The 51,976-nt window shown below is 37.3% G+C and overlaps 1 protein-coding gene and 1 long non-coding RNA gene across 3 annotated transcripts; one reads left to right on the top strand and one right to left on the bottom strand.

Annotated features, from left to right (window-relative positions):
• Window positions 1–8,389: 8,389 nt before the first annotated feature.
• Window positions 8,390–12,285, bottom strand: LOC307006156. The gene is made up of 3 exons (XR_013799410.1): window positions 11,834–12,285; window positions 10,965–11,024; window positions 8,390–8,510 (listed from the first exon to the last, which is right to left on the bottom strand). It is a non-coding gene; the product is annotated as an uncharacterized lncRNA (long non-coding RNA).
• Window positions 12,286–36,826: 24,541 nt separating this feature from the next.
• Window positions 36,827–51,735, top strand: LOC307006137 (meprin A subunit beta-like). 2 transcript variants are annotated; one of them, XM_079626794.1, is made up of 16 exons: window positions 36,827–36,926; window positions 37,091–37,158; window positions 37,284–37,302; window positions 37,533–37,571; window positions 37,732–37,763; window positions 37,869–37,947; window positions 38,054–38,171; window positions 38,687–38,865; window positions 39,023–39,241; window positions 44,492–44,647; window positions 45,147–45,371; window positions 45,479–45,907; window positions 45,994–46,167; window positions 48,856–48,964; window positions 50,146–50,205; window positions 50,890–51,735. In XM_079626794.1, the coding sequence occupies exons 2-16, from the start codon at window positions 37,096–37,098 to the stop codon at window positions 50,972–50,974; spliced, it is 1,986 nt and encodes a 661-aa protein (XP_079482920.1). In that variant the 5' UTR covers window positions 36,827–36,926; window positions 37,091–37,095; the 3' UTR covers window positions 50,975–51,735. The 2 variants fall into 2 exon arrangements, with proteins under 2 accessions (XP_079482920.1, XP_079482921.1); XM_079626795.1 differs by having other exon boundaries at window positions 51,296–51,713.
• Window positions 51,736–51,976: the final 241 nt, after the last annotated feature.

Below are 51,976 nucleotides of genomic sequence, written 5' to 3'. Positions count from 1 at the left end.
AGCTAAAACTCTCGATAGTGCATGTTACAAGTCGGGAATTTATGAATGAACACTGTCAGCCCTTTTTACTAGAGCTGACCGTGCACGCTCCACTCCCAAACAAACAACACATGTATCGAGTGTGTCCCCATTCGTAATGAAGCGAGGGCCGAGAGGAACACACGATCCAAAGCTGTTTGCTCCCCATTCTCCTGTCTAGATATATAACTATATATATATATATATATATATATATATATATATATATATATATATATATATATATATATATATATATATAGGCCTATATATATATATATATATATACGCTTGTGGACAAACAACAATAAGAGACAGATTCACACAGAGCGCTTGCTTGCACAGAAGTCTGTTTTCAGGAGTGTTTTTTAGTTTCCTGGTCGATGACGTCACCCGCCTATGACGTCTTGTCTCTCCATTGGACTGATTATACACGTGCTTCACGACGCAATCACGCAGGGGCATTCCCACGGCGTCTTGAGGCAGCTGGAGTTCCCTTGAAAGGGAACAACTGATTACAGAAACAGAGAAAATCAATTGGGCAGCATGATTTCACTGAGCAATAGTTTTTTCATAACATAGAGTTTACATGTGTTCTATATTGGATAAGTAACCTTATTAAGTCTACCGAAATCGTTTTCTTATGGATATCTAAAGTGAAAATTAAATCAAAGATTAATCGGGTTTTAACATTTGGTGTTACGGTAACTTGTGTATTGGTGCCACTGGCACATGCTGTTGGAAGTTTGGCATCTCCTGTGACATACCTGCCCTTACGAAAAATAAGTTTATTCAAGTGTGCAATTAGTATACTTCTTTTAAACTAAAAATAAGAAAGTATACTTTCAGTCTACTTTGTATGTACTTCTCAGAAATATACTTTATGTACTTCTCAGAAATATACTTCAAATTGCACTTAAGTATACTTGACTTATACTAACGGAAAAGTCTAAGTATATTTGGCCTATACTTGTTGATCGAGATATACTTAAAAGTATAATTAAGTATTCTAAGTATTCTTGGCTTGTACTTGTGTTTACTATTATGATTGAGTAGCTTATTTAAAAAAAAAAAAACATATTACACACTGTCTTATAAACTAACATGTTCAAGTTTATATAGTAAAAAGGGTTATTGTGTGCACATCCCACCTTCTGGCGGGTGCTGGACAAAAAGGACTACTAATAGTAAACTAAAAAGGCAACGTTTCGACCCTGCTGGGTCTTCTTCAGGCAAATGATGCATTTGCCTGAAGAAGACCCAGTAGGGTCGAAAACGTTGCCTTTTTATTAAATATGGGAGTAAGTAGCAGTGTTGCGGACATTACAAACCTTTCAAGTTTATATAGTAACAAGCTTTCATGGTGGAATAGCTTATAGAGTAAATAAAATAAGCTTGGAACTGAACCTGATCTTGTACACAGCGATAATAATTACTCTTACAAAGAATACGTTTATTCCAGTGTTCTATTAGTATACTTCGTTCTTTTCAACTAAAAATAAGAAAGCAAACTTTCAGTCTACATTTTATATACTTCTCAAAAATATACTTAAAATTACACTTAAGTGTACTTGACTTAGACTGAGAGAAAAGTCCAAGTATAATTGACCTGTATTTGTACTCAATCTTTTGATCGAGATATACTTAAAAGGATAATTAAGTATTCAAAGTATACTTGGCTTGTAGTTGTTTAAACTCTTTTGATCGAGTAGCATATTAAATATACTTTTTTTAACATAGTTTTTCATAAACAGTCTTATGAAACTTACCTTGTTTGAAAATATTGATTAAAATTTTGACATAAAACAGATATGTTTCTAATTCTGCGTATCTGAATTTTTGTGTAGGCTAGTCCACTGGTAGTGTACATAGGAATTTACTTTAATTCTACTTTACTCTTTCCGCACTATTGACCGAAATTTTCAGCTATCATTTTTTTCACTGTTATACGGTAGGGGGCGCTATGACACATCTTAGTACAGAATCTCTGTAAAATAGCGTGATCATCAAACATTAAACAGCGTGTAAATCAAAACTGCTTAATGTTTCCAAATGAAATGAAGCGTAACCCATGAAGAGAAAACGACTGTGAAGCTTTGGGGTTGTTGGACTCGATCTACTCCATCTGTGTATTGATCATCGTTCTGAATCTGATCAAGGCGTAGTCTTTGACCAAAATTTGATTTTCTCAACATTTTTGTTTAAAATGTTGCCTTTCTTTATGAAACTTACCAACATTCAAGTGTTGATAAAAAAGGATGCATGAAGCTAATAAAATGTTTAGTAAAGAACAGTTAAAGGTATTTTTCAAGTATAAAAAAATACATTTGAACTAATAGGCCTACTGCAAGTGCAAAAATTATTTATAAATAGTAAACTATAAGTATAATGTTATGTTCACTTATAGAAAACTTGTAGTATAAATCTACTAATCGAGTAGTTTACTGAGAGTACACTAACAGAGCAAAAATAATATATAATTAGTCAACTATAAGTATAACGTTATGTTCACTTATAGAAAACTTGTAAATCTACTTAACTAGTAGTTTACTGAGAGTGTACTTCAAAGTGTACTTTCATAAACTAAAAATTTGCTACAAGTATTAAAATAGTAAACTACTAGTATACCCATAAGTTCACTTGGAGTACAAATGAGAAATGCAATTATGAACTAGTTGTGCACTTAAAGTGTACTACTGTTACACTTATAGTACACTTAAACATATACCTTTATATACTTCAAGTGGGCCAATTTAGTCCCAAGCGGTATTAAAATAGTACACTTACAAGTTTACTACTTGTAGCCTACATATTGACATTAGTATACTAATACATAATGTATACTTAAAAATATACTTGAACATTACTTAAGTATACTTCATAAAATGAACTTGAAGTATACTTCTTTTTCGTAAGGGTGGTTTTGAGAGGCACGTGCCACATGGAAGTTGGGGCCTATTCAGCTGAATTTTGAGGCATTTGCAGGTGACACATGCCACTTGAAGGTACAGCACAATAGTGATGTGACAACTTACAATAGAGTTTAGAAGCTTGTGTCAAAAAAGTTTTATGTTCAAATAATAAGAATATATGTTATTTATAATGCGCATTTCTAAAATCTAAAATGCTTCAAACAATAGCAAATAAAAAGAATACAAGGTACAAAAATAATACAATACAAATAAACTATAGGTCTATATCATAAAAAATTACTAATCAATACAATACAACCAAACAACACAATATAACCAATCATGACAATCTGTGTAGGTCATTTTAAAAAGATGAGTTTTTAGCAACTTCTCGAAACTGGCTAATGTGGGAGCAACATTAATATGAGGAAATGCATTCCATAACCTGGGTGCAGCGACAGTAAAAATTCTGAAAGATTATAATCTACAGATAGGCTGCTGAAGAGGATGACTAAGTCACAGATATAAGAAGCAGTTATTTCCATGTTAGTGTGAGAATTTTAAAAACAATAACCGAATGGACAGGAAGCCAATGCACACTGTAAAGCACGTCTGTGATGTGTTGACATGATGGATTATATGTAAGAACACGTGCAGCTGAATTCTGGTTATACTGAGAAACAGAGAAAATCAATTGGGCAGCATGATTTCACTGAGCAATAGTTTTTTCATAACATAGAGTTTACATGTGTTCTATATTGGATAAGTAACCTTATTAAGTCTACTGAAATCGTTTTCTTATGGATATCTAAAGTGAAAATTAAATCAAAGATTAATCGGGTTTTAACATTTGGTGTTACGGTAACTTGTGTATTGGTGCCACTGGCACATGCTGTTGGAAGTTTGGCATCTCCTGTGACATACCTGCCCTTACGAAAAATAAGTTTATTCAAGTGTGCAATTAGTATACTTCTTTTAAACTAAAAATAAGAAAGTATACTTTCAGTCTACTTTGTATGTACTTCTCAGAAATATACTTTATGTACTTCTCAGAAATATACTTCAAATTGCACTTAAGTATACTTGACTTATACTAACGGAAAAGTCTAAGTATATTTGGCCTATACTTGTTGATCGAGATATACTTAAAAGTATAATTAAGTATTCTAAGTATTCTTGGCTTGTACTTGTGTTTACTATTATGATTGAGTAGCTTATTTAAAAAAAAAAAAACATATTACACACTGTCTTATAAACTAACATGTTCAAGTTTATATAGTGAAAAGGGTTATTGTGTGCAGATTCCACCTTCTGGCGGGTGCTGGACAAAAAGGACTACTAATAGTAAACTAAAAAGGCAACGTTTCGACCCTGCTGGGTCTTCTTCAGGCAAATGATGCATTTGCCTGAAGAAGACCCAGTAGGGTCGAAAACGTTGCCTTTTTTATTAAATATGGGAGTAAGTAGCAGTGTTGCGGACATTACAATCCTTTCAAGTTTATATAGTAACAAGCTTTCATGGTGGAATAGCTTATAGAGTAAATAAAATAAGCTTGGAACTGAACCTGATCTTGTACACAGCGATAATAATTACTCTTACAAAGAATACGTTTATTCAAGTGTTCTATTAGTATACTTCGTTCTTTTCAACTAAAAATAAGAAAGCAAACTTTCAGTCTACATTTTATATACTTCTCAAAAATATACTTAAAATTACACTTAAGTGTACTTGACTTAGACTGAGAGAAAAGTCCAAGTATAATTGACCTGTATTTGTACTCAATCTTTTGATCGAGATATACTTAAAAGGATAATTAAGTATTCAAAGTATACTTGGCTTGTAGTTGTTTAAACTCTTTTGATCGAGTAGCATATTAAATATACTTTTTTTAACATAGTTTTTCATATACAGTCTGATGAAACTTACCTTGTTTGAAAATATTGATTAAAATTTTGACATAAAACAAATATGTTTCTAATTCTGCGTATCTGAATTTTTGTGTAGGCTAGTCCACTGGTAGTGTACATAGGAATTTACTTTAATTCTACTTTACTCTTTCCGCACTATTGACCGAAATTTTCAGCTATCATTTTTTCACTGTTGTACGGTAGGGGGCGCTATGACACATCTTAGTACAGAATCTCTGTAAAATAGCGTGATCATCAAACATTAAACAGCGTGTAAATCAAAACTGCTTAATGTTTCCAAATGAAATGAAGCGTAACCCATGAAGAGAAAACGACTGTGAAGCTTTGGGGTTGTTGGACTCGATCTACTCCATCTGTGTATTGATCATCGTTCTGAATCTGATCAAGGCGTAGTCTTTGACAAAAATTTGATTTTCTCAACATTTTTGTTTAAAATGTTGCCTTTCTTTATGAAACTTACCAACATTCAAGTGTTGATAAAAAAAGGATGCATGAAGCTAATAAAATGTTTAGTAAAGAACAGTTAAAGGTATTTTTCAAGTATAAAAAACTTGTAAATCTACTAAACTATAGTTTACTGAGAGTGTACTTCAAAGTGTACTTTCATAAACTAAAAATTTGCTACAAGTATTAAAATAGTAAACTACTAGTATACCCATAAGTTCACTTGGAGTACAAATGAGAAACGCAATTATGAACTAGTTGTGCACTTAAAGTTTACTACTGTTACACTTATAGTACACTTAAACATATACTTTTTTATACTTCAAGTTGGCCAATTTAGTCCCAAGCGGTATTAAAATAGTACACTTACAAGTTTACTACTTGTAGCCTACATATTGACATTAGTATACTTCTTTTTCGTAAGGGTGGTTTTGAGAGGCACGTGCCACATGGAAGTTGGGGCCTATTCAGCTGAATTTTGAGGCATTTGCAGGTGACACATGCCACTTGAAGGTACCGCACAATAGTGATGTGACAACTTACAATAGAGTTTAGAAGTTTGTATCAAAAAAGTTTTATGTTCAAATAATAAGAATATATGTTATTTATAATGCGCTTTTCTAAAATCTAAAATGCTTCAAACAATAGCAAATAAAAAGAATACAAGGTACAAAAATAATACAATACAAATAAACTATAGGTCTATATCATAAAAAATTACTAATCAATACAATACAACCAAACAACACAATATAACCAATCATGACAATCTGTGTAGGTCATTTTAAAAAGATGAGTTTTTAGCAACTTCTCGAAACTGGCTAATGTGGGAGCAACATTAATATGAGGAAATGCATTCCATAACCTGGGTGCAGCGACAGTAAAAATTCTGAAAGATTATAATCTACAGATAGGCTGCTGAAGAGGATGACTAAGTCACAGATATAAGAAGCAGTTATTTCCATGTTAGTGTGAGAATTTTAAAAACAATAACCGAATGGACAGGAAGCCAATGCACACTGTAAAGCACGTCTGTGATGTGTTGACATGATGGATTATATGTAAGAACACGTGCAGCTGAATTCTGGTTATACTGAGCCTTTTGATTGATTTAGCAGGTAATCCAACAAATAGGTCATTACAATAATCAGATGTAACAAATGCATGAATAAGCCTTTCAACATCAGGCATAGTGAGGTTAGGCCTAATTCTAGCAATGTTTCTTAGATGATGGAATGCATATTTTGTTATACTCTTAACAAACTGCAACATTTTAATCTTACATAGAATCCACTTAAACTATAAAACTATGAAATCTATAAAAACCCAAACGAAAGCAATGTATGTAAAATACTCACTGCATTTATAGTTTGTACAACAATTTGTTGAGCTCAATCGCATCATATTCACTGATGTCCAGGCGTTGACCAATCACATCTTGGAACTCAGGAAGCTTGGTGATGATCGTGGATCCATTACCGTTACTGAAGTCAAGTTTACCATAATGCATCACAGAGTAATAGTCATATGGGGTGCCTTGGGTGGAGGTCACATTCTCGCTGTATTTAACAAAATTATACTCCTGCCCTGAAAATAAATACTATAGCAGTTATTAATGTGATTGGTCATAAAGAGTGGCTTATTTAAGTGCTCATTGTTAAATGGGCACCGCAATCAGCATGTCAGTGTATGTCTGTATACAACTTAAAAGTTAAAGTTAAAAGTGAATAATAAAAAATACAAGGCAACCTTTTATGATATTTTCGAAGTTGATGGTGTTGTGGAAATTATCAATATTAAAACCTGGATGAAGGAGACAAAGTAGATTCTCGAAAGATTAAACAAATTGTGCTTCATGCATGAAATAGGCATACAGACAGCATCTGAATATGAGAAGGCAAAGGCTAGTCCCTTTCGCTAAGGTTATACCCTAACACATCCTGTCTAAAAAAAAAAATCTTTGTTACCTTAAAGGGAAACATCTTAGCTCAAGATCTCATGTCTAACATAAATTCCATCCAGACAGAACAATGCTATATCAGCAAAAAGTTTCCTGTTTTTAACTGCTGATTTTAACTGCTGATCGAAACTGCGCACACATATTTTCAAACTTGAAGTACAAAAGGTCACTTGGAGTACACATAGTCTCAGCCTTCTTATGACCCAGAACATTTTGTTCCTGCAAGCTTTTCTAAAAGCTTGGTTATATATCTTTAATAATGTGCTTTAGCTTATATGATTATATTTCTTTAAATGCTTATGAGTAAAAATAAATCTTCAACGTTAATAAAAGTTGTACACATCTAAAAGTAAAAGAACACATCTAAAAGTAAAATTTCCATTACAATGGTCACATAATCATCTCTGTCATATCTTGACTGCCCAGGTGAAAAGGAAATATATTTAAAGTGTGCTTATTTTGATATACTTAATGTATTTTAAGTGTATTGTATTAATTATGTATTAAATGTGTTATTTTGGAACAACTTCAAGTATACTAAATGTACTTTTATATGTATTTAAGTTCAATTTTAATAGTAATATATTTTAATATACTTAATTGTGTTAAAATGGAACTATTTTAAGTACATTTAGTGTAATTTAATAGCACTTCGTTAAATTGTATTTTTAATACATTTTAAATGTACTTTCGAAATACAACTTAAATATATTTTTAACATAATATTAATGTGTTCCCAGTATATTTTAAATATAATATCAGGTTATTAATAATGTATTAGTAGAACACTATAAGACCCACTATTAGTATATAAAAAATATATTTTTGAACAAAACCATTCAGTATGAAAAAAATATATTTTAATGTATTAAAAATACAGTTAAAAATTATAATTCAGTTAAACACAGTAAAAACAATATTTGTATAAAACACACACAAACACTCTTTGAAAGATAGTAAACTTTAATGCACTACATTAGTACAGCAACATATGAAAATTAAACAAAATACATTAACATAAAATGCATTGATCTGCAGAAGTATTAAACAGAACAAAAAAAAAAGAACTTAAAGGAATAAGTTCAACAAAGTCAAACAAAGTGAAATACAATAGCTGTGAACAGTCCTTCATCCTTCAAGCGAATTGAAATGATTGGTCTTGGAGTTTGCCTCATTGTTGCATTTTCTTCTGATCAGTGCTCGCACCTCAGACACTGGCGTGGTCGGAAACTGTTTGATCACAGTATCTATGAAAAGGGAAAAATATTATTATTATTATTTTAAATATTAAAGCAAAATTAACATCTGTTAAAAAAGTCACTGTTCCCTTTCGAAAAGGAACTTGCACTGCGTATTTAGGCGCCCCTTTTATACTTCTGGGTCGCACTTATAGTGTCATAGGTTGTCGCCAAATTTGTTTGCCGTGATTTTATAGCTTTTTAGACACCGGTTCACATGGAGGGCATTCCCCAAAGCGTCATCGATGTCTCTTTCCCTGCTCTCAGGGAACAAGTCGTAACCACATTTTTTTATATGGCATGTAATGCTTAGTTCATATTTTAACAGAAGACATTCAATATAAAATGTTAATATAATGCAAAAAAGGAGTTAATAAAATATCTACATCAAACAGAACAAACATTAAGTCTTGCTGAACAACAGTGAGGTCTACATGTTATGACACTGTATCACAGCAAAAAAAAACAGACAAGTATAATAATTATAATGTATAACAAATGCTAATCTTTATTTTTAGCATTATTATTTGTTTTAGTCAGCCCCCTTTGACTTCGAGAGCAAAAAAAAGTGATGTACAGAAACACATACGTCATGACCGAATCACCATTCAATAGTCCGGATTCAAAAATCTCCATAACTGAGGTGATATGAGATTAAACCATACTTACTACTAGAGATGCACCGATTACAATTGTATAGGCCGATTCCGATTTTTCACTGAGTTTGACCTGCTGATACCGATTTTAGCCGATTCCGATAAAAATTTTCTTCTAAAATTATCATTTTTATCAAGTTCATATATTTAAGTTCAGTAATTTCACTTAAATGACAAATAGGTAATTTTCATTGCCATTTAAGATAAATTACTGAACTTAAATATTCAAGCTTGATAAAAATGATCATTCTAGAAGAAAATTTCAGATGGCACTTAGAGGCTTAAATTGCATCTGAACTCTTAATTTATTATTATTATTTTTTTAATAAATAAAACACCATATACTTTTACCCAAACTGAATAATTAAAACAAGTTTAAATGGGTACATTTTCTACAAATATTTTTGTGTTCATTTTCTAGCCTACTCCAGTTCTTGTTAAACACACTAGACATCAATGTTGTTTTCGTCAACGATGACGATAACGCAATTATTTCGTTGACGCACCTTTTTTTTATGACGATAACGTTACGATGACTAGCTAAAAATGGCTCTAAGGTGACTAAAACATGACGAGACGTTTTCGAGTTTTCGTTGACGAGACGAGATGGAACGAAAATGATTGTAAGTCTGACGTTCACAATGTAATTTCTGCCTATTTTGCGTGAAATCGGTCTGTTGAGCTAAAAAAAGTATCAGCAATGCCGCATTCTAATCGTTGTTGTACGATGTACGATCAATAATGAAAAAAATCCCATAATGTACAATAATTTCAGAATTGCCCGCAAATCTGAATCTCTCGGAATCTAGATAGAGCGAGCAAGAGCGCGCAGCGCGCGCACAGCCAGAGGAAGGGAGCGAGAGACCTTGCGTGTGTGTGCTAGTGTGCGTGTGTGCCTCACGAAGCGCATGTAAGGACCCAACCAATCGAATTATTCAGAAAGTCTAGTTTATTATGCAAAGGTTTTAAGGTTAACTGTTGTTTTATGAATTGCAACTTGCTGCAACCTGTCAAACCTAAGCCCATTTCCAATACTTTTTAACCTAAATTAATTTATTAAAGACTACTTTTTTTCTTTCTTTTTTTTTTTACTAAAATTGACTAAAACCTTTTTGTGTTTTCGTCGACTAAAACTTGACTAAAACCTTTTTGCGTTTTCGTCGACTAAAACTTGACTAAAACTATCAAGTTTATAAGTGACTAAAATGTGACTAAAACTAAAAAGCATTTTCGTCAAAAAGACTAAGACTAACTGCACCCACACACCGGACGCGAATAGCGCGTCAGGCGCGAGTGATTTCAATGTTAAGTCAATGCAAAGACGCGTTACACGCGTTTTACGCGCGAAACGCGTCTTTGCATTGACTTAACATTGAAATGACTTGCGCCTGACGCGCTATTCGCGTCCGGTGTGAACGCACCATAAGTCTAAAAGTAAAAGGGCTGCCAAAAACAACACTGCTAGACATGCACATTCTGTCCATTTTGGGCATTTTTTGTGTGAAATCATATTTATTTTGTCCATCAAAAGTGTGTTTTCACTTTAACGCACTCCTGCTCCGCGTATTTTTTCGGGCGTGAATGTCAATCAATGAGAGCATTCACACACAAAAAATAAAACCCGCTGCTCACGCTTGCGGTGTGAAACGGCCATAATTCACGAGGTTTCCTACATGTGCGGTCCGTGTGCATGTCTGATTGCTGATGTTGTGCGATGTTAATCATATGGCGCCCGAGGTCATGGCCGATCACGTGAAAATCTGCCAATTCCGGTCACCAGCCGATCAATCGGTGCATCACTACTTACTACTCTCTTCTTCGCTTGTCTCTGCACTCAGATTTCTGTTTTTCTTCTATAGCAGCTAGTCTGAAAAACAACAAATAAAAAAAAAAGAGAGATTTATAAATATATATATATATACATACACACAAATATATAAGGCAGGCAAATTATGAAGAATGATTAGTTTTGTTTTTAAGAATGACAGTATGCTGAGTACAATGTACTTGGTGGGTAATATAATCAAAACCCTTCACAGACTCGGCAGTTTAGATACGCTCTCTTATAAGCATCCCTTTTAACAATTTAATCTTTGTACTTATTTGTAATTAGAAATATATATTAGAAAGTAATCAAAAAGGCAATAAGGTTGTCAAGCTTGAACAAATATAAACACCAATCAACACACACTACCATAATTGGCTGGTCAGCTCAAGACAAAGGTAACTATATTCATAACATGTTTTTTCAAACATGTATACTTAATTGTGATAATTTAAACATTAAAGATAATTTACATCATAACAATGAAGCCAAATTCTTCAGGAAATCAGAAATAAATACACAGCTTCAGCAAATAAAAATTATATTAATATAATGATGTACATAATATTATAATAACTAATTCATTTTTTTGAAGATGCATTGGACAATGTTTTATAGTTGTTTTAAGACAGATAAATGTCTCCACATAGATTTTAAACAGATTTATCAAAGACTTTAGACTTTGACAGTGCAGAAGTTGCTAGAGTTCAGTGTCAGTATCGTGTTACAGCGGTTATGGTCAGTATTCCACGTGCAAGTCATATTAGCAAATGCATAGCAGACCTATCCACCTAGGAAAACCACTAAACAGTGAGCTATAGTTATTTATGGAAACAGCAACTAAAACTTACCAGTAACTTCTGAGGCAGAATCTTCATCTCTTCGAGTCTGCTTCGACTTTGACTTGAAAATCTTGGGCAAATTGAATGTAGCTGAACTGAAAAAGACGTGATGTTACACTTTGTGCCAAAAATACGAAATGGTGTCATGATCACTCACCCTTAAGTAGTTCCAAACCATTTAAGACTTTCGTTAATCTTCGAAAGAAAAACTGACATATCCCTCCGATGAACGATTCACCAGATCTGTTCACGTTTCAAAAAGTGAATCGCAAAAAACATCACCCAATCCATATTAATTGCGTGGTTTCCTCCAAGTCCTCTAAAGAAACACGATCGCTATAAATATTTTAACAGTTTAAATTTAAACGTCTAAATCTAATCACATTCAAGGACCGCATGCACAGCAACTGAAGCTCTGAGTGAGATGCGAGCGCATTTTCATAAGAACCAATCACAGCCGTTCAACGCCTCTGGAACCAATAAGGACTAGTCACGTGTGTTATGCGCATTGTTCAAATTTAAACAAGAACAACACCTTTTTGGAAATTAACATTTCTTTGGAAAATGTATCTATGATGCATTTCAAAAAATATGATGCTGAAATTATTGTGGGAATTTCAGTAGTACAAAATATCATGTAATAGACAACAGCCTTAAGTAGCCTTTTACAACAAACAAGTAAAAGTGAAAAAATAATAATGTTAAGCTTATTGCAATGCTAATAATAGTTGACAAATGTTTCTAATACATTATAAGTTGGTAAATATTGTAAATGTATTTTTTTATATTAAAATGATAAAAACATAAATAATTAAACTATATTGCAGTAGGCCTAAGTGTTTATAAAGTACATACATTTTAAACACTAAAAGCTTAATCATTTTGCTGTTCTTACACAAAGTACACATAAAATGTAGGCTACTTTAAGTAAGAGCAACATATGCATGTTTTCTTTAAGTACACTAAAACTTGACTAAAAGTATGGTTGCATTTAGCATATTTCTTAAAAGTGTAACTAAGCATATATTTATTACCAAATACTTCTAGTACACTTTTAAGAAATATATTTAAAATATGCTTGTAATTAGCATATTTATTAAAAGTATAATTAAATATATATTTATTACCAATGTACTATTAGTATACTGTTTAGAAATATATTTAAAGTATGTTTTTAATTAGCATATTTATTAAAAGTATACTTAAATATATATTTATTACCAATGTACTATTAGTATACTGTTTAGAAATATATTTAAAGTATGCTTGTAATTAGCATATTTATTAAAAGTATAATTAAATATATATTTATTACCAATGTACTATTAGTATACTGTTTAGAAATATATTTAAAGTATGTTTTTAATTAGCATATTTATTAAAAGTATACTTAAATATATATTTATTACCAATGTACTACTAGTATACTGTTTAGAAATATATTTAAAGTATGTTTTTAATTAGCATATTTATTAAAAGTATACTTAAATATATATTTATTACCAATGTACTACTAGTATACTGTTTATAAATATATTTAAAGTATGTTTTTAATTAGCATATTTATTAAAAGTATACTTGAATATATATTTATTACCAATGTACTATTAGTATACTGTTTAGAAATGTATTTAAAGTATGCTTTTAATTAGCATATTTATTAAAAGTATACTTAAATATATATTTATTACCAATGTACTATTAGTATACTGTTTAGAAATGTATTTAAAGTATGCTTTTAATTAGCATATTTATTAAAAGTATACTTAAATATATATTTATTACCAATGTACTACTAGTATATTTTTTATAAATATATTAAAATGAAATTCAATGTATTTTAAATGCACTTTAAAGCTGCAGTCCGGCACTTTTTTGGGTTTAAAAATATCAAAAAAGACATTTTTGAAAAAAAACGTAACCAGCCAGTGTTCAAAACGATCTGCTTGCCTTACCTCGATTCAAAACGGTAAGCTTGTAATAATGATTTTAATTCCAGTGGTACTGGTGGATTTCCGCGGGAATTTCGAGCATGTCTTTGCGTCATTACGTCACTTCTGTACACAGAGAGAAGGAGTCCCCGGCTAGCGTGTGTGGATGATGGTGGAGGTTTAGCTTAGCACTTGGTATGGCGGATCCCGAAAGTTTAAAGCGACAATCACCAGGAACAACTGGAGATTCACCAGTTGTAAAACCCAAAGACTTCGGACTTCAGATTGGCTACAGAAAAAATATATATTTTTCACGTTTTGACGTGATATAAGCAATCGTTAGATTTAATCAGCATGATATAGCCCAATGCAATGCTTCCCCCCACCCCCCGAATTTGGTCAGAACAAAAGTGAATGTTACTTACTTGTTCAGATGACATTTTCCGATGAAAATTCTAATGTTGACACTTTCAAAAAGTATACTCTGAGATTGCTGATGACAGTAACGTTACAGTATCCACAGCGACGCGGCAGCCTCAATACATTGTGGTCATCCGCGCTGTTTCATGCCGATTTACTACCCACGCACAGTTAATAATTCCGCGAATAACTGCAATTGCAGATTTCTAACAGAGGTGGCGACAAAGAGGAAAAACGACGGACTGCAGCTTTAAATAAGCATGTTAGAAATACAAATGTATTATAAACATACTATTTGAATTTCAAATATATTTTTTATACATTTAATACTACGACTTTTTCACCTGGGTGCTCATGCCAAAATCCTTGTGCATGGAGAAACTCATTCTCAACAATGGCTTTTGTTCCAGAGTTATATCCAATGGAAAGATTCTGGCCTCCAGGAGATGAGAGACCGACATTATGACCAACACCTGCGAAAGAAATGAGAGATAACAGCACATTTATGCAGCACGTGCAATAATGTAACGTTAATAACATTATAAAGTAAAATTGTAATCTTCACAAAAAGTATCCGAAACTGTCAAATAGCACAAATATAATGTATATACAATATAAGCATATACCAAACAATGTTAAATGCGTATATATTGTTGTGCTTCTTTTCAGGACTCATGTTTGATCTCTCTAGTCTTATTTTTATTTAATAATTATTAATAACTTATTTTGGTCTTTCCGCGTGGAGGCCGCAATTGTGCTCCGCAATCAGTGCAGATTTCTCTGCTTTCAATTTCTCTGCAATCTTGTCATTAGTTCTGGTCCTTGGACAATCCCTGGCGTTTAATTCAGCATTTAATAATGCTGAAATACAATCAAAATATGTGATTAAAAACTCTTGAATAAAAGGGGATGCATACCAGTTTTTTTAGTCATCAACAGCTTAAAACATAACATAACAAGTTAAAACATAACACAAAACTGCTTGATCCAGCTTGTCAGGTATACAAGTGAGAATCTCTTGAAGTTTGACAAGTTATTTAAATATGCAGCAGTTATACTTCCTCATACTGAGCTCCCATCGTAAAGAATGACACACACACTCATACACATTTACGAAAAATAAGTTTATTCAAGTGTGTTATTAGTATACTTCTTTTAAACTTATAACAAGAAAGTATACTTTCAGTCTACTTTTTATGTAGGCCTACTTCTCAGAAATACTTAAAATGGCACTTAAGTATACTTGACTATACTTGAGCTTCAGTTCTTATATGCTGAAACATTTTCACAGTGGTTTCCATTAATAGGATGTGTATATACTGTGCTCAGTGGAAAAACACTGCATACATTTCACATACACTCAAGTCTCTCTCTGTATTCAGAACAGTATGTGAACAACATGATTCATAAAACACAATGATTACAAATGATTATGAATGTATTTAAAAAAGATACATAATACATCTGAGTATGAATATTAATAAAAAAGAATAATAAAATACTAAAAACAATATTAAAAGATGAGATTGTAAGTCTTCAGTCCCTCCTCTGGAACTATGGCCGTCAGTTCCACACCATCATTCCCAGGTGGCCAACCTATTGAAGTGATAGTGAGGAATAGACAAGCAGACCAAGACATAAACATAGAAGGACAAAATAATGGAAACAGAAAAGAAAACAAAGAACAAAGAAAAACCCAACCCATGTTATGTCCCCGCGATACTATGTGTCATTTAACGTCTATGTGTATGCATTTAAAATAAACCCCAATTATCTAAGGAAAAGAAAAAACTAATAAATCTTCACCCGTTAAGTACTTAACTCCTCAAGTTCCCGGCCAAAACAACAAACTAAAATAACATTGATGTTAAAGGATCCTATCCATTGGGCTTGAAAATCAGTAAGCGGGTGTTCATTGTTTGTGAGGTTGTGTTTTGCAAGTAGTGTAGTGTATAAAATCTCCTATCTCATACCGTATATCCCATTCTCGGTTCTATCCATTTGGTTAGTAATAACCAATTTACCAGGTTTGGTACTTTTCTTCCTATAACACATATGATGAGTTTTATTACTAACAGAAACACAAAAACTCCTACCATAGTCAAAACTATCCATTCCGACCAGGGCCGGAGTGGGGCCACTTTTCAGCCCGGGAGATTCAGGCCCAAGACCGGCCCACTTTTTCCATGGTGGAATTCCAAATTAGCATTTTTTTCCAAAATGGATAAATGAAGCAACAGTTCAGCTCTTACTATTGTGTAGTTTGTATTAATACCATGGTTCAACAAATAATGTAAAGGTTAAATAAAGAAGTTAACAAAAAATATTCCACTATTCCAGAAGAATAGGTTGATGAAAGAAAGAAAGAAAGAAAGAAAGAAAGAAAGAAAGAAAGAAAGAAAGAAAGAAAGAAAGAAAGAAAGAAAGAAAGAAAGAAAGAAAGAAAGAAAAAATGGTAACACTTTACAATAAGGTTCATTTATTAAACATTAGTTAATGTATTAACTAACATGAACTAACAATGAGCAATACATTTGTTACAGTATTTATTAATCTTTGTTAATGTTAGTTAATATGAATAAAGCTGTTCATTGTTTGTTCATGTTAGTTCACAGTGCATTAACTCATGTTAACAAGATTTTAATAAAGTATTAGTAAATGTTGAAGTTAACATTAACAAAGATGAATAAATGCTGTATAAGTGCAGTTCATTATTAGTTAACGTTAACTAATGCAGTTAACTAATGTAGTTAACTAATGTTAACTAATGAACCTTATTGTAAAGTGTTACCGAAAAAATGTATCCCACTCTTCCACAAAGAGGTATATTGAACTAATGTTTACAGTTCTGCTGCTCAGAAGCAACAACAAATAATTAAGAGGTCATTTTACTGCATACACAGATCAAGCATGAGTTTTGTTATCAATATTAAATTGCATAATATTTGCAAAGTCTATGAATCAATATTGAGTGATACAAAAAGGCTAATATTTTAATAGGGGAGGGGAGGGGAGGGGAGGGGAGAACTGCCTCACATGATGGAACAACCCATGCAGAGGCTGCGCGCTGCGGTGTCCGAATGCGGAATGCATGTAGCCTAATATTGTAACTAACGTAACAAATGTAAAAAAAAAAAAAAAAAAAAAAAAAATGTATCGACCGGCTACGGCAACGTTGCTGTCTACGTGCTCGCAACATTGTAGCAACGTAGAATTGTAAGATGCGACAGGGCTGTAGCAACGTTGTTACGCGACATTCAGCAACTGAGAGACGACGTTCTGACAATTTTTTTTATATGCTGATATGATAGGTATACCTATGGATATCCCCCATTTAGCATTTTAGATAATTATATAGGCCTACTTTTTAAATATTGTTTATCCTAAGGTCCTATTAATATTGAATGGGGCTATCAGTAAATTAGCCTAATTATAATCAACACCTACACTTTGAAGAGTAAAAATGACTGAAGGTTTCGTTAATTCAACTTTATTAAAACTGCATGTCAAATTGCACTTCCAAAAGTCAAAATAAATAAACAAAAGAAATAAACAAATATACAAATTTATTTTAAGTATAAAAAATAAAACATAAAAATCAAAGGCAGATCAGAACATTTAATGAACAAAACCGGGTTCTGTATGGCAGACAGTAGCCTAGTCGAGCCAGCGATAAAGGTCGGTAACCAGGGAAACATCCTCAAATCCAGAGGAGCAAAGAAACGAATGAGACTAAATCGGACAAATCAAATGAAAAACTAAAACAGTGCGAGTGAGGCTACATTGGGTACATTAAATTGAAGTTGTAGGTTTTGTTTGATAGCTGCGCAATACTCACGTATCTTCTCGATGATGAATGAGAACATGATGAGCAACAGGTGGTTGGAATTTAAAAGGCTGATTTTCGCACGCTTCAGGGCAGTGATGAGTGCATTACTATGACGGGGGAGGCGTGGTCTAGCGAGGTCTGCGACGGGAGAGAGAGTGGAGAGACGAGCGGTGGTAAGTGGGTAAAGTGCAAAATGACTTACACCTAGCTGTGTCTCGTTGCAGTAATAGACTATGTGCACGTTAGCATTTGCTAATACCGGCTGCGAAACCGATAGGGGGTGTCTAGTTTCCGGTAGCCTGATAGACGACGTAGAGGATGTATATTCCATAGTATATTCCGCCAAGAAGGCTACAGTACCCCACGTTGGGTAATCCACTTTCTCTGGTTGTGCAGTCATTACTGCAGGGGCTCAGTGCAGCTTTCACTGTGTCATTGGGAGAGCCCTATTCTTTTGGAGATAATCCTCAGAAAACATGTAACGTTAGTGGGAATTCTTCTGCAGTGACATTGCAGCCTAAAGGATGCAGCGGGACCTGCATATCTTCAAACCTGGGAGAGTGTAACCCGGATAATCCAGGCTACGAGTAAAAGAGTTGAAAGATGTGTAAAAAGATGGGAAAATTAAAAAGAATAAGAGAGAAAAACGAGTGTTTTAGAAGAGAAAGTGTTTCGTCCAATCATTGATCGCGCTGCATTGATTGACACTCCAACGAGCCAATGGTAGCAGCGCACTGAGACTGCGCCGGCGACACTGCCGCTGTCAGAGACATTGAGAGAGAGAGCGAGCGAGTCAGATGAAGCAGGATCTCCAGACACTCCGTATCAAAGGATAGATGTTGAGAAAGAGAATTATAAATGCAATCAAAAGATTACAGTTATGAGTGAAAGTGATAACTTTGAAGAGCTGACGACAAAGTGAGAAGACGACGAGACAGAGAATCGAGAATAAAAGCCGATGTAGATAACGTTACACGGAGCACCAAAGCACCGCAGATAATCTTCCTATTGAATAAGATGTCTTTTTTGCCTAGGTGAGTTGTTTTCTTATATTGACTTGACATTCCACAAGTTTTTTTTTTTATGTTTTAGGTCCATTGCGAACGATTAAACTAACTTAACGCCGGTCCACTGATGTAAACAAGACGGCAACCGGAAACGAAGTACCCAATTTCCGCCCTCAAGCCGGAAGTTAGCTTTTTTTTTCGTGCACAGAGCGAATTGGCTTGGGGAGACCATATTTAAGCCAGACTGGAACATGCAACAGAGAGAGAGGACTGAGGACTCGTGGGACCGTGGAAAGAGAACTCTGGTTGAGAAAGAAGAATGCTGCCGAGTAATTTGAATAGTGGAATGAGTATTGAATATTGAATATAGAGTTGAGTTTGACGTGCATGTGGCGCGATTGTGATATTAGTTTATTTAATAAATACCCACGATCCTCAGTCAGCCGACCCCGGTCTCCTTCCTTCTCACACTCACAAACAAGGGACTTTATTACAATTATGTAGTCCAGTGGTTGTCCAGACACCCTCGGCACAACCTTAAGCAATGACCCTGAACGGTGGTTTAATGTCAACATTGTGACAACGCTGTAACAACCTTCACCACACAACGTAGTTAGAGCAACCTTTTGGCCATGTTGTTAAAACGTTGTTAGAAGGTTGGGTACGTTGTGCTACGTTACCCACTCATGTTCCTCAACACAACAGTCTGTGGTAGAAATCATTGGTGTTTCGCCTTCAGCCCAATATCCATTCCTTCCTAATCTAATCACTGAATTTCCTTGTCTAACCCCCATTGATTGGAATCGTCTAACTGTCATAATATTACGCTTCCCATATTGAGGCCATACCATAATCAAAGGTAATGTTCCAGAACCTGACAACAAATCTTCATTAATTGTGATTTTAAGTAATGGAACATGTTTAGCAGAAGTCAAATTAAGTTTATTACCGGAAACCACTAACAAAGATTACGCTATTCGCTCAGGAACTTGACCCATTCGAATAACTTGAATGTCCTCTACCATTTGATCCTTTAAATTCTGGGCCAAAAATAAACACGCCGCACGATGTGTCTCAAATTTCATTTGAGCAGTATTACTAATTGAATTGACAGAACCAAATACCCCCGCTATGTCTCCCCATATACTTCGAGGTTTACGATTTCGACTTCTCAGAGGATCTTTAGAGTTATAATATTTAACTTCTTTTTCCAACCAACTCCTTATTTTTGTGACATTTCTACAATAGGACTGATCAAAAACGGTAAGAAGAGATATCAAGTTATAATTAATGCGTTTTCGCACCATGTGGGCTTCGTTTATCAAGGTTTTGGTTTCTTTTGGTAACAAGATACCATGAGCTGGTGCAATAGTTGTACTTGGGCATGTTTTAGCTTTGTTTGTCTTTTCCGCAGAAAGATAAAAACACCGTCCAATTTCCCCAGTTTCTAGTTCAGTCTCACTATATTCGTTCGTATCTTCCGAATGCCAAACTCGTACGTAATTTCCCTTGAATCTTGTTGTCCCTGAGGTAGTATCCCTTAGAAACCCCTCACATGGCAACACTATGGGATAGATACAGCTTTGGGCTAATGAATCCCATATTGTAAGCATGTGGGTACGATTCAAAATTAAGTTAATTTCCACATTAGTGGAATGATTTCCACATTAGACGTTATGAGGTTTAACCCCACGATTTCACATTGTTCTTTTAAACAAATTTCTCGCCTTTGGCTTTGAGCACTACCAGTATACCCCCCATCTTTCACCGGCCAAATAACTCTGCTTTTGTAACATTGATGGTGAAAGTTACATCCACCGTAGATACTGTAATTGCTGTTAACAATATGTTCTATGCATTTGTTTCATAATTAATGCATTTATAATTAAATCCATCATTTCATGCATTCATCTATTAGAGGTACAATGTAAAATGTGTATTTGATGTAATGTTATGTATTTTCATTTATGTCTCTTTAAATGTAAGGCGCGAGAATACGTCACTTTAGCGGAAATGTCGAAGTATTACGTCGCCCCTGATGGACTGATGATGAGCGGACGCCTAAGTAGGCTCTGAAAGTTGAAATTTAAGTTCAAATGAAGTGTTGTCAAGTCAAAAAGGGACAGTAAAGAAGATTTAGTTAAACAAAGGACTCAAGGACCTCTTTTCATGACAAGCAGCCAACGAGGTATTTGTTTCACATGTAGATTTGTTTGATGTGTGGAAAGCATAATTTTTTTGTGTATCTCGTTTCCTTTAAGACTATATTGTATAATATGCTGATGTGTTTGTACTATGTTCATTTATGAATACAGTTCTCACGGCGTAAACAAGATGAGCCAAAGAATTAAAACGCCCGTTTCAAGGAACCGACCTGTGTCTGTGTTGTTGTGGAGAGAGCTACAGATACCCTCACGATATTTAGCAAGGTCTTTATCATTACGTGGCACCCCATAATCCCCATTTGGAAATAAAGGGTAGAGTAAAAAGATTTCAGAGTTGGATTCCGAGTGATTCCTTGAACTCGAGGAGTCCATAAAGCTTGGCTTCCTTGGTAAATGCTTGGTAAAAACAAGCATACCATTGTCGTTGTTTTTTGAGAATAACTTGCGACCATCTCTAATCTGTCAATGGAATTGATTCCTGAAATGGAAGCAGAAAAATAATTAATCATCACTCCTTTTCCCAGTCTTTAAAGGTGGGGTATGTAATTCTCTTTTTTGGCCATTTTTTCAAAATCACTTAAAATCCTATTCCTAACCCACTTACAGCCACTGAGTTAGAAGCACTGAAATAAAAATTAAGCAATTTAATCATCTGTGAAACGGGCAGGACTCGAAAAACTCCAGCCAATCATTTCCAAGACCACCTAGAATCATTGGACAGTAAGTGCGTCAATCAAACAGTCGTACCATCCCCCCCTCCCCCCATCCATGTCCATGTTCTTTGAATGGGTGGAGTCAAAGGAAAGAAGGTAGGACCATTTGAGTTGTGTATTTTCAAAATCTGCTGGCCGTTTTGCAAATCACATACCCCACCTTTAAAGTTAATGGATGAACATTGCTCAATCTCAGGCCATAAGCCATCATCATTTTGTTAATTCACTAAGCAAGGTTTAACTTGTGACCAATGATAACATCTATCTGTTCCTACACCCTTCCCTTTAATAGCAGGATTCTGACATTATGCTGTTCAGATATTTTTGAATGTTTTCAAAAGTTTTGTAAGCAGGCATGTCCTTACATACATCAATATGTATTGATTTTGACTTTCAATGGAGCATCTATTTAAAACGTATAGGCTTATATTACCGTTATATAACATTTTCTGGTTAACCAACTTCATTTTAGTTAGCCTCTGTAACGTTAGTTGTTAGATCTCAGCTAATAACGTTAACCTTCGTTAAAGTTCGTTAAATGTTAGCTCTATTGATTCCGAAATCTTTAGTTTTATAAAATCTTGAGTAAAACTAAGTTAATACAAAATAAAACGTCATACATATCTTACCTTGGTAGAGTTAAACAGGAGATATTTGACGGTGATGTTCTGGAAACTTTCCAAAAATTTTTTTTAAGTTGGTGTGTTTTTAATTATTTTTTTTATGAAAAGGCGGGAGGAGGCTATCATTATAGCTTGTGGGGGAGGGGACAGCGTGATGCAAGTGATTTTACTCTTTTAGATATATTATTAGAAAATATTGTTTTAAGCAAAACAAATTGCACATATATAGGCCTACATTTAAAAAAATAAGTGTTTTATAAGGCCATGCAATTTACACAAAAAAAGTTATTTGACAAACTGTGCATTTTGTATTAAATATCAAATTAAATAAACTTAGTCAAATATTTGAAAATGTTTTTTTATTTTAATACACAATTATGGCAGTTACTAAGTTTAGTCTAGCCCAATTGGGGCCCAATCAAGACCCGCAAATAAACAATAATGGGCAGCCTGCTGGAGCCCACAAACTAAACCAGACTGGGGCCCATACTAACCCCATCAAACATGCCCAATCTGAGCCCATGCCCACATGACACCCATAGAATAACCCTGAGAAAACCCATGTGGGGCCCACATGGACATGTTGGCTGGGTAGGTAGGGATAGCCTACAAAATATATGGAATTTGGTAACGTTAGGTCCCCAAAATTCCTAAATCCGCCCCGAATACGTTACAATAAAAGCAATCACTGTATTCACGCGCCATGATTGGAACCTGTCAAAATTGTAATGGCACACATTTAATATTTGTGTGCTTTGCCTTTGAGCGACACTCAAGGTTCATTTACCTGTGCGGAGTCGTCGTCAAGCCGCTCGTGCAGGTTTTGTCGAACTCAACAAAGACTCCTTCTTCGCTAAGAAACGACAGGGTGCTTTTGCAGGTTTGATTTTTTCGATTGTAAGTAAATATGCATTAATCCTGCGCTCTTTTTGTTCGCTGTGTTATAAAATTATGTGGAGTGTTCCCTATCAAGGCTACGGAACTTCGACATTACGGATGTCGTATATGGGAACTCCTCTCCTCCTTCACTTCCGCTGAAATCTTATAGGCTAACGCCAGCAAAGCTGGCCAATTGACGCAAATACTGAAACACCGTTGCAGTTATAATGCAAGTGCAGCATCAATTACATCAGAATCTCTCTCTTCACGCTCAAATCGTGTGCTAGAAAGCTGATACTACAACTCTTGGATTATTTCGCCGTCGTTGAAGTTGCACCGGAGATACTTGCAATGTCTCCTGCATCTGATGGCAACTACTTGCAACCTGTGCTCAATCAACTTCAAATAGCTTTATTCGTTTATAGCTCTATAAAAAAGTTATTTCCTCAGCAATATCCTCATTTTGTAATATCTTTATTTTTAATAATGAATTTCACCAGTATCCGACTCGTAGTAGTTGTCTTATTAGGCCTCCCTAATCTCGTACGACTCAAACACAGTTTAGTGTATTATACAGAGGGTCAAAGGTATGGAACAGTCTTCCCACATCACTCATTGAGGCTTCTAAAGAACAGTTTAAACAGAGAGTAACATTGTTGCATCTAAGTTGTCATAATTTTCCATATGGGTTTGTGCTCTAAATTAAATTTTAATTTGTTATATAATATGTTTTTAATTTGTTACATATGATTGTTTCTATGGAGATTGCCACTAATTAAGCCCCTTGGGGGTTTTTCGGGAATTGTCCATCACATTTTTTTTTTGTGAAACGTATAACACAGTTTTTTATGCTTTTGTTGTGAAAATAAAATAAATCAAATCAAAATCAAAGGATGGACCTTGTCCTTCTGCTCTACCTCCTTTAGCCCAACAATCTTTTCTTGAGTGGCCACGCTTTCCATGGACAACCATCCTATTCTTTGTGTCCATGTTGTATTGAGCTGTCGCCACTCCTCTTCGATTTGGCTTGTTTCCTTCTTCCTTGTTTAATCTCATAGCCATCTCTAGACGGACAGCCCATTGCATTATTTGGACAAATGTTTCGCCTGGATTGACTCCAAGTGATAAGGCTTGTTGGTATTTAAAGCTAAAGCCATCCACAAGTGTGCCAGTGAACTGTACATCATCTCTGTCAGTTTGTTTCTTAGCACAGAGAGCCCATCTCTCATAAGCATTTCATTAACGCAGAGCATATTCATCACGGGCCGTATTCACAAAGAATTTTAAGGCTAAAAGTAGCTCCTAACAGGCGAATTTAGGAGCAACTCCTAAAAATAATGGCCGTGTCACTCCTAACTTTAAGACTCCAAATTTTTTTCACTAAGAGTATTCACGAAGCATTTTAGCCCTAAAAGTAGCACCTAAGTCTGGGACAGCTTAAAAGAAGTCGAGAGGACTCCTAACTCACTAAGACCTATTCACAAAGCATCTTAAAATCCCCGCGCGACACAGTGTGTTGGAGACACTCAATGACACGAGTTATTACAAAGATACCGCCTTAACCGTGAGGGAATACTGATTGTTGTGGATCTTGTGAGGGATGCAATAACAGCGCCATCTAATCGCAACAACCCAATCAGTGCCGAATTGAAATGTTTGATAACACTTCGCTACCTGGCAACGGGGAAAATGCAATTGTGTAATGCCGATGATCTAGCGATATCCCAGCCGGATCCATCCACCAAACCATCAATACACTCTGTAGACCCCATATTATTCGACAGTTCATAAGTTTTCCTTTGGACATTCGCCAACTCCAAAGAAACAAAGCCAGCTTTATGGATATTGCCGGTGTGGTCGGTGCTATAGACGGGACACATATTAAAATAATTGCACCACGTCAGGATGAGGACATGTTTGTGAATAGAAAGAAAACCCACTCCATCAATACCCAGATTGTGTTCGATGCAAACTTCACGATTCTCGATGTTGTATCCCAGTGCCGAATTTCCCTTTTATTATGTTTTTTTTCCAGCACCAACTGGGCCAGCAGCAGTAACTGATCCTGCGTCCAGTTGGGCTTTCTTTTCCGTTTTGGCGAGTTCATAATCCACCGTCATTCAACTATTACATTACTTCAATAGGAGCAACATTTCCTTGCTTTAAGTAGTCTATTTAGGCTAATATGTCAATTAACCAAGCAAGTGTTAATGCAAGTGTCATTTTTCATTATTAGGCAAGTGGCGGTTTTCATTAGGGTGTTAGGCTACCTTGATTTAATTTAATTTAATTCACAACTTTTCTCTCTCTCTCTCTCTCTCTCTCTCTCTCTCTCTCTCTCTCTCTCTCTCTCTCTCTCTCTCTCTCTCTCTCTCTCTCTCTCTCTCTCTTTAGAATTACACTTCACTGGGGCCTGCACAAAACATGTCATTATATATGCATTTCGATGACATTATTATTATCATTTTGTGTAGGACACAGACATATTAAGATGTCGTAATGTTCCGCATGATGGCCCTGTCATCTAACAACCAATCACCGTGATCATTGCGAGGAAGCTCGTGCATGAGAATTGACGTCATCCATAGCAACGAAGACTCACTCTTAGTTTAGGAGTTGTCATTTTTCCTTACTAAGAGTAGGTCTGAAAGGCGTTGTGAATAACTTTTAAGAGAACACTCCTTGCTAAAATCTTTTAGTTCGATTTAGGAGTACTCCTAGTGGTAAGATACAATTCTTTGTGAATACGGCCCCTGGAGATTTATCATCCTTTTGCTAAATCAATGTCACTGATGTGAATGAAATTTTACCGCTCCACCAGTTAGTAGACATGTAGGTGCAACTTTACTTATAGTCAACAGAATGTGCTAAAGCAGTGGTTCTCAACCTCTCCTGCAGGGACCCCCTGACAGACCATGTTTCTGTTTTAACCCTGGCTGAAATTAATCACACCTGATTAAATTAATTAAAGGCTTAGGCCCTGTTTACACGAGAACGCTTGCGGTTTGGCTTAAAAACCCAAAAAAGTGAAACCACCCTCCAGGGTGGAAATCTTAAAAACGCTACACCATCGCGTTCCCGTCTAAAGTGTAAAAACGCAGTCTGCTAGACAGTGAAGGCGTCGCGCAAGCGTTTACATCACAGGCATGCACCAGTACAGGAAAATAACAAAACATTATCAAACAAAAATATAGCATTAATTTCATTGACAAAAAAAAAGTAATAATTCTGAGCGACACGCAAAGAGCACAGAGGGTTAAAACAGCAGCTTTACCGTATTAAACATGAAAAACTGTGTCAGCGGCTCTTTCACTTTCAGTGCTTCACATTGCCGCCTGGAGTACATACTACATCGAATTTCACACACTTTTGCGTCACCATATGCACGCAGATTTCCCCCTCATAATGCTCGTCTAAACGCAGAATAAAAAGTGATAACGCAACGCCACTTTTGCGTTTTCTCTTCAGATCGTTTCCGTGTAAACATAGCTGTGACAATCAGCGGCTGGAGTGCCCGCTTGAGCCACTGGGGGGCACTCCTTCTCTAGTTTTCATTACTACTTATGGTTTCATTTGGACTGATTATGCTTTATGTCTTTCACCTGGTTTTGATTATGCTTGTTAGCTTCTATGATTTAAGCCTTGGTTTTCCTTTGTGTTTTGCTCAGTATTGTATGTGTCTGACTGCATTAACTAGCCTTGTTCCAGTTTCCTAGTGTTTCGGTTCCCTGTTTATCTGCCTGTTCCCGGTTTCCCGTTTGCCTTATCCCTGCATGGTTTTGATGTTTGTTTGGACTGCTTACCTGGTTTTGACTTCTGCCTGTGTTATCTCGTACCTGTTTCTGGATCTTCCTCTGAATAAAGCCTGCATTTGGATCACCACTGTCTGCTCCATGTGCAGTTTCATGACAGAATACTGAGCCACTACTGATCCAGCGGCTGAGAGAGACACGGACCTCGTCATGGATCCCACAGCGCAGATCGTAAGCCTCCGTCAAGGGGAACGTCCTCTCAAGGTTTTTGTGACCGATTTTTTGAAGCTCTCTCGTCAGTCCTATTTAGATGATTTCTGTTTAATGATGTTCTTTCGGGGAGGACTGTCTGAACCGCTCGGCTCTGCTCTACCGTTTCCAAGTTCAAGCTGGACTCTAACCCAATATATTGACCTGGCCCTTTCCATGGGCGGTTCGCTTTTTACTGTGGATTTTTTGGAACTTTTGCTTCACAGAAAGCCCGACGATTCGCCATTGTACACTGAATCCACGCATCAATTGTCTCCCGGTGAAGCAGCGCTTCGTAAGGGGTCCGCCGTATCCACGCAACATGTGAATCCCGACGTTCGGACACTTCACGTGAGCTCAGTTGTATTCCTGCCTCAAGGGTTTTCTACTGAGTCTAAACGCGTGCCAACCGAACCCACGCTTCACGTCAGCCCAGCCGAGACCGCGCTCGATGAACCAGAGCTTCAAGTCAGCCTCGACGAACCAAGTGAGCCGAGTGAATTCGAGTGAGCCGAGTGAATCGAGTGAGCCGAGTGAATCGAGTGAGCCGAGTGAATCGAGTGAGCCGAGTGAATCGAGTGAGCCGAGTGAATCGAGTTCAGCCATGGCTGACTTCTTGACAGGAGGAGATGATGCCTCTGGGTGTCCTGTCACTGGGGATGAACTAACTGCTGTGGCCTCCTCACTCTGCAAAATAAAATGACAAAACTTGAATAAACTACTACTACTGGCACTGTAGCAGCAAGTATTTCAAATTATACAATGAAGACATTTTACACACAAGCAAATTAAAACCCTTTCGCACGTACGATCACACCGGTGTGATCAGTCTTGGCTGGTCCCTGGAGTATACGATAACACCGTGATTAGAACAATCAGTGCATCACGTGATTAACTGCTAAATTCAAACGTGCTTTGGCGCGTTGGCTGGCGCTGAGACAGAGACGTTATTATAAGTGCACGCTGAGTTTTGTCATCTGCCGCTTTTTTCCATCAGCTGAAAAAAAGTTCTGAAAGTAATTCTAATGATATTGTTCAGTGAGAAGCCTCCACTGGAATTTCCTGCTCCTTTACTCACTTCAAATACAAATTAGTTACAAATACTATCAGTTATCGATATAGTTGTGGTGTGGCTATTCTTTTATATTTAGAATTATTTTTATTATTTTTATCGCTTTAGGTGTGAATGGGCATTTATACTATACATTCAGTATAGTTTAGGCTGAAGTTATAGATAGTTAGTTGAGTTATAGATGACGTGCACGTCATCTATATCTCAACTATTCAGTGTTTTCAATCAAATAGTGGTTATTTTAGGTTTAAGACATTTAAGAATCACATAAGTACAAATACACACTGATGTCTATGAAAGCGGCAATAATAATAATTTATAATATAAAAAGATGACACGTTTGATTCTATTAGATACACATTGTGTAAGTAGCTTTTCATTTTACCCTATTCTTCTTCCAGTTCACCAGCCACTTACTTTCATGTATTTCGGGAGAAGTGGATGAATTGACGTGTTGTAAATCCAACAGATCCGATTCTCTGAACTGTGGCACAAACTACAGTTTTTTTCAATTGCTTAAGCACAATTTTGAAAACAGGGCCCGGTTTTTCAAAACCCTTCACACAATTAGCACAACACTACACCAAAGTAGCACAACACCTCAGATCATTTGCAAAATGAAACACTTTTGTCAAAACTATACAGTGTCTTATAAAAACCTTATTTTGTTGTCATACAGTTTTTTACAATCGCTATGACAGTTTTTTCAATACATTTAACTATTTTCCTGAACTCTTAACGCACCAACACACCTAAAACACACAATTGGCAAAACGGTTAATTTCATGCTCAAAATCACACATTGTAAACTAAACTCCAAAACTAATTTTCAAAATACAATAATACACTAACACAATACACTACATCTAACAAAACACTGCAAACATGTTTCAAAATCAAATAATTATTCAAAACACAAACACATGTTCTCTTCCAACAGGAACATTTAGTCAATCATAACACAATGACGGAAAAAACGCTAACATCAGCTGAAATTACAGAAACTGCATTATTTTATGTGTCAGGTCTGCCCTTACACAATAGACAGTATATTGTATTGATCATAGATTGTGTTTTGCACTGTAGTTTCTTGTGAAGCCTATCTACATTTTAGTTTTGTTGGGTTAAGTAAATACATGCATTTTGTTTCTTTTGCTGCAGAAATTCAATACAAAAAACCAATGACCATCTCAGAGTAGCTTTATGTACAGTTTATAAATTATTATTTTTTAAAAGACAGAGACAGAATTCCTGCAGTAAAGACTTTATTTGCAAAATGACATTACTGCAAGATATACCTCTCCATTGTCCTGGTCCTTGCCCTTTCTTTCTTTCTTTCTTTCTTTCTTTCTTTCTTTCTTTCTTTCTTTCTTTCTTTCTTTCTTTCTTTCTTTCTTTCTTTCTTTCTTTCTTTCGTTCTTTCTTTCTTTCTTTCTTTTGCTCTATATTGTTCCTTTTCCACACAAGATCAGCCCAAATAGTCCTCTTTTATAACATATGGTCATGCGATTGAAAGAAACTCAACACCTGAGTGTGCTTCCTAAATGGGAATCATAACTTCAATAAGCTGTTTCTCAGTAGCAATGGAATAAAATACAGGGAATATTTGTGTTTCAATTCACAATATGACCAGCTGTTGACTTTGACTTTAGCCTATGAGTTAGGTTTAGAACATGATGTTATCTGTTCTGACATACAGTGTGAAAGCATTTGTAAATTTGGCAGTAAAATTACATTGTTTTGGTATTGGTTGAGCTTGTGTGTAAAAGAAGTTCAAGCATTTTAAATTTGAGTTAACGGTATGCATTTTGTGTCAAAGCAACAATAAATGTGTTAATTGTATAGCCTACAAAGACTGATGTTGTGCTAACCGTGTTAAGAGTTCAGGAAACTTGTTAAATGTATTGAAAAAACTGTCATAGCGATTGTAAAAAACTGTAAGTCATTTTGATGGATTGTACATCAAAATGAAGCGCTATATGCGCTAAAGAGAATGTTAATATTTACAGCTTCCGCTGAACGCATGTGATAAAGATCTATTACAGACCTAATTTAAATGTTGTGTGTTAAAACAGAAATCTGATCACACTTATGTCTGATCGACCCATTGTGCATCGCATGTCAAAGCCCAGTGTGAACCAACTTACCCACATTCGAGTGTTGATAAAAAAGAATGTATAAAGCTAGAATAAAATGTGCAGGGTTTTTTTTTAAGCAGAGGCTCTGTTCTTTCTTTTGATATTTTGTCTGTTCAGATATTGATACAACAATATATTCTGGGCCATGAAAGTTTTCGCAGAAAAGAAGCAGGGAAAGAGTTAAGTTACACAATACATTTATATGGCCTACTTTAAACAATGGCTGCATGTTAAATCATGTAAATTATATATTAAGAATAAGGTTGGTCATATAATTCAGAAATTCAGACTCATGTTCAATCACTTCTTCTATTATTCTCCTATTATAATCTTGAACAGAGATTATTCTAGTATATCAGCTTTAGTGAGAAAAAAGATAAGCAACAACACCATTCTATAATCAGGTATATCAAGAATATTGTCATTCTTTCTTTATGAACGTCCTTCACCTTTGCTCGTGTGAGTAATGATGGAGAGATGCTGCACTTGTGCAATTCCAGAAACAATTTAAAACGCAGGACGGTTTTATTCCATGTTGAGATACAATTATTTAAATCCCATTTAACTCAAAGTGAAGCAGTGCCAATCTTGGTAAGATCTTATAAAACTGATTCATACAGAAACTATTATAGAGAATAAGAAGAAGTGTGTGTGTGTGTGTGTGTGTGTGTGTGTGTGTCTGTCATGATCTGGGTGCTTTCTCTGACTCTATCTCACACACACACACACACACACACACGCGGTTTAGTAACGCCCATTCACATACTCACACGCTGACCCATTTACGCACATACCTCTTCAATCTACTTTCATGTCTTTCAGCTGATGCTCTTTACCAGTCTTGGCCTATTACTCTCATCACCTGTCCCTCCTTTCTCACTGATTGCTTCCCTATATCCTGGCTCTTCTTTCTATCAGACCTCGCTGGAGTATTGCATTTGCTTTTGTGAACTGTATTGTGTCTGACGCTATTTTTGTCCTGTCTCAGTCCTGTCGCGTGGACCCGTGTGTGTCGGTATCGAACCCAGTCCAGAGAATCGCTGACCGCCTCGTCTGCCTCCCGGACGCTATCACTCACGGGGAATTCAGCCACGCAGCTCCAGTCTAACAGACCTTTGTTCACCTGTTTGCTTTACGCGCTCCCTGTGTTTCGAACTACCTCGGGTAGTCTTTTGTTTCTTTTGAGGCTGCATATTTGTCAAGACTTGTCAAGCTCTAATTAAAGTGACTGTTTCTCCAAACCTGCTGTGTTGTCCGCTTACCCTCATGACAGAATACTCCAGCCAACCATCGGACCCAGCAGCGGAGGATCAGGTACGGTCAGCGGTCGAGCTCCAGGGTGCTATGTTGGGAAGGCACGAACAGGAACTCTCCGCGGCTCGACATGCTGTCGACACGCTGGCAGTCCAGGTTAATGACCTCACTCAGCAGCTTCATCAGCTCCGCTACAATCCACCTGTTTCTCCGGGCTTGCCTAACGCGCATGAGCCGCGCATCAATAATCCGCCAAACTACACTGGTGAGCCAACCCAATGCAGAGCTTTCCTAACACAGTGCGAGGTTGTGTTTTCTCTCCAGCCCACCACCTATGCCAGAGACCGGTCCCGCGTAGCCTATGTCATATCTCTTCTATCTGGAAGAGCACGCGAGTGGGCCACGGCGGCCTGGGAGGCTGAGGCAGAATGTGTCGAACGTTTCCAGCTGTTCAAGGAGGAGATGATAAGAGTCTTTGATCGCTCAGTCTACGGGGAGCCCGACTTGCTCTCTCGTTTCCTCGAGGGTCTCAACGCACAAGTCAAGGATGAGGTGTTGGCTCGAGAGGTGCCCAGCCGCCTAGATGCGCTGATCGAACTGGCCATTCGCATCGAGAAGCGTTTCGACTTACGACGCAGAGCCCGAGGCATGGAATCTTCGCTTCTGGCATCGTCGACTCCCGCCGCCCATTCCATCGTGGAGGACGAAACAGAGCCCATGCAGGTGGGAAATATTCGCATCTCTTCTAAGGAGAGGGAGCGAAGGATCATCCACCGTCTTTGTCTTTACTGTGCTTCGGCTACACACTTTGCCTCTTCATGTCCGTTAAAAGCCTCCGCTCGCCGGTAAAGGGAGGGCTACTGGCGAGCGCGACTTCTCTGGACTCTCCACCACATTCCTACACCACCTTTGATGTCCACCTGCGATGGCCGGGGTTTTCTGCCACCTGTAAGGCCCTCATTGACTCTGGTGCGGAGGGATGTTTTCTCGATGAGACTTGGGCGCGCGCTCAGGGTATCCCGCTCAGAGAGCTTGAGGGAGCCACGCCCCTATTCGCGCTTGATGGAAGTTCCCTTCCTAGAGTAAGACGAGAGACTCTCCCATTGACACTCACGGTTTCTGGTAACCATCGTGAGACCATGTCTTTTCTTATTTTTAATTCTCCCTTTCATCCTGTTGTTTTAGGCCATCCGTGGCTTATTAAGCATAATCCTCAGATTAATTGGTGTAAGGATTCTGTTGTGTCGTGGAATGTTTCGTGTCATGTTAACTGTTTGACTTCTGCTCCTCCTTCTGTCTCTTCTGTCTCTGTTATTCAGGAGGAGCTCGGGGATTTGTCCGGGGTTCCGGAGGAATACCAGGATCTCGGGATGGTGTTCAGCCGGGCACGTGCCGCCTCTCTTCCCCCTCATCGGCCCTATGATTGCGCAATCGACCTCGTTCCCGGTAGCACTCCTCCTCGCGGACGGTTATATTCTTTGTCTGCGCCCGAGCGTGAGGCTCTTGAGAGTTATCTATCTGAGTGTCTAGACGCGGGTACTATAGTTTCTTCGACGTCACCGGCGGGGGCGGGGTTTTTCTTCGTTAAGAAGAAAGATGGGTCCTTGCGTCCTTGCATAGATTATCGAGGGCTGAATGACATAACCATTAAGAACCGTTATCCCCTACCACTTATGTCTTCAGCTTTCGAGCTCTTGCAGGGCGCAAGGATCTTTACTAAACTCATTCTCCGCAACGCCTATCATTTGATCCGCATCAAGGAGGGGGATGAATGGAAGACGGCGTTTAACACCCCCCTGGGGCACTTCGAATATCGGGTTTTACCGTTCGGTCTGGTCAACGCTCCCGCCGTCTTTCAAGCGTTGGTCAACGACGTTCTTAGGGATATGCTTAACGTTTTCGTTTTCGTGTATTTAGATGACATACTCATCTTTTCCCCCTCCATCGAGATTCACGTTCAGCACGTTCGGCGGGTTTTGCAGCGTCTGTTGGAGAATAAGCTCTTTGTGAAGGCTGAGAAGTGCAAGTTTCATGCTAACTCTATTTCCTTTTTGGGTTCGGTTATTTCTGCCGAAGGGGTTAGCATGGATCTGGACAAGGTCAGGGCTGTCACTGAGTGGCGCGTACCTGATTCTCGAGTTGCACTTCAGCGTTTCCTTGGGTTTGCTAACTTTTACAGACGCTTCATTCACAATTATAGTCAGGTCGTGGCTCCCTTGACTTCGTTAACCTCTTCTAGGACCCGGTTTGTGTGGTCTAGTTCGGCTCAGGATGCGTTCGATCGTCTGAAGTCTCTGTTCACATCTGCGCCCATTCTACTTTACCCCGACGTTTCTAAACAATTCATTGTTGAGGTGGATGCTTCCGAGGTGGGGGTCGGGGCCATCCTCTCTCAACGCTCGACCGCGGATGGTAAAGTACATCCTTGCGCGTTTTTCTCACACAAGTTGTCGCCGTCCGAGCGCAACTATGATGTGGGAAACCGCGAATTGCTCGCTGTACGTCTCGCACTCGAGGAGTGGCGTCAGTGGTTGGAGGGGTCTTCGGTTCCGTTTGTCGTTTGGACGGACCATCGTAACCTTGAATATATTAGTTCGGCCAAACGTCTGAACGCTAGACAAGCTCGGTGGACGCTATTCTTTACACGGTTTGATTTTTCCATCTCGTTTCGTCCGGGTACTAAGAATGTTAAGCCTGACGCTCTTTCACGACTTTACGACCCCACTGTTGAGACCATTTCCGACGTTCCTATAGTACCTGCGGAACGCGTATTAGGCGCCGCCGTTTGGGGTATCGAGAGGCTTGTCAAGCGCGCATTGACTCAGGTTGTTACGCCTCACTCATGCCCCCGTAACCGCTTGTTTGTACCTATCTCGGCGCGCCGTGCGGTGTTGCAGTGGGCCCATTCGTCCAAATTCGCTGCCCATCCCGGCGTTAGGGGCACGTTAGCCTCCGTTCGTCAGCGGTTTTGGTGGCCCACTTGTGAGAAGGATACGCGGCGCTTTATTGCGGCATGCACGGACTGCGCTCAGACCAAGTCGAGTAACACCCCCCCAGCCGGTCTTCTAAGACCCTTACCCATTCCGTCTAGACCATGGTCGCACATTGCGCTTGATTTTATTACGGGTCTCCCCGCGTCTTTAGATAATACGGTGATTTTAACCATCATAGACCGTTTTTCTAAGACCGCACACTTCGTTCCGCTTCCCAAGTTACCCTCTGCAAAGGAGACCGCCCAGTTATTGGTAGAACACGTTTTCAGACTTCACGGTCTTCCCTCCGATGTCGTTTCTGACAGAGGTCCCCAATTCACTGCATTATTCTGGAAGGAGTTTTGTAGGTCTATTGGGGCTTCTGTCAGTCTCTCCTCGGGTTTTCACCCCCAAACGAATGGGCAGGCGGAGCGCGCCAATCAATCTATTGGTCGTATTTTGCGCGCTTTGGCTTTTCGGAATCCTGCGTCCTGGGCAGAACAACTTCCCTGGGCCGAATACGCTCATAATTCCCTGCCTTCGTCCGCTACGGGGCTATCTCCATTTCAGGCCAGCCTAGGTTACCAGCCTCCTCTTTTTCCCTCCCAGGAGGTGGACTCTAGGGTGCCGTCCGTGCAGGAGTTCGTTCGTCGTTGTAAACGCACATGGTTAGGGGTCAGGTCCGCGCTCTGTCAATCGCAGCCAATCGCCGCCGCATAAAGAGCCCTAAGTATCGTTGCGGACAGAGGGTCTGGTTGTCGTCTGCCGACCTTCCCCTTCAGTCCGCGTCCCGTAAACTCGCTCCTCGTTTTATTGGGCCTTTCCGCGTTTCTAGGGTTCTCAGTCCTGTCACGGTCCAGTTAAGACTTCCTCGGTACCTACGTCGCGTACACCCGGTGTTTCACGTCTCACGAATTAAACCCGCCGTTCGTTCTTCCCCGCTCGTTACCACACCTCCGGTGCGCGTCGAGGGAACACCTATTTATACGGTTCACAAATTGCTGGACGTTCGACGCCGGGGACGAGGTCGGCAGTTCTTAGTGGACTGGGAGGGTTACGGTCCTGAGGAGAGGAGCTGGGTACCGTCCCGGGATATCCTGGATCAGTCACTCATTGATGACTTCCTCCGGTCCCGCCAGTCCTCCTCCTCTATTGCGCCAGGAGGCGCTGTTGAGGGGGGGGCACTGTCATGATCTGGGTGCTTTCTCTGACTCTATCTCACACACACACACACACACACACACGCGGTTTAGTAACGCCCATTCACATACTCACACGCTGACCCATTTACGCACATACCTCTTCAATCTACTTTCATGTCTTTCAGCTGATGCTCTTTACCAGTCTTGGCCTATTACTCTCATCACCTGTCCCTCCTTTCTCACTGATTGCTTCCCTATATCCTGGCTCTTCTTTCTATCAGACCTCGCTGGAGTATTGCATTTGCTTTTGTGAACTGTATTGTGTCTGACGCTATTTTTGTCCTGTCTCAGTCCTGTCGCGTGGACCCGTGTGTGTCGGTATCGAACCCAGTCCAGAGAATCGCTGACCGCCTCGTCTGCCTCCCGGACGCTATCACTCACGGGGAATTCAGCCACGCAGCTCCAGTCTAACAGACCTTTGTTCACCTGTTTGCTTTACGCGCTCCCTGTGTTTCGAACTACCTCGGGTAGTCTTTTGTTTCTTTTGAGGCTGCATATTTGTCAAGACTTGTCAAGCTCTAATTAAAGTGACTGTTTCTCCAAACCTGCTGTGTTGTCCGCTTACCCTCATGACAGTGTCTGTGTGTGTCTGTGTGTGTGTGTGTGTGTGTGTGTGTGTGTGTGTGTGTGTGTGTGTGTGTGTGTGTGTGTGTGTGTGTGTGTGTGTGTGTGTGTGTGTGTGTGTGTGTGTGTGTGTGTGTGTGTGTGTGTGTGTGTGTGTGTGTGTCGTTGTTTCCAATGGCCAATGGGAGCTCATAAGGAAGTATAAAACTGTAGCCTGCTTGCATGTTTAAATAATCTGTCAGACTTCAAGGGTCTCTCACTTGGTTATTACCTGCCAAGCTCGGTGGTTAAGCAGTTTTATGTTTCAACTTTAGCCGTTATTGACTGAACTGGTATGTATCCCACTTTTATTTATTAATCACATATTTTCATGGTCTTAAATGTAATTAAGATAGTAGTTTTTCAACATAATGGGTGTATCCCTTGCATTTTGCTTGCAATGCAAAATTAATTCAATAAAACATCATTCATAAAATGTAATCATTATGATTCCCAGTAAAAATGCAGTTATGTGCTTTTCTTCTGCTGAGTTTGGCTTTGGCTCTTCGTCTTGCATCACCAATGGTAAGTTGGGTAGTAGAAAGCTTATATTATAATACATTGTCGTTGTAAAGGTGATATACAGTTGTTTATTTTTAAACATATGTTTCTTGATATCTGAGTATTGTTTTCATATCTCATGTTTTCAGCCACAACCTGATATAAATGGTAAGTACAGCACACTGACATGAATCTGTTGTAATGTTATTGTAATATGTCTCACTTGTGCAGTGTAAAAGATCATGTTGTGATTACAGTCAGAAGTTTTGATTGCTCTTTTTTTCTCATTTAACTTTCAGATTGTTTCAGTAAAATTGTTTTTGTCTAGCACTCAATTCTATTTTTCCGACATAACTTCTTTGTCTTCTTTTGTTTCCTTCATTATATTCTCCTCAAAGGCACTGAGGAATGGAAGGATATTCCAGATATAAACAAAGGTAAAACTATATTATCTCAAGAACTAAAGTACATTTATATTAGCAGTAAGCTAACATAGTATCTGTTTTTGTTCATAAATCATTATTTATACTCCTATTTTATTCAAGCATATTTACCGTAAACTGAACGCAAGCATATTTACTTTAAACTGATTGCTAGGTTTAAATCTCAGAGAAGGAGACATCATGGTGGTGAGTTCTGTTCTAAGTAATTCTCAAAATACATTGAATATTAGATAATTCAGAAATCAGTCAATATAATATTTCTAAGGGTACTTAAAACAATTTGCTTTAAAGCCTAATCAAAGGAGTGCCATTCTTGGGAATCAGTTCCGGTGGGATATTCCTGTCCCCTATAACCTGAGTGTGCATCTTAGTAAGAAAACATGGATTTCTCATTTACAGTTTAACAAAAAATTTTTTTAATTAGTTTTACTTTAATATGTTTTTCATCCATCATGTATTTTTGATTGTGATTATAGGTATGAATTATAAAGGAGTAATTTTGAGAGCTTTTGAGCAGTTCAGACTGAAATCATGTATTGACTTTAAGCCCAGAGCAACAGAAGATTTTTACATCTCAGTGGAGAGTCTTGAAGGGTACAGTATGCTTCCAGTCAGTAATACACAATATTAGTAATATGTGGTATTATAGACTATTCCGATACAGCCTAAACTATACTATACTGAATGTATAGTATAAATGCCCATTCACACCTAAAGCGATAAAAATAATAAAAATAATTCTAAATATAAAAGAATAGCCACACCACAACTATATCGATAACTGATAGTATTTGTAACTAATTTGTATTTGAAGTGAGTAAAGGAGCAGGAAATTCCAGTGGAGGCTTCTCACTGAACAATATCATTAGAATTACTTTCAGAACTTTTTTTCAGCTGATGGAAAAAAGCGGCAGATGACAAAACTCAGCGTGCACTTATAATAAACAGAACATTATTGTCCGCTGGTGTGGATAAGCTTATAGTTATCTTTATAGTTATCAATCTTGGTGTGAAAGGGCCTTAAAACATTCATCAGTTAACAAATTCTCAAAATATTAATGCTCCTGTGTGCCCCGTGAATATCCTGTTATCTCTCACTTATTTTGCAGGTGTTGGTCATATGTTGGGCGTACATCTCCTGGAGGCCAGACTGTTTCCATTGGAAATGGCTGTGGAATAAAAGCCATTGTTGAGCACGAGTTTCTCCATGCACTAGGATTTTGGCATGAGCAGTCAAGATATGACAGAGATGATTATTTGACCATCAAAATTGAAAACATCATAAAAGGTTGCTCTGAACTTTTAGTATTTTAAAGAAAATAGTAAAATAGTTAAATACAGACATTCACTGACATTGATTGCAGTGCCCATTTAACTAATCAGCACTTAAATAAGTAATTCTTTATGAATAATCACCTTAATAACTTCAAAGTCTTTATTTTCAGGCTTTGAGAGCAATTTTGATAAATACAGCGAGAATGTGACCACCACCCAAGGCACCCCATATGACTATTACTCTGTGATGCATTATGATAAAAATGCCTTCAGAAACGGTGATGGACCCACGATCATCACCAAGCTTCCTGAGTTCCAAGATGTGATTGGTCAACGCCTGGACATCAGTGAATATGATTCGATTGAGCTCAACAAACTCTATAAATGCAGTGAGTATTTTACACACATTGGGCCCTATTTTAACGATCTGAAACGCAAGTGTCAAAGCGCAAATCGCAAGTAACTTTGTGGGCAGATCCCGGCGCTGTTGCTATTTTCCTGGCGGGATAAACGACTCTTGCGCTTGGCGCAAATCTAAAAGGGGTTGGTCTGAAGTAGCTTCATTATTCATAGGTGTGGTTTGGGCGTAACGTGAAATAAACCAATCAGAGCGTCCTCTCACATTCCCTTTAAGAGCATGCGCGCTTGTTCCATGGCGGATCGCTATTATAACGGCGGATTTGCCAGCGCACGCCAGGAGCGGTTCACAGCCGAGGAGACCGACGTTCTCGTCAGGGCCGTAAAACACAGAGAAGTGACATTGTATGGGGATGATGGGAGAAACCCACCCAAATTAGCTTCGGTTAAACAGGCGTATAATTTGAGTAAATGTTTAGCCTAATCTAGATTAAAAAAAAAAAAATCTAGATAGATCTTGTTCACATCTTCACGGACACAACAATGATTTCCCTCGTGTGTTCATATTTTTCCTTGTAATAATGTATGATTTGCACAAATGAAAACTGCTACGTTTGTTTATAATTATTAGAGAATCAAAGTGTATGCGCGTTAACACGCTACATTATGGCCAAGCACGCGCCCTTAAAATACCATATCACTAACGCGCAACGCGCCACTGTCTTTAGACTGTTTTTTTCCTGGTCAGTGGCGCAATTGCTTTCTAAAACTGGAAAATAGCACCAGGGGAGTTTTGCGCCGGAACACGCCTCCTCTTTGCGCTGAACCGCCTCCGCGAGCGCAATTTACCGACGTGCGCCTGTGGAGGGAAAAGTCCGCTGTGCGCGGGTGCAAAATAGGAATGATACATGCGTCGGTGTTCAAAGTCAATTGCGCTGGGTGCAAGATAGGGCCCATTGTTTTCATTTGGCAGTTTGTGGATGTGAAACATTTTACACACATTGTTTTCATTTAGCAGTTTGTGGATGTTAAACATTTTAGTAGAACTTGAAGTCTGATGTGGAAGACAAGGGAAAACATGTTGTGTTTAAATTTAGAATATTTGTTTTAAATATTTGTTGGTACATAATATAAATACATTCTCAGGTAAAAATGTGAAGTTTCATTACTTTTCTGTTTACATACCTCGTTGTAAAAAAATCATCGTATTTGTGTCATGTGATGATGTCACTGCCTGTTAAGTCACTTCCTGTTAGTCCTTCCTTCCTGGTACCATAGACATCATATAGATAGACGCCCTATCGACCTCTACTGCCTACTAGCGCGGTCGAGCCATGGGGCCGCCATCTTAAACCGGTCACCCGCTCCACTCAGTGTAATCTGTATGGCAGGTGCAATGAGCTGTCAGCGCATTTAATTAATCATACCTCACAGAATACCGAACTGATTTTCACGCAGGTTTTTTTCTGCAAATGTCGCTATGCTACAGGACACATGGTTCGCCATATTTTAATATTCATAGTAGGCTTAACAGTAATATAATATTCTGATATAAGATATAAAGTGACCAGACGTCCAAAATCAAAATATGTGATGTAGGATATAACTAAGGTATTTTATAAATCACACACTATAAATATGATAAAGAAGCAGAAACAGATAGTTGCAGTAAAGTAAGATATTTTAATAAGTTGAAGAAACAATAATGATTTGTGACACACACACATACACTTACTCTCTCTCACACACTCACACACACACACACAAACTCGATTTGCGCATCGCCGTCGTGTGTATTACACAGGTAACGTTATTACATACTTTGCTTCCTGATATCACGTGCGCAAACACAAATAACCTATATTTATACTACAGGGCCGTTGAATGCTTGTATCTGATAACCGAGAAGCTCTTGTAATTATTACTTTACCCAACCTCTCCATGCCGAGTGATGCAGTAAACATAGCCTAGCTAACATTAGCTGGCTACGATTTCAGTAGCCTAACGTTACAGTAATATCAAAGATCCTTGCCCCTTCTCAATTATCTGGTAATATTCTATTCACAAAATACAACCAAAAGTACGGTAATGTTAAAATTTACGGTAACACTTTAAAATACGGATCCTTCGTTAATGAATAACTACACAGGAACAAATGAGAAACACAATGTTAACAATCTAGTAACTACAGTTAACTAACAAGTAACTCTGATTAACGAATTAGTAATTAATAGCACACAGATTTAAGTGGTAGTTCACTATTAACTAATCAATAACTACTATTTTTTTAATACTTCCCAGAGAACTACTGAATTTTTTTACAGATTTAAGTGGTAGTTCACTAATAACTAATCAATAACTACTATTTTTCAATACTTCCCAGATGAATAATGAAAAAAAAGCACAATTCATGCAAAACTTAATAACTAATGCAGGAAAAATTACTAGCACTAGATTAACATTACTGCTATACTGTACACTAATAAATATGTAATAGCGTAGCAGACTTATGATTTGGGAAAGCTGTCAATAATTAGCCTATGCACTGCTGTCTTTTAGAGAACTATTCATAAACTAAATAATTTTTAAGAATTGTTTTTATAAATGCACTTGTCTGGAACACTTACCCTGTGGCCGATTTTCCGGCATTCCTCTGGACTGGCTTTGAATAACTAGACTCATGAGTACTGGAGTACTGGTGAGTACTGGAACATACTGAGTCATCAGCCATCCAAATACCAGTTATTTTATTATTTAACCTACCTCTCAAAAGTGTTTTTATGTATGTCTCTTTGCTCATATGTATATATATATATATATATATATATATATACAGTATAAATATGTGTGTGTATATATCCTGTGAATGATTAGATGATTCTACCCTTTCGGGTTGGCTCTTCATTAGTAACTACAGCATGGAATCATGATAACTTGTAATGACTCAAGTGTTAATGCATACTTTTATAGGACTTACAAATTATTTGGATCCGTATTCTAAAGTGAAGATCATGTTAACTAACTAGTAATGACTCAAGTGTTACTACATACTTCTATAGGAATTACTAATTATTTGGATCTGTATACTAAAGTGAAGATCATGTTAACTAACTAGTAATGACTCAAGTGTTACTACATACTTCTATAGGAATTACTAATTATTTGGATCTGTATACTAAAGTGAAGATCATGTTAACTAACTAATAATGACTCAAGTGTTACTACATACTTCTATAGGAATACCAAACACAAGTCATTTCAAGCGTATGAGATATTGTTTGTGAACTTTTAAATACTATACTTTTAGAAAATTTCTTTAGAAGTATGCATTAACACTTGAGCCATTACTAGTTAGTTAAAGGGATAGTTCACTTTAAAATTAAAATTCTGTCATCATTTACTCACCCTCAAGTTGTTTCAAACCTGTATTAATCTATTTCTTCTGCTGAACACAAAGAAAGATATTTTGAAGAATGTTGGTAACCAAACAGTAGACTGTACCCATTGACTTCCATAGTAGGAAAAAAAAATACTATGGAAGTCAATGGGTACAGTCTACTGTTTGGTTACCGACATTCTTCAAAATATCTTTCTTTGTGTTCAGCAGAATAAATAAATTAATACAGGTTTGAAACAACTTGAGGGTGAGTAAATGATGACATAATTTTAATTTTAAAGTGAACTATCCCTTTAACTAACTAGTAATGGCTCAAGTGTTAATGCATACTTCTAAAGAAATTTTCTAAAAGTATAGTATTTAAAGGTTCACAAACAATATCTCATACGCTTGAAATGACTTGTGTTTGGTATTCCTATAGAAGTATGTAGTAACACTTGAGTCATTACTAGTTAGTTAACATGATCTTCACTTTAGAATACAGATCCAAATAATTAGTAATTCCTATAGAAGTATGTAGTAACACTTGAGTCATTACTAGTTAGTTAACATGATCTTCACTTTAGAATACGGATCCAAATAATTAGTAGTTTCTATAGAAGTATGCATTAACACTTGAGTCATTACTAGTTATCATGATTCCATGCTGTAGTTACTAATGAAGAGCCAACCCGAAAGGGTAGAATAATCTAATCATTCACAGGATATATATACACACACATATTTATATATATATATATACATTATGAGCAAAGAGACATCCATAAAAACACTTTTGAGAAGTAGGTTAAATAATGAAATAACTGGTATTTGGATGGCTGATGACTCAGTATGTTCCAGTACTCACCATGATGAGTCTAGTTATTCAAAGCCAGTCCAGAGGAATGCCGGAAAATCGGCCACAGGGTAAGTGTTCCAGACAAGTGCATTTATAAAAACAATTCTTAAAAATTATTTAGTTTATGAATAGTTCTCTAAAAGACAGCAGTGCATAGGCTAATTATTGACAGCTTTCCCAAATCATAAGTCTGCTACGCTATTACATATTTATAATTAGTGTACAGTATCTAGCAGTAATGTTAATCTAGTGCTAGTAATTTTTCCTGCATTAGTTATTAAGTTTTGCATGAATTGTGAATTTTTTTTCATTATTTATCTGGGAAGTATTGAAAAATAGTAGTTATTGATTAGTTATTAGTGAACTACCACTTAAATCTGTAAAAAAATTCAGTAGTTCTCTGGGAAGTATTAAAAAAAATAGTAGTTATTGATTAGTTAATAGTGAACTACCACTTAAATCTGTGTGCTATTAATTACTAATTCGTTAATCAGAGTTACTTGTTAGTTAACTGTAGTAGATTGTTAACATTGTGTTACTCATTTGTTCCTGTGTAGTTATTCATTAATGAAGGATCCGTATTTTAAAGTGTTACCAAATTTACTTGTGAAAAGTAATCCCGGGCCCTATTTGCGATGGTCCGCCGATTAGAACAGGAAAATGCTCCACAGTGCTCTGGAATCTAACTGCTGCTAAGCAACAAATAGGAGTACGACCGGTTTAAGATGGCGGCCGTATTTCTCAGTGCCCAGCGGCCAATAGGGCATCTAGTCTCTATATAATATCTATGCCTGGTACTGTTCTGGTAATATTCTAAAGGCAAATTCCTTGATGGACAACACACATGTAATGAATGGGAAGTTGTAAGGAATTGAGTTGCAGAATTGAAGTGCAACATGTTCCTGAATCAACATCAATTACATTACATACATTTTTTAAATGTTTTTCCAGGATCAACAAAATATGTTGACCCAGGGACACATCTAACTGGGCTAAATTTGGATGTGCAATTGATTTTGCCTCAATATTTGTCTGTTTGGATTACAGATTCCTCCATCTCTTTCCTTGACCACTGCAGTTTTGATGATGAATCTCTGTGTCAGATGAGTGTCTGTTCTGCTGCTGTTTATGGCTGGCAGAGAGTGAAGTCAGTGAGTGGCATTAATGTGACTGACCACACCTACTTGAGCAAAGAACAAAATGGTGAGATCCGTTACAGTCAGTCAGTGGAAAGTGTCTGTTTTGATATCACAGGAAGATGGTGGTGCAACGAATCACAAAACACACGGTTTGGATCATTTACGGGTTTTTTACAATAATAATAAAAAAAATTTAAATGGTAACTTTGTAAAGGGGTAAATGTAACTTTGATTTTAATTTATAGATAACGCACGAGTCCCAGTTTTCACCTCTTCTTCCGTGTATAATTTTGTTTGAATGTGTAAATTGGCAAGACAAAACACGTCCAAATGATAAACTTTCACTCTGTGATGGTTAAACTTGGCAGTTAATCCGCGAATCACATGCGTGCCGATTCTGGTCCGTACAGATCAAGGATCAACTGTGATCCGTTGCACCCCTACAGCAAGAGACTTTTACTTTATTTAAATTGCCCAAAAATAAATGCTTCACTACCATCCACAGTTGCAGTCACTGTACCACCCAGTTCCACACAACTATACATTTGTTTTCATGTCTGCAGGGACGTCTCTTTTCATGCACTTCAGCACTGAGGGGAGAAAGGAAGGGGACACAGCCAGAATGGAGAGCAAAACAATGACCCCTAAAAGAGACTGCAAAGTCCAGTGCCTGCAGTTCTACTACTATCACAGTGGTAGTGAGTCTGACCAGCTCAACATCTGGATCCGAGAGTACCAGAATGAAGCAGGCAACAAAGGAACTCTCAGACTTATGGATCAGATCACAGGTATGTCTCTTCTTCAAGTATAATGTAATATTACAGGGGGAAAAACAAGTGGCCTATGCTTTTAAAATGTTCCTAAAATGTTTAATTTTACCGTTTAATTCTTGCAGAACTCCCTGGTAATTACTGGAAACTGCATCATGTGCCACTGAATGCAAATAAAACCTTCCAAGTTGTATTTGAAGCCCGTAAAGGAGCTGGAAACTCCAGTGGAGGCTTTTCACTGGATGATATCAATATTTCAGAGACTGAGTGTCCCCACACATGGCAGATAAAGGACTTTTCAAGGGAATCTTCAATACATTACAGTCCATTGTATTACTCCAGTGATGGTTATCGCTTTCAGGCTGCATTAGTGGTGGATCAGAATTACCTTTATATGTATGTTCGTCTGGTATCTGGTGCATATGATGACAAGTTGCAGTGGCCTTGTCCATGGAGACAAATAACCTTTCAGATGCTTGACCAGAATCCACACATGCAGAAGCGCATGTCCTTAGAACAAAGCATCACTACTGACCCTGCTTTGACATCTACCAGTGAGAATCTGATTAATTTTCTGTGTTTTATATGCAGCATTTTACTTAGCTAAAGATCCAATAATTTTTTTTTTTTTTTTTTACAGATGGCCTATATTACTGGGACAATCCTGGAAATAATGGAACTCGGGTCACCATTAGCAATGAGACTGTATATGTGGGAACATTTTCAATCTATCCATATCTTATAATAAAAGATGATCTGACTAGAAGAGAGTTTATCAAGGGTGGTGACATAATTTTTCTCTTCAGCATGCAAGGTAGGTTACCCGAAAGAAACCCTGTTTTGAGTACAGAAAGGGCAGATTAAGGCCCGGTTCACATAGATAACAACATGTGCTAGCTAGACAAATGTCTGTGAACGCTGCGTCTCACTGCTTTTTCCACATCTTGCGCAATAATGCACGCTGTGTCAACTTAAAGAAATTCAACTTCTGGTTTTAGACCCCTGCATTCTTTTCCATTTCTTTTGCGAAAACGTTCTGTGTGAGGCTATGATGGCAAAAATTCAAATGGGTGGCTGTGAAATTCCACAGCTGAAATGTTCTGAGAACATTTAGCTAAATGTTAGGGGTGTGACGAGATCTAGTGTGCTGCGATCTCACGATATTAAAATGTAACGATACTCTTGTTTGACTTCATGCAGTAATTGTAGAGACTAATTGGCGGTTGACTTGAAGCAGTGCATGCCAGGTAGAAATGTTTTCCGACTTGAGACAGCGCTGACACCACATGACTGTGACGTATGGCATCAAAGTACCACGAGAGCGATTCGAGAGCAGCCGGAGGACTCAGCCAGCGCAGCTTCTAAAGAGCGGCTGCACAAGCACAAGCAATGATGACGATACAGCTGTTCCACGATTGGCCAGATTCACAGCTTGAAAATGGTCACGTGCGTTTCATGTTTATTCTGACCTTCAGTTCCACTAAAGCTCACAAATCTGTGTTTTCCAGTAAAAGCTATTTTTGTGTAGTTGCAATGTTATATTGTCATGTTTACCAAATAAAACCTCGCGTTAGCATGGAATAGTCAAAGATGGGCTGTATCCAAAATTGAATACTTCGCTATATAGCAGGCGAAAAACAGTATGTAACAAAAGACATGTCCGAATTCACAGTACTCCTAAAAGAGTAGGCAAAAAGTACCCATATGACCTACTTCTTCCGGCAAGATTCTGAAGTGTGCATACAATGGACACGTTACTATCCCATGAGGCCACGGGAGAGGAATTGTGAATGGCGATGCCATTCTGACGCTAGTAGGTTAAATGATAAGTGTGTTCGACGACTGTGGCTGGGTGTAACCGATTGGTGAGAGTTGCCGCTTGCATAGAAGAAAAAAAGAAAAAACTAAATAAAAGAAAAAAACACAGCAGGAAAGAGTCACTTGATTAATAATAGAAACCATAACAATAACAAGAGCGGTTTAACGGTACGGTTTAACGATATAAAAGGTTTTGAAGCTTACCGCTGTAAATGTGAGCTAACAAAGAGGTAGTTAAAGCTATCCTGTAACTTAGGCAAAAGTGCAACCATATGGCAGAGTAACTTACTTATGATGAAGGAACCACAACCGAACACAACATTTTTTCACTTTGCTCCATAAAGGCAGTCTGTAATTAAAGTGTGTCCATGCGCAACTCAGGAATCAAGTTAGATTTCAGGTGTTCCATGAAGGTAGTGTGCGAATAAAATAATTTGTCCAAGCTCAACTCGGAAGTTAAATTTGAATGATGTTACTTCTTGAAGGCTGTTTGTAAATGAGAAACTGATTAAGTGAGTAGTGTAGAATTCTAAATGCATTGCTCCACAAATGACCACTCGCAATTCATGAGTTATATTCAAATTAAGTTGGTCCATGAAGGCAATCTGCAAATATAAGGCACAGTACATGGTACATCTCAGGGGTTTAGTTAAAGGTTTTTTTCCAGCAACAAAAGCTGTTACAATGTGCTCCGTCTACTTTCGAGGTAGACTTTGATGCCATACGTCACAGTGATGTGGCATTAGCGCTGTCTCAAGTCAGACAAAACTTCGAACCGGCATGCACTGTTTCAAGTCTGTGCAGTGCTGCATAGTCGAACAAGCCTACTGTTTGTCTACTAAGGTTGCAGCCTATCCTTCACAAGTGGCTTTGGTTGAGTTTGTGGCAAAATCTTATTTGCATGATGTTGTTCTGTCTGACATTCGTTACAAAATAGGACTGTCACGATTCCTAGATTATATTTGAGGGGTTGACTTAAAAAAAATCCTCAATTGCATTTTACGCATGTCGTTTAACCAGTAAAAAAACCCCACATTATTAGACCTATTTCTAAGGCTGCAGCCTCTGCCCGAACGATATTAAAACCATTTTATAGTGTTATTTTTAAAATATTTTAAAAATATTAATTAAATTATAGAAATAAAATTATTTCTGAATGATTTGTTGTTCATCGCGATTTCAATAAAAAGTTTAAACCCTCGCTCTGAGTTTGCATGTTTTAATGTCCACATGTTCTTGTTCAGTTCTAACTACAGTATCTTAAAGAATAGGCCGAATATTTAAGATTAAGTGAACATTTGAATTAAATGTTGATTGGCCAATATTAAACAAGGATTTGATAATCCTGTAAGTTGTAACAACAACATTCACCAGGCCGTTGGCGCCCTCTGCATGCATTTGTTATAATACGTAATGTACAGAAGTTGATTATTGTTTAGAAGTTACATTATGTATTTTAACAGTCTTGTTCAATAAAACCACATGATTTCTTGCTTTTGATACTTTATTTGAACCAATTATTATTGCCTCATTGTTATTATATATGTATTATACATATATCACATATTTTGTCATTGAAGATTTCGTATAAATAGCGTCTCGTCTTGTTCTTGTGAACCCAATAACGTGTATCTTCTTGTCTCCCTTTCTAAATGTTGTAATAATCATGAAAACTTTTTCATAGATATCTCAGGGCTCCTTCAGAAAGACTCTCTACCCTGCTCTAAAGTGATAGTGAAGAACTTCAACATTACTCCTGATGCAAGTTCCCAGCAGGGACCATGTGCTCCAAGGTGAATAACCCTTTAACTGTTGTTCTGGCAGGACCACCATCGTCAAATACGATTGACAATTAGCATAGTTAGGATTGGCGGTATGGTTCTGTTCTGGGCCCTGCTCATCCATGCAGCCTAGCATGGATAAGAGCAGGGTGAGCAACAATAACCCCCCTTAGGGTAAACAGAACAGAACCAATTTGAATGTATTGCAGATATCGTTAATTCATTTTAATGTACAACATAATTAGAGAATTTTAGCTTGATTCAGGGGTAATCAGAATGCCAAATCTTGACTGACGAGAGGAGGAGCTGGGGATGGAGGAGGGTAACTAGCTCCTGAGAAACGTGATAGCTGCTGATAATACTGAAGGAACTTATATATGTATAGTTATTCCTATAGGTAGAGAGTCAGCTGATGCAAGCTTCACTAACGTGACCTGCCAGATCTGATGCTACGCTTGATTTTTACTAAAACATGTTAATAAGCAAATTTGTGGTTGCATTCTTCTGCTAGAAGATATACGCTGAATTCAAAATAGCATACTACCACATACTCTCTTTCTGCAATATCTTTATAGGGATTGGTATGCTAGTATGCTATTCTGAATTCAGCCACAGTCGCTAAACATAACAGAACTAATAAAATAATATTACAAATAAAAAATAAAAAATTTAATGCTTTTGCAGTCTCTCGCAAATGTCTTGCTTTCCCCCGAAAAACTTTGCATTCACTTGCAAACCTTTTTAGTCCTTTTAGGAAACACAATGTTTATGGGGGGAACGCAAAGGTTTTTGCGAGAGGACACAAAGATTTTGGGAGTGAACGCAAAGTTTCTCGGGGGAACGCAAACGTTTTTGCAAGGGAACGCAAAAGCTTTGGAAACTACTTTTTCCTCCCATCTTATATTTTTCCACCACTATGTCCCTTTAGGGTTTCCATATCAAAGTGTATTAAGTAAAGACATGGTTTGGAAGATGTTTTTTGCACTCTCTCAATAATAACATTTTGAATAAATAAATAAAAAGCGACATAGCATACCTTTTAAAAACCAAATAATTATAATTACACTTATTTATTAATCAAAGTGCTATTCTTAGGAAATTGTTCCTTGAATAGAAGGAATTTTTTTTATGATCATTGTTTAAAACACTTTTCTGAAAGAAATTGGATACATTAACAGTATCTTCCCTTCTAGACCTCTTCCCACACCTCATCAGACAAATTCAACAACAACTACACCAGAAACTACTGTAGGGTAAGCCACAATCTCATACAGTCATATTGTTTATGTTTATGTGGATGGGAAATGTTGAAAAAACATACTATATTATCAATATCTGCTTTATAGTTTGACTGCAATTCTGAAGCAATAAGATTCGGGAAGCTGTGCTATAATGTAATCATAGATAATATAATCATCATAAATAAAGAGTTGTGAGGAGTGAGTACCATATTCACAAGTAAAAGAGATACCAAAAGTTAAAAAATATTTTTACTAAAATTTTAATAAGCACATTTATGGTTGCATTCTTCTGCTAAAAGATATATGCTGAATTCAAAAAAAGCATACCACACTACTTTCACTATTTCTGCAATATCTTTATAGGGATTGGTATGCTATTCTGAATTCAGCCACAGTCCCTAAACATAACAGAACTAATAAAAAAGAATCTGCTTATAGTGGTGATATAGTGAAAAAGTGTTTTGCATAGTTGTTACTGCAGTATATTGTAGATTTCAGCACACTGCTTTGAACCCAGGACCATTTTATAATAATACATGAAGTAAAATGAAACAGTTACTTATTGCATGGCCACTCCAAAAATAAATGTGATGAAATTAATAATAATTATTTTCCATTTAGGGGCCATTGTGAAGGCAGACAGTGTTTTCAATTTATTGTATTTATCATCACATCTGTATTTCTCTCCTCTTTTAGTGGATGTCTGGACATATTTTGCAATTCCAGTGCCAAGACTGTTAATTCTATGATCCTCTTGGTGTTTTGCTTTCTGGTGAATTAAACACGAGAAGCCACTATTAATCACTACCCAGTGTCTGACAAGAGTCTGTTGTAGCCATTGTCAAAGCACTGCATCTATCTTCAGCCTTCTGAGTATGATTCCATTAAATCCTTCCATCCATTTTCCAAGGCACTTGTCCTTTTCAGGATTGCATGGCCTATCCCATTGTATCTCCTATCCCATTGTAGCTCATCCCAGCATCTCAGGTCATAAGTAGGGTAATACCCTGGATGGATGGCCAGTCCATCAAGGCTATCAGACACATTCACTCTTTCACCCATGCCTATGGACAATTTATTGTCTCCCATTCATGTATCCTAGATGTCTTGTGGAGAAAACCTGTGCACCCGGAGGAAACCCATAAGATGGGGAGAACAAGTTTCTGGACTTCATACCATTGAATGTGCATTTTTATTAACCCTTTGATGCACAACATGGGTCTAAAGTGACCCGATTGAGTTTTAATTTTCTATATCTTTGCAAGAAATTAATTTCATCATTTAGTATTCCAGGTATTCCTCAATTAACTTGTTTTAGATCATTACAAATCCTTATTTAAATTTTTCCTTTCTTTCTTTTCGAATAAACATAGTTTTTGTGTCACTACCCTTCTAATGCACAACATGGGTCTAAAATTACCCGTATTCATTCCCTATGTTATTTCAATCATGGCAGAGTGTTTCTATGCTGAATCTTTGAAAGAAATGTATTTTATCATTTATTAAACCAGGTATCCATTAAATATCTTGTTGTTTTTTTTCACAAATCATTAGGGCCCAAGCCTTGAAAAGGCGAAGGCCCTATTGTTTTTCTTAGGATTATTATTTATTCTTCTTCTTCTTCTTCTTCTTCTTCTTTATTATTAGGGCCCAAGCCTTGAAAAGGCGAAGGCCCTATTGTTTTTCTTCGGATTATTATTAGGGCCCAAGCCTTGAAAAGGCGAAGGCCCTATTGTTTTTCTTCGGATTATTATTTATTAGGGCCCAAGCCTTGAAAAGGCGA

Source organism: Phoxinus phoxinus (assembly GCF_949152265.1).
Source record: "Phoxinus phoxinus genome assembly, chromosome: 10".
Taxonomy (NCBI): Eukaryota; Metazoa; Chordata; class Actinopteri; order Cypriniformes; family Leuciscidae; genus Phoxinus; species Phoxinus phoxinus.
Note: the sequence above shows the minus strand (reverse complement) of the source record. Positions and strands in the feature narration are given on the sequence as shown.

Bases quoted from the DNA above. Each gene is read 5' to 3' on its own strand.
- LOC307006137 (XM_079626794.1), top strand. From the start codon at position 37,096: ATGCAGTTATGTGCTTTTCTTCTGCTGAGTTTGGCTTTGGCTCTTCGT. The intron at 39,242-44,491 runs GTGAGTATTTTA...TTTGGATTACAG, and splicing joins CAACAAACTCTATAAATGCA to ATTCCTCCATCTCTTTCCTT. The intron at 48,965-50,145 runs GTGAATAACCCT...CTTCCCTTCTAG, and splicing joins CAGGGACCATGTGCTCCAAG to ACCTCTTCCCACACCTCATC.